Raw genomic sequence first — 72,089 nt, 5'->3', positions numbered from 1 at the left:
GAAAAGAACATTAAAAACACATAATAGTCAACCAACGTATTCCTATTCAGAAGTTCAGTAAATGGTTACCGTTATTCCAATTGGTAGGATGGTGAAGCTGACTATACACACGTCTGGTCGCCTATAGAATTTATCTTTTATGAACTGAAATAGGATATTTAGGGTCTACATCCAAAACAAGATATATGTTAGGAGAGGGGAGTAAACTGTATGTACTTGGTAAAAAGGGCTAAGATCGTAAACTTACGTCACACTCAATAAATGAACTTGGTTCGGTCAACTCTTGGAAAAAGGACTCAGATAATGACTGAACTGCATTTTCTGGAATCTCGTTGTTTTTATTCTTATCGGCAATCCAGTTCATCATTTCCTTGAATACACCAGTTAGATCCTCATGCTCTAAGGAGCATTGGATCGTCGCTTTAAATTGTATCGTGGTACCCCAGGGAGAGGGTACTTAATATTTGGACGATCCAAAGGAAGTTGAACCTTAATTTCCTTATATTTTGTTATTTTCTTTTTTGGTTCGACAGGAGGTATGTATTTATCAATGACCTTTCTCTTACGTGTTGTTTCTTACTCTCAACCATAACCTATAGAAATATAACAACATGGTGAACAAGTCGAATAAAAAATATGAAGAAAGAAATTTTCGAATCACATAATGATCATACCTGTGAATCGAGATGTATGGTGTCAGAGGAGGCCGTGATATCAAGCTATACAGATGAATTGAGATGTAAAGGTAGGGTAGGTGACTTAGGTGGAGGTGGGGTAGGTGACTTAGGTGGAGGTGGGGTGGGTGACTCGGGATGGGGGGACATGGTGGCATCGTGGCCTGTCTATGGAGTGGAGGACCTCGTCGTCTCAAACACCGTGGAACCCTTTATAGACTATAATAGAGACAAAATAGTTGACAATTGTGCTTTGATGTCTCTCTTGTCCGTCTCCAGGTTCGATACACGAGCATTTAAGCTCGATATTGAGTTGTCAATGCTCCGTAGGTACGAATATACATCAGGATCAACATTACCTCCCTCTCTGTGGCCCGAAACCTCAGGCTCAGAACGATCTTCCTCCGGGATAGAACAATCCTCCTCAGGCTCAGGACGTACGTCACCCACCAGTACATCATGAAACATATCCTTGCTAGGGCTGTAAGTAGGCTGGTTGATGTTTTGGTCCCCATCAGATTCATCGTCCCTCATTCCACCTTCTAAATTACCCTGCTGTTCACCTTCCCCACCTTCTGAACTGTTCTCTAAACTACTTCCACTCTTTGAACTTCCAGAGCTCCTTGAACTCTCGATGTTGGAGTGTGCTTGTCATATGACCTTTTTATCAATTGGGGTATCTCGAAACCTTAACATCGGACATGACAAGACCCTTTTTTACTTTTGTTTGCATTAAAGAACCCAGTAAGATGGTTAGTGTATATTTAACAACCGAATAAACATATTGTGGTTAGTTAGATTACACTTACATTTTGAGACTAAAAAATGTCTCTCTCGATGCTTTGAATGACACTGAATAGGAGCATGACCACCGTAATATACGAGGCATAACTACCTTTCTCTTTCAAGTGATAACGTTCCCTGCTATTGACGATAGGATCTCATACGTCCACATCTAAATCCAAACAACTCGTATTTATAACTATGTTAATGTTAAACTAAAGATAAGGTTAAGTTAAGGAACATCTACCTGGAATGCTTGGGGAAATCCACGGAGCGAGTACTTCACAACATAATTTTTATTTCCCTTCACCTTCTCCTTGTATAAACCAACCTTGTCATTCAGTGCAGTCTTCAGGGCGTCGAGTGTCCTCTCCCAAATAATTGTACCCCAATCAAGATTTTTGTAGTAATCAATATCTTCAACATCATCAAATAGAGTACGATTGGCAACATTCTTTTGCTTGTTTTTACCCATAATTGCAACCTTTTGTGTAATATACTAGGGTAATTTTAACAACATCATCGTCATTTTCAAATACAAAATTTTTGTATTCTTCTTCAAGTAAATTAAAGTGGAATGCGTCTCAGGTCGACCGATTATCAAAGTACCTCGTCAAAAGTTCTTGTGAGGACTTCTCACTCCGTACAACTCGCGTAGGAGACTGCCACAAACCAGTGATCAATAAAAAGTCGTCCTTTGAAAATGTGTCGACCTTTCCTCTGATAAAGAAACTAATCGAGTCCACTCCCGACTTCTTCACTTCCCTCAATAACATATGGAGGATTAGTGGGCTGTTGAATACAAGTTCAGTGTCTACGAAGTGACAAAAATTTGTTCTCTTGAATAACTCTAACTGCCTTCCAGTAAGCTTTTCCTTTACAATATTGTTGGCATTGGCAACATAGGTCTGGCACGTTACTTGCGAGGAAACCTATCAACTTCATGAATTTTCAAAGATTTAGACATCTTAAATTACTCTTGCATTGTATCAACATTCAATTTATCAGTTAATAGGTTCGTACTAAAAATCACTAATAAAACATACTGTTAAAGTCTCGCTCTCCCCAATCTCGCACATCTCGCTCTCTCAAATCTCACTCTCGCATATCTCGCTCTCTCTTATCTCGCTATAGCCCATCTTGCTTTGACTCGTCTCGCTCTCGTCGTCTTGCTCTATCTCATCTCGCTCTAGCCCATCTCGCTTTCACCCATCTCATTCTAGCCTATCTCGCTTTCGTCCGTCTCGCTTTATCCCATCTCGCTTTCGCAAAACTCGTCCACTACCTTGTCTGATTCTAACTTTATCTTCTTCATCCTCAACCAATGTAGAACACATTGAAACCCAAAATAAAAAATAGACACAACTGATTAAACCTCGAAACCAGTTATGAACGTGACAAACGATCAAACGAAACCAACCAACAAACGCAACACAACATGCAAGACAAAAATTAAATTCACTTACCCAGTATAGAACTTCAATTACGGCAGTAGATCGGTGATGGTTTTGTAGAGCGAGATTGAATGACACTTGCACGAGAATTTTGAGCATGGGACAATCGTTGAGTTTGAGCGCATGAGTATCATATATACTAGAGGGGCATTTTTGTAATCTCATACCATGATGACATAAGCAGAGGGTCAATTGACAGTTCTTTAAAAAATGGGGTCATTTGGCATTATAGGCTGAAATATTAGGTCATCGGCCCAAATTTCCCAAGTTTTATTATGTTAACTAGTTAAGGATATTTGTAATAGATAGTAGAATAAGAGAAAAAATCTAAAAATATATTACATCTTTAAAATATTTGCAAATATGGATGACTTGACTAGTCAATATTCAATTTTTTTTAATTCTTAATTTCACCCTCCCTTGTTTTGTCCTATTGCACACTTCTTTTTTTTTTTAGTCTTTTTATTTTATTTCCTTTCTTCGATTTTTGCTTCTTTCTTTTATTTTTTTTATTTTTTTCATTTCCTTCTTTTTCCCTTTCTTCTTTCTTCTTTCTTCTTTCTTTTAGTTTTCTTTTATTTCTTCGTTTTTTTCTTATTCATTTTTTTATTTTTATTTTTATTTTCTTTCTTTTCTCCGATTTTTCTTCTTCCTTTTTTTTATTATTTTATTTTCTCTTCTTTCTTTGATTTTTTGCTTCTTCTCTTTATTTTTCTTTTTTCTAATTTTTCTTTCATTTCTCTAGTTTTTGCTTCCATTTTTTCTATTTAATTTTCTTTCCTTTCTTCGGTTTTTGCTTCTTCTCTTTCTCTTATTTTAAAAATTTTTCTTTTCTTTATTTGAAAATTTTCTTTTTCTCCTTGTTTTTTCACAAAAATTACGAGGTTGAGTTTCGTACCCAAGACTTAAAAGTATTCAATTCATAAGTGATTTAATACCAACAAGCCAATCATCAAGTTTGATTATTATAACAAATAATAACTATAAATAACAAATGAAAGTCTAGATAGCCACTAATATTTTCTATCATTGATAACTTAATCTTTGATTATATTTTCATAGTTAATAGCCACTTATAGAAATCTATCATTGATAGCGAACTTAGTGAATTTAATTAATAAAGTTGAATCTCGAGCTAAAATATAAGTGAAATGCGTAGAAGTTATCACTAATAGCATGTTTATTAGTGATAGAAGCTATCATCGAAAGGAAAAGGGACTTATAAATGTTTGAGAATGACAAGAAAGGGGCAAAAGGTGTTTAGTGACTATGATTGATAGAAGTTATTACTGATATCATGTTACCAGTGATAGAAGCTAATACTAATAGCATGTTATCGATTATAGAAGCTGCTCGATAGCACATTATCGGTGATAGAAGCTACCCGATAGCACATTATCAGTGATAGAAGCTACCACTGATAGCATGTTATCGGTGATAGAAAACTTAGGTGATATCTATATATCGGGTTTCTTTCAAAGATGATAACCAGTTATAAAAGTCTATCATTGATAGCCTTAAGTGTTAATATTTCAGGTTGATTGTAATTGATGAAAGTCTATCAGTGATAGCAACTAATAGCTGCTATTAGTAATAGCCATGATAAAAGATTATGAGTGATAGCTACTGTGGTAATCGAAGTTGTTGGTCTTCTTTCAAAGTTGATCACTATTTATAAATCTATTATTAATAGCCACTAATAGCCTTAAGTATTGATATTTCAAGGCTGATTCCAATTAATGAAAGTGAATCAATCATAACTACTAATAATTGATAGCAAATTAAAAACTAATATTTTAAGATTGTCTTAATTTTTCTCAAATTGAAAGCTATCGCTGATAGCAACTATCATCAATAGCAATTGATAGAAGCTATCACCGATAGCAGCTGATAGCAGCTATCAGTGGCTATCACTGATAGTTGCTATCAGTGATAGCTTTTAATTTGAGAAATTTGGGAAGAAGCGAGCAAAATGGTGGCTAGGCATGAGTTTTTTAGTCTTTTACCATTTTTTTAATCTATATATACAATTATTTTATCATTGTAATACATATTCTATTATTTTGGGCTTGAATTCTATTTATGCAATTAGTCCATTGGTTAAAAAATCCTATTTTAGGGAGAATAAAATTTTACTAATTGGTTCTTGCTTTCAAGTGTTATTGTGTTAATTGGTTAAAAGTCTTATTTTGGAGAGAACAAAACTGTGTTAATTGGTTCTCATTTTCAGGTCTTATTGTGTTAATTGGTTCTTACTTCCAAAGAAATGTGCTCACAAGAATATGTCTAATCATTGGAGACACGTCTTGCAAAGACGTAAGAAATGGTAGAGAATGAAATTCGAGATAGTGAAAGAAATAGAGCTATTATAGAAGAAGCATCACAAAGTTAATGTCAAGAACTTAAGTTGCAAAATGTTGCAAAATGTTTGATTTTATTTTCCTAGTTTTTGTAATGAAGGTAGAAGAAACATGCTTATATTTGTTATTATGTAGAGAATGATTGTGGGAGGGAGGAGAGGATAATTGATGTTTATTATTTTGAATGGAGGGTGGTAAGGAATTTTGGCAAAATATGTGTAATTTTGGAATGAATGTGGAAGAGCATGTTTTTATTTGTTGTGACTTGAGTTTTGTGATGGGATGTGATAATTATGTTTAAGAGTAACTTGTGATTGATAATAAAAAAAATGATTAATCTTTTATGTCGATGGTAAATATGTAAGAGTTTAATATTTAATCTTTGATATGTTTAATAATATACGACTTCTATTTAAAAATAATGTGTGTAGGACTAAGAGCTCGTTTGTTGGTGGCTATCTAGCTCTTTTGGAAGAATGTATTTTGGTATAATACATGTTGGACTAAATGATGCGTGGTTAATGCGATGAAATAATGGTGTAGAATGTGATGGTGGAATATGCGTTGTGCATGTAAGTTTTCTTAGCAAGATCCATGTATAAACCCCTCTAAGTTACCTGGTAAGCCTAGAGTCGAACACAGGGACTAAGGAAACGGTATGCGATGGTGATTTCTGATAACTTTGCAGTAACAAATAAATCAATGTGTTGGTTGGTATGTTGTTTACGGTATAAAGTTTATATGGCGGAATTGAGAAAAGAGCTAATAATGCGAAAGATACAATGAGTATGCGGAGGAACGGGTTGAGAAAGTCTTTAGCTAACGCTTCCTGAGATTGCGTTCAAGCTATGCGATCATGTTACATACATGAGATAGTAAATTTTCCAATGTAAATGCGATAGCTCCTAGTTTTAGGACGCATGCAATGTATGCGATGATGTCTATAGAGCTTATTCCTAAGTCTCTATTTCTTGCCTATGCAATGATGAATGATGCACACAGGTATAAGGTGACTGCATACAATCATATCCTATCTCTAGGGTGCATGTGATACGTTAATAGTAAACATAACTTATTCCTAAGCTTCTATCTTTTGATTATGCGGTTCTAATCTGACTCTCTCGAGTCTAAATTCTAATCGGACTTTTCCAAGCCTAGATTCTATCCTTAGACCACCCTCCTGAGTATCTCTAAAGGACGAATGATGCATACATAATACAAGATGATCGCATAAAGTGAAGATCTTAGGTCATACTAACTAAGTGCTTCTCAACCCATTCGACAGTTTAGTTACTCATGCGTAAGGTAAAGAGAGTGGACAGATATAAAGATGCAATTTCCATTTTATAAATAAATTCAGAATATAGAATGACAATGGAAAGTAGGGATAGAGAACCTGGTAGCAATATCTTGCTTCCCAAGGCTTTTACACTGAGTCTTCTCTACTTTGCCCAAAAGATGTTCTTGCTTCCACAAGAGTTGGCCCTCTCTCTGTTTTCGACACTTCCCGGCACTCTTCCGAGTTAACCAAAACGATCTCTCAGCATATTCTCCCTTCACTCACCTCTGACTCTCCGCCTTCTAAGTATGTAAAATCTAAGTATATGGTGAAGACAAACTCTAAATTATGAATAGCGGAACCGAATTCTCCGAACTCCTTAACAAAGGTGGCCTTCGGTATTTATAGAGCTTCCGGGTGAAGAGATTTTCTCTCAAATGATTGCATTGATGGGATGTAATTAATTCTCTATCTGATGCGTCGATTGATTGTCACCGAAAAGTTGAGTGTACTTGCTATAGTGTGTCGTTAATGGCTTGTCAATTTAATTTGGAATCGACTGTCATCAGCTTTCTGTCCCATTGTGATTTATTGAGCTTCCACCTTGATGCATCGGCTTTATGTGGCCACCTTCTTTAGCAGATCTTCACGAAAGCATATGATCGCATAGCCTTGCGGTCACAATCTCTTAATGCGCTCAGACTCTAAATTCCTTGGATCGCAATTTCGCCTTGCGCCAATACATTTTCTGCACAAAATACATAAGTTAGTTGTTTTAATGCGATGGACGCATGCGATTGCAATGTTATAAACTTAATACTTTTGGACGCAATTTATATATTTTTATAGTAACAATTCTTCATTGTTTTATACTTTGTGCTGTAATAACGTGCATTTCTTCCCGTTATCACACCCCGAAATTTAAAACAATACTTGTCCTCAAGCATACACTAAAGATTTTCTCTAGAAAGTCGACTGCCTTCTTCTTTCCTAGATTTCTCAAGGATGCCTTATTCAAATCCTATGTACCAAAATCTCCTTAATTCTTATCTGGGTCTCTTCTTAAAATATTTCTAAAATTTAGAGACCACAAGTTTAACCTTAAAAAAGACTTTACTAGTTTTCAGGGCATCGCATGATTTATTTCATATAAAAAAACTTTTTCAACTAGGGTATTTTCAAATATTTTTATCCTTACGTAATTTAGATATTTTTTTTTCTATGACCTTGCGCTGATCCAAGTGCCTAGCCTTCGTTTTGGCTTGCCTCTACGTGTGTCATGCAGACATCCAACTACGAGCAAGGCACTCTTTCTCAGTCTAAACTCATGTCCATTTGGCAGCGGAGTTGTAATCATTTTATTTATGTGTTGATCACGATTCCTACCTTCGTTTTGGCTTGCCCCCACGGGTGTCATGCGGACATCCAACTACGAGTAGGATCCGATCACAACGTTATGTTTTTTTTAATGCCTAAAAATAGCAAGGTTTGAAAAGAATACCGCATCCCCAAATTTAAATGCAGCAATGTCCTCATTGCTGAAAGATTGAAAGAATTAATGCGATGCTCTTAGAAAATTTTGTAAAAGTCAATTTGAAAGAAAGCTGGTGGACCACTAACTTCTAGAAATATTTCATGAGTTGACTATCCTAAAATTAAGTTAACTCTAGCATATATGAAAAATAGAGGCATGCGTTTCATCATTGAAATCATAATTGGCAAAGAGAAATAATACGGTGACTTACTAAATTAATCAATGTGTAATGATTGCGCCGATTAAAGAGGATGCGATGATAAAATATCAAAGTTAAAATGTGATGCGATAGTGCCAAATTTGCAATAGACAAAGTCAAGGAAAGATACAACCCCCAAATTTGCTCTGTCGCCCGCATTGTTTGTGATCGCATCCTTCTTTGCGGCGAACTTCTATCTTCAATTGCGGTGGCAGAATAAACTAGTTGCGTCTTTCGTGTAGCTATTCGTAATCGTTCACCACAATCGTTGCAAAAAAGCATTAAGAGGGTCAAATAAAAGAAAGAGTTAGCAATTTTTTTATATAAAGAAATAAACGATAACAGTTATAAAAGAAGGGTAGTGAGAGTTCATTAATCAATAGTAGGAAAAGGATATTCTAAAAGACTTGCGCCCTGATGATTTTCTGTCGCATAATAACACAGGGACCGCTCGATTTTTCTTCATTCAGAATTTCTCAGGTCTACAGAGGTATTTTCCTGATGAAAATCACCTTCGCGATATATCTTGACTCTTTGCCCGTTAACCTTGAATGCGCGGGTCCCTTCCTCATTAGTCAATTCGACTGCACCATGCAGGAATACTTCTTTGATTATAAAGAGTTCGGACCAGTGTGACTTTAATTTACCGGGAAAGAGTCGTAGCCACGAATTGAATAGTAAGACCTTTTGTCCGACGTGGAGATTCTTCTTGCATAGTTGTTTGTCATGCCATTGTTTTGCGCGCTCTTTGTAAATTTTGGCATTCTCATAAGTTTGCATTCTCCATTCATCAAGCTCGACCAACTAAAGTTTCCTTGCTTCCCATGCAGCCTTTAAGTTAAAATTAAGCTTTTTCACTGCCCATAGTGCTTTATGCTCCAGCTCAAGCGGTAGATGACATGCCTTACCAAATACCAATGCATACGGGGACATGCCTATAGGTGTCTTATAGGCGGTCCTGTATGCCCACAAGGCATCGTCCAACTTTGTTGCCCAATCTTTTCGTGAAGGCTTTACCACCTTCTCTAATATCAGCTTGATTTCTTTGTTGGACACTTTCAGCTTGACCATTTGTCTGTGGATGGTATGCAGTGGCCACCTTATGGAGGATATTATATTTGAGCAGCAAATTGTTGACGATGTGATTAACAAAGTGGGAGCCCTCATCACTTATTATGGCACGTGGAGTGCCAAAACGAATGAAAAATATTTTTCTTTAAGAACTTGGAGACTACTATCGCATCACTTGCGGCGCATGATACCATTTCTACCCATTTGGAAACGTAGTCAACGACTAATAGAATATATTTGTGACCATTCAATGGTGGAAATGGTCCCATGAAGTCTATGCCCCAGATGTCGAATAATTCCAGTTCTAAAATGATGTTCATGGGCATTGCATGCTTCCATGAAATGTTTCCCGTGCATTGACACCAGTCACATTTCATCACATAGTCTTTTGCGTCCTTGAATAATGTTGGCCAAAGATACCCACTTTGTAACACCTTGGCTCCTATGCGTTGGCCTCCAAAGTGCCCTCCATATGGCAAGTCATGGCATTGTGATAATATGCATTGGTGAGCAGCGTCTGGTACGCATAGGCGCAAAATCTGGTATGATCCCCTCTTATAAAGATTATGCTCGTCCCAGTAATATGATCTACATTCATGTCTGAGTTGCCTCTTCTGATCGTCTGTGTAATCCTTATAGAATTGTTTGCAAACTAGAAAATTAACCACATCTGCGTACCATGGTAATTTTTCAATTTTAAATAGTTACTCGTCTGGGAAAGTTGCGTTCACCTCTGACTGGTTGCGGTCAACTTCTAGATTTTCTAATCTGGATAAATGGTCCACAACTTGGTTCTCCTTCCGATCAATAATTTCCATGTTGAATTCCTGGAGGAGAAGAACCCATCTAATCAATCTTGGCTTCGCATCTTTCTTTGTCATCAAATATTTTATCACCGAGTAGTTAGTGTGAATGATTACTTTAGTTCCCAGCAAATAAGCTCTGAATTTTTCCAACGCAAATATCACTGCAAGCAATTCTTTTTTTGTGATTGTGTAATTTGTTTGAGCAGGGTTCAAGGTTTTACTCGCATATACAATGGGATGTAGCATTGTTTTCTTCTTCTGCGTCAGTACTGCTCCCATCGCATAACTGCTTGCGTCGCACATTAGTTCAAAGAGCTTTGTCCAGTCAGATGCGATCAACACAAGCGTGGTTGTTAATGCATTCTTCAGTATCATGAATGCATTGAGGCATTGGTCATCGAAGTCAAACTTTCTTTCTGCCTCAAGCAACGCACTCAGTGGTCTTGCAATCTTTGAAAAGTCTTTCACAAAACGTCTATAAAAGCCAGCATGTCCTAAGAAGCTCCTGACAACCTTTACATTCGCTAAGGGTGGAAGCTTTTCAATTGCTTCAATCTTCGCTTTGTTCACCTCCAGCCCATCCTTGGAGATTTTATGCCCAAGCACAATACCTTCCTTTACCATGAAGTGGCATTTCTCCCAATTCAGCACGAGGTTCATCTCTTCACATCTTTTCAATATCTCCTCCAAATTGTTGAGACAGACTTCGTATGTTTGCCCATACACCGAGAAGTCGTCCATGAAAATTTCTATCGAATCTTCAAGATATTTAGAAAAGATGGCCATCATGCACCTCTGGAAAGTGCTTAGTGCATTATATAGGCCGAACGACATGCGTCGAAACGAAAATGTTCCATACAGGCAAGTGAATGTGGTTTTCTCTTGATCTTCAAGAGCAATCATGATTTGGTTATAGCCGATATACCCATCCAAGAAGCTATAGAAATCATTTCTAGCTAGACGGTCAGTTTGTGGTAGTCTATGCAAATCTGCCATCTAGTGACGGTCCTCATTGGTATCAGTTCGTTGTTTACATTGGGGACTACCGTCATCCCTCCTTTCTTCGTCACACATTGCACGGAGTTGACCCATGTGCTGTCGGCTATTGGATAGATAATTCTCGCGTCCAACCACTTGATTATTTCCTTCTTCACGACCTTCTTCATCGCAGGGTTGAGTCTGCGTTGTTGTTCGATCGATCCTTTCTGATTGTCCTCGAGACGAATCCTATGCATGCAGTATACGGGGCTGATTCCTCTAATTTCTGTGAACGTCCAACCAATTACTTTTACATACTTTCTTAGGAAGCTCAGAAGTGCATTTTCTTGATCTTCATTAAGTGCAGAGGAAATTATTACAGGTAGCTTTCCATTCTGCCCTAGAAACGCATACTTCAGGTGCTTTGGAAGGGTCTTCAGCTCTATTGTTTGTGGTTGTTCCAAGGATGATTTTGTTGTTTTTCTTTCTTCACTCGTTGTCAACTTGTCTTCTTTGGATGCAATCATCTCATCTTCTTTGGTTGTTTTTTCTGTGATTGCATTGCAGGCTACTATGGATGTGGTCGCATCCTCATCTTCATTTTCATCTTCAGACTTTTCTTCTTCATTCAAACTTGGTTCATCATCTTATTCATCGAGGTCTTCTTCTTCAGGATATTTCATGGCTTGGATAATATCAAACCTGACCTTCTGTCCATTCACACTTAATGTGATCTCTCCTTTGTACACATCAATTTGAGCGCGACCTGTGGATAAAAATGGTTGCCCCAGGATGATGCGTACATCTTTGTCCGCTTCATAGTCCAGGATGATAAAGTCTGCTGATAATATAAATTTGCCAATCATAACTAGAACATCCTTCACCTTCCCTTCTGGATGCACAAGAGATCTATCAGCTAATTGGAGAGTCACCGTCGTGGGTGCCACTGCTTGAAAATTGAAAGGGGCATCAAGTTGATACTGGCCCCAAGATCACAAAGCGTTTGACCAATACATAACCCTCCAATTGAGCAGGGTATTATGAAACTTCAAGGGTTGCGCATTTTCAGTGGGATTATGGATTTTAAACTTTGCGTCAATGCCACCGTTGTGAACTTACCAGTGTTTCTCTTCTTCATCACTATATCCTTCAGAAACTTTGATACTTGGGCATCTGTTCAATCGCTTCAGTGAACGAAATGTTAATATGCCACTGTTTCAGCATATCCATGAAGCGTTGATACTGTACCTCATCATTTTTCTTCTTTTTGAGTCTCTAGGGGAATGGTGGCAACTGTATTCTCATGGTCCCCTGTTCTTTCGACTTCGAGGTGGACGCAATCTTTGGTTCCATCGCCTTCTTTTCTTCTGTTTCTTCTTGAGTCAACGGGATCTAAGGTTCTATCGTAATTGGAGCAGTCCGGCTAGGCTTCTTCTTCTCCTTCGCCACAGTTTTTCCGCTTCGCAACATCACAACTTGACATTTCTCTTTTCCCATACCCCCTGGGTTGTGTGGGAGTTCTGTTGAACTTGGCAGTGCCCCTTGCGGTCTATTCTTGAGTTCGCTCGCAATCTGTCCTATCTGAATTTCCAGATTGCGGATAGACGTCACTTGATTTTGAAGCTCTGTTTTATTCTTTTCAATATACTGCTTCAACAAACTCTCCAAAGATGAAGATTGCGGCGCCTGCCAACTGCTAGCTTGGTTTTGCATTTGACCATTTGTTCGCGGGAAAAATCCTTGTTGCCCTTCTTTTTGCGCCACTGGTTGAAAATTTTGTTGTTGATTTTTCCACGCGAAGTTAGGGTGGTTTCTCCACCCAGGGTTGTATGTATTGGAAAACAGATTATTTTTCATGAAATAGACTGATTGTGGGTTCCTCAAGAATTCCTCCATTGGATGGCCTTCACCGCAAGTAACACAACTTGCGGTCATTTAGTTGATTGCATTTACTTGCCCACTATGCATTCGTGGGCTACTGATTACGATTCCTTGTATTAAATTCATCATTGCAGTCATTTGGTTCTTTAGGGATGCGATGGCTCCGTTATTTGTGTCACTGTCTTTGATCCTCAATCTTTGATCGCTTTCTCTCCAGTTTCATGATTTTTAGAAATGCGATCAAGTATATTCTTGGCCTCATCGTAAGTTTTATCGAGCAGACCTCCAACTGCTACTGTATTGGCAGCCGTCTACGATGCAGAGTTGAATCCGTGCTAGAAAATTTCCATCCATAAACAATCTGGTAAGCCATTATGTAGGCAATCTCTTACCAGCCTCTTAAACCTCGCCCAGGTGTCACTGAGCGATTCGTCAATATCCTATTCAAAATTAGTGATCAGCTTCCTCCTTCTGGCATTTTCCGTCGGGGGGAAGTACTTCTTCATGAGCTTCTCAACTAATTGTTCCCATGATGTAATCTCCCCTGGTTTGAGAGAATAAGTCCATTTTCGTGCCTGGTCACACAACGAAAATGGAAACAATGTTAATGAAACTTCGGAGGTGGGCGTACAGATCCTCGTCATGCCTATCGCCAAACTGTCCGACAGTTTGAATCATCTGCAGCATCACCGGTTTCATTTCGAACCTCGATCCGTCAAGAGCTGTCCTCATAATTCCTAGTGAGAAATCATAGAGGTTGGGCGACGCATAGTCCCGGATGGGCCTATTGCGGTCGTTCGTCAAGAGGATGGGATTCGCCATGACATTATTTGCGTTTGGTGCTCCATTTTCTGGTTGTTCTGCCATGTTTGGATCTTTCTCTTGTTGTCGCTGGCGGATGTTTCTTCTTCTTCTTTGTAAAGTTCTCTTAATCTCTAGGTCGTAAATGGGCTCAGAATTTTGTCCTTCACTCATACGACGCCCGCTTCTTCCCTTACCTAAGGAGAAGCAGTGCACAGGGATGGAGAGTCTACAAAGAAAATAAAAAAGTTACCGTTGGCACAATGTATTGTCGTAGTCCCCGACAACGGCACCAAAAACTTGATGCATGGTTAATACAATGAAATAATGGTGTAGAATGTGATTGTGGAATATGTGTTGTGCATGCAAGTTTTCTTAGCAAGATCCAAGTATAAACCCTACTAAGTTGCTTGGTAAGCCCAGGGTCGAACACAGAGACTAAGGAAACAGTAAGCGACCGTGATTTCTGATAACTTTGCGGTAACAAATAAATCAATGTGTTGGTTGGTATGTTGTTTACGGTATAAACTTTATGCGGCGAATTGAGAAAAGAGCTAATAATGCGAAAGATACAATGAGTATGCGGAGGAATGGGTTGGGAAAGTCTTTAGCTAGGGCATCCTGAGATTGTGTTCAAGCTATGCGATCATGCTACACACATGTGACAGCAATTCCTTTTCCAATGCAAATGTGATAGCTCCTAGTTTTAGGACGCATGTGATATATGCGATGATGTCTATAGAGCTTATTCTTAAGTCTCTATTTCTTGCCTATGCGATGATGAATGATGCACACAGGTACAAGATGACCGTATACAATCATATCCTATTTCTAGGGTGTATGCGAGGCGTTAATAGCAAACAAAACTTATTCCTAAGCTTCTATCTCTTGATTATGCGGTTCTAATCTGACTCTCTCGAGCCTAGATTCTAATCTGACTTTTTCAAGCCTAGATTCTATCCTTAGACCACCCTCCCGAGTATCTCTAAAGGATGAATGATGCATACATAATACAAGATAATCGCATAAAATGAAGATCTTAGGTCATGTTAGCTAAGTGCTTCTCAACCCATTCGTCAGTTTAGTTACTCATGCATAAGGTAAAGAGAGTGAATATATATAAAGATGCAATTTCCATTTTATAAATAAGTCCAGAATATAGAATGACAATGGAAAGTAAGGATAGAGAGTCTGGTAGCAATATCTTTCTTCCCAAGGCTTTTACACTGAGTTTTCTCTACTTTGCCCAAAAGATGTTCTTGTTTCCACAAGAGTTGGCCCTCTCTCTGTTTTTTACGCTTCCCGGTACTCTTCCAAGAAGATCTCTCAGCGTATTCTCCCTTTACTCGCCTCCGCTTTCTAAATATGTAAAATCTAAGTATATGGTGAAGACAAACTCTAAATTCTGAATAGCGGAACCGAATTCTCCGAACTCCTTTAACGAAGGTAGCCTTCGGTATTTATAGAGCTTCAGGGTGAATTTTCTCTCAAATGATTGCACTGATGGGATGTCATTAATTCTCTGTCTGATGCGCCGATTAATTGTCACCGAAAAGTTGAGTGTACTTTCTACAGTGTGTCGTTAACGACTTGTCAACTTAATTCAGAATCGACTGTCATTAGCTTTCTATCCCATCGTGATTTATTGAGCTTTCACCTTGATGCACCGGCTTTATGCGGCCACCTTCTTGAGCAGATCTTCACGAATGAATATGACCGCATAGCCTTGCGGTCGTAATCTCTTAATGCGCTCAGACTCAAAATTCCTTGGATCGCAATTTCGCCTTACACCAACGCATTTTCTGCACAAAATACATAAATTAGCTGTTTTAATGCGATGGACGCATGCGATCGCAATGTTATAAACTTAATGCTTTTGGACAAAATTTATATATTTTTACCGTCACAATCCTTCATTGTTTTATATCTTTGTACTGTAATAACGTGCATTTCTGTCCGTTATCACTAAACTAAACTTGTTGGTGATAATATTCAAACCTTGTTTTGGAAAATTATTTTTGTTGTAGTATATATATTAAAGATTTTATAAACATATATATTAATCTAGTATAATATTTTATTCATATTTGTTTAATTTCCTAATTTGTATATACAGAGTTGCAACCCCGTTGTTTGCTATCAAGAGATAATGTATGCAACGAACAATAATTATTTTTAAAAATTTGTAACAAATGTAAAACATCACAAGATTATTGTTGAACCTAGAAACGATGCATAATGTACCAAATAATCAATTGTTGTAATTTGCGACATCTTGCTAAATGTCACATGTTGCAACTTTATTGATTCCTCACATAGAAAATGCGACATTTTATAAATCTATTGTATATTGCGATATTTTTCCTAAATTGTTACAAAAAACTTTTACTGACTTGGCTGCTAGCGAAAAAATATTTGTTGCTCAATATTATTTACGATGAAAAAATAGATTTTGTAACGAAATTTTGTTATTACTAACAGTCATACTTCTTGTAGTAATTTAAGGGAGATATGAATATGTTCTCATGTATATGTTAGTTAATTATTATCTACTTTATATTATTTAATATACATTTATATATGCGTCAATGGAAGTTCTACATGGTTTCTCTCCATAATGAAGGTAGGGCAGCTGCCTTGATGATGAGAAGGAAAATCTCACCTAATTTGAAAAGAAAATTTTCCTTGTACAATTTCAAATGTACACCATTAGGCATTAGAGAAAATAGACAATGCATTAATTGTCTCTTAAATTATTTTATTTTACTAGAAATATATGATTCACTGAGAATGGAGGCTTCCTAGTAATTAACTCTTACTTTTGTGAAAATATGACTCATAGGGCATTTCCTATCATATAGAAATATCATGGATTCATTGGTTCTAGATTAATTGTTTTTATTATTTTCTTATTCTCCTTGTTCTTACAAAAACGAAATTATTTTCTTGTATTTTTGATAATATATTTGTTTTTGTTATTTTTCTTTTGACTTGTGATTAATCAGTACATTTAAAATATTAATACCGTTTTATCAATATAATTTTAAGAAAAAACAAAAACAAATATATAATTTTATAATTATGTAGACTAGATGAAAAAATATGGTAAAATATTTTGGTTTTATTTTTATAAAAACTATAAACTTAAAAAAAAGTTGAAAACTAAAAACAGTAACCAAACAAGTACATTTTTTGTTTTTTAATCAAAAAATAAAAGATTAAAATAAAAAATGAAGTAATTATCAAATAAGGTTCAAATTATTGTTGAACAAGACTTTAGTGGTTGAAAAGTAAGTCTCTCTAAAATCTCACTATACAGTAGTTGAGATTGTAAACCACAACATATCCGTACTAGACACTAGTTGAGATCGTAAATCATAGCATAATCGAAAATTAAAACAAAAACAAAAAACATCATATGCATTGCACTTACATTAACACAAATGATAATAAAATCATCAATAATCTATATTATCAAAAAAGGATTACGGGTAAGTTCGTAATAATCCTTCTCAAATTCAACCATCAATATGAAAAATAAACCCACTACATGGCTGATCTATATTTTCAAGCTTTCATTTATTATATGGTCGGTCTATATATAAATATCTGTGGCCATAAATAATGGTGGAACTTGGTAGTGGGCATTCTTCCGGTGGCTACTGGATCTTAATTCATATAAAGTTTGTGAATTTAGGAAAAACTAGCTATTTTCCATGGTAGGTCACCGGTGGGTGTAAATGAGACCCACCCCACCGACGCCGCGAATTAAACTTTAGTTCCCCTAATCTTTTTTCACCTTCTTGCAGATTTGACAAACTCAGTTTTAAAATTAGGTTCATAATCTAGATTTATTACTTTTTGTAAAAATGCTAAAAAATAAGTCTAACTCATGAAATATAAAAAAAAAATTGGATACACCTGATATACACGCTTGATACATTATTGATATACACTTGATTCACTACTGATATATACTTGATACACTTTGATGTACCTGATACACTGCTGATACACACTTAATAGATGTTGGAGTTAGCATGCAATTAGCGGAAGAAATCAGAATCATTAAGCACTCTATTATCAATCTTAGCAACTAAGACAACATGCTCACCAATTAAAAAGAGGATTCAAGAAGTTACTTTTGAAGAACTTCTTCAATCCACGAAATTAGCTGGAATCTCCACTTCAAATGATTGTAGACCACCACTTAGTCTTCCCTACTATTATCTTGAACCTTAGATTGGATTGTGGGATCCAAAATGAGTTTGAATTCGAGAAAATTTTGGAGAGAGGAAGAATGGCCTTTTGGTGTACAAGAGTTGAAGAACTCTTCTTTTTTTTTTTTTCTAAAAAAAATAAAAAAAAAAAAAATAAAAAAAAAAACTGATTACCAACTGCATGTCCCAAATCTCACTAAATGAAAATTGTTTTATTCAGATCAGCATGCAATTACATTGCATTGAGGCTTGACACCACATACTTAAAGAAATTAAGTGGGAATTGAATATTGAAAGTGGGAAAAACCCATTTAATCTGATATCAATTTTCGATAAAATTAAATCAATTTTAAATTTAATTTACTTTCCAAAACCCAATTTGTATATTTTGAACTTTATAAAATTCAAATTTTTAAATTTCAATTTTAAATAAAATTAATTTTAAATAAAAATTATTTAATTAAACAATTAAATTAAAATAATTTAATATCTAATATCAAGTTATTAAAACATCAATTCCATAATCACGAATCTTTATTCATGTAATTAATATTTAAATATTATCTAATTCTCCAATTTCATTTAATTCGATAATTAAATGTGTAATTATATCGTATATAATTTCTGATTTCCTTAATTCGAATTTCAACGTTTCAAATCGTCTCATTGCGCTATTCTAATGTTTAATCTGTTTGTGAGCTAGTAGGGGACCTAATGGACCTACAAATCATGGGCTCCGACGATCCGAGATTAACTTACTAAACTCTTAAACCCAAATTAACCAACATTCATTAACTATCGGGTTACTCCACTAAAGCCTAGTAGTTGCACTCCTCTCAATGTAGATATATTTTTGTTCACTTGATTTAACCATATTAGTAAGTCGATCACTCACAGGTTGTTCGTAATAACGGTTGGATCAAAAGTTATTTTACACCCGAGATTACATCTTGTTCCTTAAATCCCATTGATCCTCTAGTAAACAATTGGTTTGTGTCCAATCACTAAACTGAGTCTCTCTCGGGCCAATGAGTGGGTGTGACCACTTGTTCAAGACCTGGAATCAGTACTTAAGAGAATAATCTCTCTACTATCCCTAAAAGTGGGTAGGAGCGAATTCTTTTTTGCACCCTATGTCCCCAGCTATCTACCTAGTCTTACCCCTGAAATGGGAGGCTTATTGAGCTAGCACTATTGAGTCAACCCTCACCTATGCAAATATAAGGATAATCCTTAATAAACAGGAGTTCATAGTTAGCCTAGGATTAAGGTCGAGTTACCTAGGTCATCGCTTTGAAATAGTCAGTCTTAAACAGTAAACAATGTTATAAAGAAAGAGTGACTTTATTTCTTGGTCAAGTCTTATTCAAACTCTTTGCATAGGACACCCCCATTAGTATATCTCAAGATCACATCATTTGTATTAAATACAAAGTGGGCTGCATCCGATAGTGTTACCAGAATAAGGTACCAAACCTTATTTGTATACTATAGACTGTTTTGGCTATCTACTTGAACTTGATCAATTCTTATATCTCCACATAAAGTCCAAGTATTCATGTAATAGCCATGGAACTTAATTTATTGGATTTAGTCTTTAAGTGTAATTTATATATTTAATAACAGTTTTATTGAATAAACGTCAATAACATCTTTATTATAAAATAGAATATATTTAATATTACAAATTGTGAGTTTTAGGATATACAACCCAACAAACTCCCACTTGAAATAGAATTCCAGTGGATTTACGTATATACAAATATACAATGTTGAGTATGAGAGAATAAATACAATAAACTACGACATCAGATAACCAATAATTCTCCCACTTGCCCTAGATTTATCTATGTCGTAGTCCTAGTCCCACTAGGTGACCCTCGAATACTTTAGCTGAGAGAGACTTAGTAAATGGATAAGCTAAGTTGTCTTTTAAAGTTATCTATGTGAGATCCTTGGTGTACTATCTCCTTGATGAGATGGTACTTACGCTCGATATGCTTTTCGCGTTATGCCTTCTAGGTTTTTTGGAATCTACAACTGCTCCACTGTTATCACAATAGAGGGTGATCGGTAGGTGCATATTTGGAATGGTCAAGAACTTTCTAAGCCATACTGCCTCACACGCAACTACATACTCTGCTTCCATGGTGAAGTCAGCAATACAACTTTGCTTTATGCTCCTCCATACTATAGCTCCTTCATTCATATTGAATACTGATCACGAAGTTGATTTTCTTGAATCCACATCGGTCTAAAAATCAGAATCAGTATATCCTATAACAATCAGATCCTCAACACAATACATAAACATATAGTCTCTTGTTTTACAAAGATACTTGAGGATGTTCTTAACAATAGTCCAATGATCATATCCAGGACTGTACTGATATCTGTTGACTATTCCAATTGAATAGCATATGTCAGGGCATGTACACAACATAACATACATCAAACTTCTAACTGCTGATCCATAAGGAATTCGTTTCATAACCTCAACCTCTTGAGGTGTCTTAGGACATTGTTCCTTAGACAAATGAATTTCATGCTTGAAAGGTAACATTCCTTTCTTGGAATTTTGTATTTTGTATCTAGACAACATCTTGTCTATATAAGATGTCGGAGATGATGCTAATGCTCTGTTCTTGCGATTCCAAACTATTTGAATCCCAAGAAAATACTGCGCATCTCCCAAATCTTTCATTTGGAATTACGATGTCAGCCATCTTTTAACGCAAAGAATCCTATCTCATTCCCAATGAGTAGGATATCATCAATATATAAAACTAGAAAAGCTATAGTTTTGTTGACAATCTTCTTATAAACACAAGGTTCATCAACATTCTGTTCAAAGCCATAAGATTTGATCGTAGTGTCAAGTCTCATATTCTAGGATCGAGACACTTGTTTCAACCCATAAATGTATCTTTAAGCTAACAAACCTTTTGCTATTGACCCTATTCTATAAACCCCTTTGGTTGAGACATATAGATACTCTCTTCAAGATAGTCATATAGAAAAGTTGTCTTGACATCCATTTGCTAGATTTCATAATCATAAAAAGCAGCAATGAACAAGAGTATTCTAATAGACTTGATCATGGTAATCAAAGAGAAGGTTTCTCCATAGTCCATCCCCTTTCTTTGGGTAAACCCTTTTGCCACAGTTTAGTTTTGTAGGTCTGTACCTTATCAACTTGGTCTCATTTTCTCTTGTAGATCCATTTGCAACTAATGGGTTTTACCCCTTCTGGTTCTTCCATAAGTTCCCAGACTGAATTTAAGAACATTGACTCTATTTGGAGCTCCATGACTTTTATCCATTAGTCCCTATCCACATCTTCCATGCTTGTTTAAAAGTCAATGGATCCTCTAAGCAATCACTAGGTATGACGACCTGAGTCTTCGCTAAACCCATGCAATAGTCAGGCTGATGAACAACTCTCCCACTACTTCAAGGCATTTTCAACTTTTGAAAAAGATGTGAAGTACCATTTTCATCAACAACTCTTGTTGAAGGACCATCTTGATCAACAACTCTTATTGATTTATCTGCAGGTTCTCTAGACATCTCGTTTAATACTAGCTTACTACACGGTTGATAATTTTGTCTCTAGGAATGTCGCATTTATCGATACAAGTAATTTATCTTCCTGAGGATCATAGAAATAACTATCTTTTATCTCTTTAAGATAGCCTATAAATAGGCATACTTTAGAATGATGTTCCAATTTCTTTGGGTTTTGCACTAGTATATATGCTAGACAACCCCGAATCCTAAAGTGACGTAAACTACCTTTACGTTCTTTCCATAACTTATAAGGTGTTTCTGAAACACTTTTCGAGGAAACCATGTTCAAAATATATATAGTAGTCTCTACTGCATGTCCCCAAAAAGAATTTGAAAGCTGAGCATAACTCATCATAGAACAAACCATGTCTAAAAGGGTTCTATTTCTCATTTCTACTGCATCATTCTGTTGAGGTATACTAGGTGCTGTGAGTTGAGACTGAATTCTGTGTTCTATCAAATAGTCTTGGAATTTTAAGTCCATATACTCACCACTTCGATTTGATTGAAGTGTTTTAATCGTTTTACCTAATTGATTCTCAACCTCTGACTTATATTCCTTGAACTTTTCAAGTGTCTCGAACTTATGATGCATTAGGTAAATGTAGCCATATCTAGAATAATTATCGATGAAGCTAATGAAATATTCATACCCTCCTCTGAGCATTAACATTCATCGGACTGCAGAGGTCTGAATGTACTAGATCTAAGAGTTCTTTGGCTCTTCTTTTCCTATAAAAGATCTTTTGGTCATTTTACCCTCAAGACAGAATTCACAAGATTGCAGAGAGTTATCTTCTAACTGAGTTTCAATCCTATTGAGATTAATGTGACCTAGTCTTAAGTGCCAAAGATAGGCATTAGGAGAAATTTTACGTTTTTTGTTTTGAGCCTCAACTGTTTTAAACATCTCTATATTTAGAACATCTTTTATCTCAGTTGGTTTTAACACATACAAGTTATTTTACACTTTTGCAGAACATATTTTGATACCTTTAGAAATAATGAACAATTCATTACATTCAAAAGAGACTTTATACTTGTTCTAGCAAACATGAGGTATATATTAAATTCCTCCTCATTGAAGGAATGTAATAAACATTTTCAAGTAAAATGAATCCATCTTCAATAAATAACTTCATATCTCCCATTGTTTTAACTTAAAAACCTTCTGATACCTACCTTAAATTGTTTCGCCTTCTGTAAGCTATCACCAGGAACTAATTTCCTGAGTGAGAATACATATATGGTTAGTGACACCTAAATCTAATATCCAGGTTAATTTATCATTTTCCACTAAACACATCTCAAAGATAAGCAAATCATATTTACTTTGTTGTGCTTCTTTTGTTTCCTCATCTATGACATTCAAAACCTTTTGATTTGCAGATGAGTTGAGAGATAGAGGATATTCCTCTGTTAAAACAAATTTTAAATCATCATTCACTAGTATATGTTATATTTGATATTGAATGATTAAGACCGTTACTTTTATTGGAAGCGCGTGATTTTAAAGAAGTCGACATGTTGAAATTATAAGTAAATTCTAATTAGTAAATTGTTTTTAAATCGAATCATGTTTTAATAAAGTAATAATGTACCCAAATTTCATTATGTTATTTGCAACTATACTTTAGTGAGTCAGAATAGATGATACTGAGGTGCAGTCAAATACTCCTTCACCAAAGCAAGACATTCTTAACTAAATACTAACTCCAAAATAACTCTTATTCCTATAGTTATTTAGTTACCGTTTTTTGTCAAGAACTTACTAACACTTAGTAAATCTTGTAAGTGTAACCCTCTATTTTCAGACCTCAGAGGTTGGCCCAACGATGCTATCGAATTGGAAAGTCAAGGTTGGAAATCGACCTAAGAAATCCTATCCATTTCTAGAGTTTGAGTTGTTTCGAATCCCATGTTACAACCCTCCGAGGGATAGCCAATGTAAAATGACTAGCTTATGTCGCATAAAAACGACAAATGGGCGCAAAATAGGAATCTCACGGTCCAAACTAATGGAAGAGACTGCAGGACACTATCTTTGACCCACTTACTATGAACTACTTCCCCTATTCACCTTACTATTGACCCATGCAAACACTTTTCGAATGGAGGTCACTTCCAGGGTGACACGAAGCCGAGCATAGATCTCACGGTGTGAACTCATAGAGACGTGAGAGCTAAGAATAACATACGTATATGTTATTAATCTTCCACTGAAGTGTTCTATTTGTGTTGGGTAAATATTTACTTAGGAATATTCCGGCTAATAAAATAACCTAAGTCTAGGTGATTATCGAAGAATAAAGTTTGTATTTGGATTTTAACCTACGATGTCTAGGTGATAAATCAGTTTTAAAACTTTACATCACTCACACATGCTCATAAAACCGGATAAACAATGCTAAATTATTCGTTTATAATCCCCAGGTATGAGATGTTCCATAAACCGTCAACTTAAATACCTCCCGCCTTAGATAGGATTATAGACTAATTGAGTTTGTAATCAAATTTTACAAGATAACGACCTATTTTAACTATTAAAACAAGTAGTTATTTGTTAACCTACATGAGCATGCATCTTATCTTTGTTATGGATTTTAAACGTCTAATCCAGTTTTTATAACAATTAGAAAACAATAGACATGTTGATTATCCATAAAATTCATCAGGAATTTCAAGATTTAATATAACACCTTATATTAAATACTTGAAACCCTAAACATGTATATTATGTATTATTACTCTTTGTAACATACTTTCTATGCATGCTTCATGCTTCCTTGGTGAGATTTTAAATCTACATGACATACTATGTACACATTTAAGATTTATTTAATTATAACATACATTCACAATGCATAAATAATTAAATACATATTGATATGGACCTTTTTTGGCATTTCAAGCAAGCAAAAGACCTAAAATATTACAATAATAATTAAAAAAAAACTTCAAAAGGCTTCTGATCTTCATGAACCTACTCGACCAGGACCCGAACCACCCAAACCGAATCTCCAAAGCATCAAAGTAGGTTGAACTGGCCAAAATGGGATTGAACCAAACCTCCTAAACCTGAACCGGCTGAACCAATTCACTTGAACCGTCGGTCGGGTCACACGTGTTCAATTTGGGTTGGGATGAGCAACATTGAGATGCTTTATCCCTATATTACAATGCCACGGACAAATGAAGAACAACGTTGCAATGCTCTGTGGGTAGCGTTGCAATGTTGCGTGGCAGTAACTTCATTCTTGAATTTTTGCAGATGGCCTCTCTTGGTTCTTTCTTCAATTACAGCCTAGTTATAACTCTATTGACTCTAACAAATTTACAAACTTTTAATCATATATTAAGGCCCATAAACAAATAGCCAATTACAAAAATTGATACTTAATTGAAGAGAATTCAAATGTCAAAACTGAAATTATCCATATCAGCCACCATTTTCATATGACCTATAAAACACCTACCAAGCTAAAATTACCACAAATTAAGTGCTTAAATCATGCTCTGATATCAATTGTTGGAGTTAGCATGAAATTAGTGAAAGAAATCAGAATCATTAAGCACTCAAATTCATCAATTTTAGCAACTAAAACAACATGCTCATCAATTAAAAAGAGGATTTCAAGAAGTTACCTTTGAAGATCTTCTTCAATCCATGAAATTAGCTTGAATTTTCACTCTAAATGGTTGTAGACTATCACTTGGTCTTCCTTAATGTTCTCTTGGACCTTAGATTGGATTCTGGGATCTAAAATGAGTTTGAATTCAAAGGAATTTTGGAGAGAAAGAATGGTCTTTTGGTGTACACAAGTTGAAGAACTCTTATTCAATTAAAAAAGACCTGATTACCAACTGCTTGTCCCAAATCTTAGCTGAATGGAAATTGTTTTATTCAGATCCAACATGGAATCACATTGCGTTGAGGCTTGACGCCACATACTTAAAGAAATTAAGTGGGAATTGAGTGTTGAAAGTGGGAAAACCCCACTTAATTTGAAATTTGATTTAAAATCAATTTTTGATAAAATTAAATAAATATTTAATATTTAATTTAATTTCCAAAACTAAATTAAAAAATTGATTTATATATTTTGAATTTTCACAAAATTCAAAATTTCAATTTTCAATTTTAAATAAAATTAATTCAAATAATTAATTTTAAATAAAATTTATTTAATTAAACAATTTAATTAAAATAATTTAATATCTAATATTAAATTATTAAAGCATCAATTCCATAATCATAAATCTCTATTCATGTAATTAATATTTAGATCAAATTTAAAAATTATCTAATTCTCCAAGTTCATTTAATTTGATAATTAGACGTGTAATTATAACATACATAATTACGGATTCCCTTAATTTGAATTTGAACTTTCAAATTGTTTCATCACACTATTTAAAGGTTTAATTCATTTAAGCTAGTAGGGGATCTAATGGACCTACAGATCATGGGCTACAATGATCTGAGATTAACTGGCTAAACTCTTTAACCCAAAGACTTAAATACCTCCAATCTTAGACAGGATTATAGACCAGTTGAGTTTGTAACCAAGTTTTACAAGATAACGACCTATTTTAACTATTAAAACAAGTGATTATTTGTTAATCTAGGTGAGCATGCATCTTATTTTTGTTATGGATTTTAAATGTCTAATCCAGTTTTTATAACAATTATAAAATATTAGACATTCTGATTATCCATAACATTCATCAGGCATTTCAGGATTTAATATAAAACTTTATATTAAATATTTAAAACTCTAAACATGCATACTATAATAGACTATTAATAAACACTTGATATACTTGTTATACTATTAATACACAAAAACAATGATTAATTATTTTAAGTGTTTTAAATTGAAGGGTATTTACGTAAATAAAAACTTGTGGCAATTTTTAATTAAACATATCTTCTTAAATTAGGGTCCCTTTATGTTGGAAAAGGGAGGGGCTGCCGCACAGAGAAGAGAGAGGAAAGAGAGAAAATCGCAAAGAACTTATCGGCAACCACAACCGTCTTCTTCTCATCGTCCGTGAATGCTCTTGTGCCCCCTTTCCTCTACTTTTCAAGACTAAAGGTGGGTTCAAATGCCAATGACCCAATATTGTAAAGCTCAACCGACTTCTTCCCATCATCCTTGAATGCCCCTGTCTACTTCAACTCTTCTCCACACTTTCCGCCGTTCATTTTCGATGCCATACTGCATTTGCTATCTGGACGACATAGAGATTGAGACTAGAATGCAAGAGTTGGAGAGATGACTGAGAAGGGAGGGAGTCTGCACATGAAGAGTGTAGGTGAGGATTTGGCTATTTCTACAAAATCAAAAGAACACAAGCTACACTTGCAATTCCTTTAATTATATTTGCCACCCACTGCAATTTTTCAGTTTTCTTTTCCCTTTAAAAATACATTTAATTACTTAAAACTTAAAAGTAACCATTCGGTTTCTAAAAAATAAGACTTAAAAGGAAACTTTTCTTGGCAGTTATTTAGGGTATAGATGATTTAACTTTTCAAGTGTTTAATTTTCATAATAAGTCATTTAAAAAAATTTGAAGTATTTAACAACCACTCAAATTAGATTTTGAAACATTTCAAAGTGTATTTCAAATAATTTTTATCAAAAGAGTTTAAAGGGTGCATTTGAATTAACTTTTAAGTGCTTAATTTTAAAAATAAGTCATTTTGGAAAAAGTTGAAATGTTTGGCAAACACTCAAAATAGATTTTAGAACACTTTCAAAGTTAATTTTAAATAGTTTATATCAAAAGAGTTTAAATAAAAATGTTCTTTTTATTAAAAAAAAATACTTTTTTCTTTAGTCAATCGAAATGGGCCTTAAATAAAAAAAGATTTTTCTTTTTTTATAAAAAATCTCTAACTAATCCAAACATGCAGTTAGTTTTCTACTTTTAAATTTGTACAAAATTTAGCCATTAAACTTTAATACGTAATCGATGAGTTTTCGTAATTTACCATTTGTAACAATTCAGTTTTTATTATAGAACACATTACTATGATTTATTGAATTTTTTTGTACATGCAGACTAATTGATTGAGAATCAATTTTTTTTATAAAATATAAAGATTGATAAGTTGCTACATATAATTGAAATTGATATTTAACTTTTGAAGAGATTTTTCATGATTGATAAGGAATATTTTTACCTTACTAAGGTCTAGGAACTAAGTGATAACGGGTAGAAATGTAGGTTATTATAGCGAAAATAAGTAAAACAATGAGGGAATGCGACAGTAAAAATATACAAAATCATGTCCAAAAGCATTAAACTGATAATATTGCGATCGCATGCATCCATCACATAAAAGCAACTAATTTACTTATTTTATGAAAAAAAAATGTGTTGCCGCAAGTAAAATTGCGATTCAAGGAATTATGCGTCTGTGCACATTGAAAGAATGCGATCGCAAGTCATACGATCGTATGTGTTCATGAGAAATCGATCAAAAAGGCGGTCGCATAAAGACTGCGCATCAAGGTGATAGCATAATAAATCATGATGGGATGGAAAGCTGATGACGGTCGAATCCGAATTTAGTTGACAAGCCGTTAATGACACACCATAGCAAGTACACTCAACTTTCGGTGACCAATAATCGGCGCATCAGAGCAGGGGATTTAATGACCGCTCATCATTATAATCATTAGAAAGAAAAGCTTCTTCACCTTGAGCTCTATAAATACCAGAGGCCACCATTATAAAAGGGTTAACAAGTTAGATCATATACAAAATAGATAGTCATTAATCTATAGTTATTCTTATACTTAGAAGACGGAGACAAGTGAAGAGAAGATGATGCCAAGAGATCATTCCTGGACTGCTTGAAAGACTGCTAGGAAGCACTATAAAAGGAGGGAGGGTCGACACTTGCGAAAGCAAGGATATTTTTCTGGGCAGAGTTGGAGTGAAAAGACAATGTAAAAAGCCACGGGAAGCAAGACATTGCTACCGGGCTTTCTATCCCTACATTCCATTGTTGTTTTGTATTCTGCACTTTATTTATAGAAAATGGAATTCTCATCTCAACATCTGTTCAATCTCTCCACATTTCGCATGAGTAGCTAAATTTCCGAACGGGTTGAGAAGTACTTAGCTAGCATGACCTAAGATTTACATTTTATGCGATCATCTTGTCTTATATATGCGTCATTCACCCTTTAGAGATACTTGAGAAAGTAGTCTAAAGAAAGAATCTAGACTTGAGAGAGTCAGATTAGAATCTAGGCTTGAGAGAGTCAGATTAGAACCGCATAAGCAAGAGATAGAAATTTAGGCATAAGTTTTGTTTTCTATTATGCATCGCATGCACCCTAGAAATAGGATATGATAGTACGCGGTCACCTTGTATATGTGTGCACCATTCAACATCGCATAGACAAGAATAGAGGCTTAGACATAAGTCTTATCAACATTATCGTATACATCGCATGCGTCCTAGAAATAAGAACTACGACATTTTCATTGAGAGATGACGTTGTGTGTGTAGCATGATCACATAACGTGAATGCAATCTTAGGAAGTGTTAGTGATGACATGCAGAAATGCACGTCATCTTAGGCCTTTTATTTAGAATTATGAGGGCTGTTAAGCTGAATATGCAACAATTATGTTAGGAATTCATGAGAAAATGAGTTTGCGTCGTTCAGCATAAAAAATCTCGGCTAACCCACTATTACGCGTTATTATGCGTTCAATTGTCTATCTCTGTAGCTAACGCGGGAATCGAACGTAGACGCGGAAGCTGGGCTATCGCATAAACGACCGCATGCGGAAAAATTCTCCATCACAAATGTTGTTTCTATCCATGGGTGTACGGTAATCAACCGATGCGTTTTCATCGCATAGGATTGCCGATCCGTCAAGTGATTGCGGTCATTATGTAGAAGTTGCGGTAACCAAGCAATTGCAGTTATTTCAATATTGCGGCTACACGATGATAGCCATAATAGCAGGATCACCACAAGGTTGGTGGAATGGAAGCATCAATGCATATCTCGCGAAAAATCAAAAGATGATGTTGATATTTCACCTACCACGTCGTTAGCAGCCGAAATTCAGAAAAGGACCAACGCGCCGCGAATGTCAAAATTAGAGCAGGTCAATTAATGTTGTCAGCGATCAAGCTCTATAAATAGAAGTCGTTGAGCATAACTTCAAATCATCCAGAGTTTTCACCCAAGGTTTACTACCTTTGGGTGGATCCTTGTGATCCAGACTAACACGTGAGAAGAAATCTTGAGAGTTCATCTCCTTCATCCATTCCGAGTGACAACTGGAGACTTCGCCGGAGTTAGATCTCGAGAGACTCAGCTCCACCGCCCTTCCATGGCACCACCGGTAGCCTTGACATACATCCACTGGAAGCAAGACATTGCTTCCAGCTGGTCCTTTCATTTTCTTTTCTTTTCTTATATTGTATTATATTATATTTTGGATTAAGAAACTAATACATTGTGTGTTCAATGCATTTCTATGTTTCCTTCGATTCCATCTCCATCTTTCCTTGCTTAGCACCTTTAACATTCATTGCATCACTTAGTGATACTATTAGAGTATCGCATACTTAATCATGCGGATTATAGATATGAAGCATGTAGAAAACCACTGGAAGGTGTTTGTTGTGCGAATGTGTGAGAAAACCTTATTTTCTTAGTGTGAAGCTGTAGCAACGCCTGTCTATAGGTGGACGCAACACTTGTCTATGAGTAAAGTCAGCAACAACTAACTGCCTGGGAGGGTAAGTGGTTGGTCGCATTAAACAATATAAGCAAGTATTCACTATAGATAGGAATAATCTTACGTCAGCCAAGTTTATGCGGTTACCTTGTCTTATGATTGCATCATTCATCATTTAGACATACTTGGAAGAGTAGTCTAAAATCCAAATCTATGTCTCGGAAGAGCGGATTGGAACGCATAAGCAAGAATGGGAAACTTAGGAATATGCTCCGTTTGCTATCATATAGCATATGCACCCTACGAAGAGGATAGCCTGCATCCAAGAAGTAGGATACGGTGGCGGTATGCGGTCATCTTGTTTATGTGTGAGAGCACATGAGCAAGAATAGAGACATAGGAATAAGGCCTCTCGACATTTCACATACACATCGCATACGTCTTAGAATTAGGCACAAGTGTGTGTAGCATGATGACATAGCTTGCGTTGGCTGAGGTTACCCTTGCGGTCGAGCTTAGGGTTGCAATGAAGATATCCTCACATTTTATCTATTATCCATGCATTTACTACATGTCAACAGTTGTCATGTCTTTACCTCTCATTCATATTCTCATTGTTTTGTCTGTTAGATAGGAATAGGAGAAGTTATTAGCTTATACCCTCTATACATTTAGTTGGCATGAGTGTTGAGTTCGATCTCGGATCATCCGAGAAACTTGTGACGGAAATGCATGGTCATCGCATACATTCATTAACACGTAGTTTCATTCCAACGCATGACCACCGACATATGAGAATCAACGTATAATCTGAGACATGCATCACATATTGCGTCCCTCTAATTTTAGTCATCAATTCTTATCAGTTAGCTAAATTCCTTCTCAACCCATTCATCGCATACTCATTGTAATTCTCGATTTCATCAACTCTTTACTCGAATCCTTTGCATAGGAAACAAACTTAAACAAAACACCATAGTAACTTAGTAGTCCCTGTGTTCGATCCTGGACTTACTAGGAAACCTAGTGAGATTTATACTTGGGTTTTACTAGGAAAACTTGCATGTGCAACGCATAACTCATCACCATAAATATACACCATAATCGCATCACATTTACAACACATCAAGTTTTTGGCGCCGACTTTTTTGATTTTCTTTGTAGCTTTCGACCTCTGTGCACTGCAATTCCTTTAGTAAGGGAAGAGGCAGGTGTCGCATGAGTGAAGGACATGTTCCTGAGCCCAACTATGACCCAGAGATCGAAAGAACGTTCCGAAGAAGACAGAGAGACAACTGCCGACAACGGCAAGAGAGAAATCCTAGAATAGCGGAACAACCAGAAGACAGAGCAGCAAACACGAACAATATCATGGCAAACTCCATTCTCCTAACGAACGACCGCAATAGACCCATCCTGGACTATGCGTCGCCTAACCTTTATGATTTCTCCCCAGGAATCATAAGGTCCGCTCTGGACGGATTGAGACTTGAGATGAAACCGGTTATGTTGCAGATGATTCAAACAGCCAGACAGTTTGGTGGAAGGTGTGGCGAGGATTCGCACGCCCATCTCTGGAGTTTCATTGAAATCTATAACACTTTTGTGTTCCCAAACATCTCAGCTAAAGAAGTTCGACTAACGTTGTTCCCATTTTCATTATGCGATTAGGCAAGGAAATGAGCATACTCTATCGAACCAAGGGAGATAACCTCGTGGGAACAAGTAGTAAAGAAATTCATGAAGAAATACTTCCCCCTACCAAGAACACACGAAGGAGGAAGTTGATTATAAATTTTGAACAGGAAATTGATGAATCGCTCAACGATGCCTGGGCGAGATTTAAGAGACTAATGCGAGATTGTCCGCACAACGACTTACCTGACTGTCTCCAGATGGAGATCTTTTATCACAGTTCGAACCCTGCATCGCAGACAGTTGCCAATGCGGCAGCAGCTGGTGGTCTGCTTGACAAAACTTATGATGAGGCTAAAAATATTCATGATCGTATATCAAAGAATCACGAAGATTGGCGAGAAAGCGATCAACGACTACAAATTCGAGAAGGTGACGCAAACATTGAGGCCATCGCATCCCTACAAAATCAATTGAATGCGATGATGAATCTAATACAAGGCATCACAATCAACAGCCCCAGAATGCAAAGGGGGGCAGGTCAATGCAATTGAGCAGACAAGCACAAATTGTGCTACTTGTGGAGAAGCGCATCCGAATGAAGAATGTCCAAGGAATCCGCAGTCGGTATACTTTATAAAGAAAAATCCTTTTCTAACACATACAACCTCGAGTGGAGAAACCACCCCAACTTCGCTTGGAAAAATAATCAACAACAGAGTTATCCACCTATGGCGCAAAAAGAATGACCGCCAGGGTTTTTTCAGCAAACGAATGGTAACCGCAATATCAAGCTACCAGCTCGTAAGGACCGCCATCTTCCTCTCTGAAGAGCCTATGAATGCAATACATTGAGAAAAACGAGATGGTCTTCCAAAACCAGACGACTTCTATCCGCAATCTTGAAATCCAAATAGGACAGATTGCGGGTGAGCTGAAAAATAGACCGCAAGGGACGTTGCCGAGCTCAACTGAGCTCCCTCGCAACCCGGGGAATAATGCTGTCTCTTATACACATCTAGATGTGTATAAGAGACAGATACATTGAGAAAAACGAGATGGTCTTCCAAAACCAGACGACTTCTATCCGCAATCTTGAAATCCAAATAGGACAGATTGCGGGTGAGCTGAAAAATAAACCGCAAGGGACGTTGTCGAGCTCAACTGGTCTCTTATACACATCTAGATGTGTATAAGAGACAGTCATCATTCTGGATCATGAAGCAGACGAAGATGCGCCCATCATATTGGGACGATCATTTCTATCGACTGGTCGTGCTCGAATTGATGTGCACAAGGGAGAAATCGTGATGAGCATTAATGGGAAGAAGCTCCGGATTGAGGCAATCAAGATCCAAGAAGATCAAGAAAATGAGAGAAAACCTCTGTGGACGTAAAGAGTCCAAATTGAAAAAGGAACAAGCGGTCCCTCCATTGATAGGCGACATAAACTCATCAAGGATGCATTTTTTGAATATCCTTTTTATATCTTTCTTCCATGAACTTACTTTATCCCTTTTTTTTGTACAAATACTACCCTTTACAATTATCAACTCTGTCTTTCATATTTCCTCTTGATTTTTTAGCAACGATAGTAGTAAACAATTGCGGTGGAGCTACGTGATAACTTAACAACGCGCGACCAGTTTGTTCAGCCCATTGCAATCGAGGAATTAACCCGCCGCAAAGAAGGATGCGATCACAGATGATGCGAGTAACAGAGAAAATTTGGGGGTTGTATATTTCTTTGACTTTCTTATTCCAAATTTTGTACTCTCGCATCTCATTTTAACATTGCTAATTTTATCATTGCATCCTCTTTAGTTTGGCACAATCATTGAATGTTGATTACTTTGGTTAGTCACCACATTTTTTTTCCTTACCAATTATGGTTTCAATGATGAAACTCATGCTTCTATTTCTCATCGCATGTACTAGAATCAACTTAATTTCAGGACGGTCAATTCATGAAACATTTCTAGAAGTTAGTGGTCCACCAACTTTCTTTCAAAATGATTTTTATGAAACTTCCTAAGAGCATTGCATGAGTCATTTCAGTCTATCAGCAATAAGGACATTACTACATATAAATTTGAGGGTGTCGGTATTTATTTTCAACCTTGCTACTTTTAGAAATTAAAAAAAAAATCATAACGTTGAGATCGGATCCTACTTATAGTTGGATGTCTGCATGATATCCATGGGAGCAAGCCAAAACGAAGGTGAGAATCGTGATCAACACATAAATCAAGTGATCGCAACTTCGCTGCCAAATAAAATGGGCATGAGTTTAGACTGAGAAAGAGCGCCTTGCTCATAGTTGGATGCTCGCATGACACCCGTGGGGGCAAGCCAAAACGAAGGCTAGGCACTTGGATGAGCGCAAGGTCACAAAAAGAATATCTAAACTGTGCAAGGATAAAAATCATTTGGAAACACACCGGTTGGAAAAAGTTTTGAAATAAACCATGCAATGTCCTAGAAACAAGTAAAGTCTTTTTTAAGGTTAAACTTGTGGTCCCTAAGTATTAGAAATATTTTAGGAAGAGACTAGGATAGAAATTAAGAAGATTTTAGTTCATAAAATTTGAATAAGGCACCTCGAGAAATCTAGGAAGGGAAAAGGTAACTGACTCTCTAAAGAAAATCTTTAGTTTATGCTTGAGGACAAACATTGTTTTAAATTTGGGGGTGTAATAACGGGTAGAAATGCACGTTATTACAGTGCAAATAAATAAAACAATGAGGATGCGACGGTAAAAATATACAAAATCATGTCCAAAAGCGTTAAACTGAGAATATTGCGATCGCATGCGCCCATCGCATAAAAATAGCTAATTTACTTACTTTGTGTAGGAAAAATGCATTGGCACAAGTAAAATTGCGATCCAAGGAATTAGGCGTCCGCATGCATTGAAAGAATGTGACCGCAATCATGCGATCGTATGTGTTCGCGATAAGTTGCTCAAGAAGGTGGCCGCATAAAGACTGCGCATCAAGGTGATAGCATAATAAATCATGATGGGATGAAAAGCTGATGACGGTCGAATTCAAATTTAGTTGACAAGTCGTTAACGACACACTGTAGCAAGTACATTCAACTTTCGGTGACTAATAATCAGTGTATCAGAGCATGAGATTTAATGACCGCCCATCATTGCAATCATTAGAAAGAAAAACTTCTTCACCTTGAGCTCTATAAATACCGGAGGCTATCATTGTAAAAGGGTTAACAAGTTAGATCATATACAAAATAGATAATCGTTAGTCTGTAGTTATTCTTATAATTAGAAGACAGAGACGAGCGAAGAGAAGAAAACGCTGAGAGATCATTCCTGGACAGCTCAAAAGACTGTCGGGAAGCATTATAAAAGGAGAGAGGGCCAACACTTGCGAAAGCAAGGATATTCTTTTGGGCAGAGTTGGAGTGAAAATACAGTGTAAAAAGCCACAGGAAGCAAGACATTGCTACCAGGCTTTCTATCCCTACATTCCATTGTTGTTTTGTATTCTGCACTTTATTTATAGAAAATGAAATTCTCATCTCAACATCTATCCAATCTCTCCACATTTCGCATGAGTAGCTAAATTTCCGAATAGGTTGAGAAGTACTTAGCTAGCATGACCTAAGATTTACACTTTATGCAATCATTTTGTCTTATGTATGCGTCATTCACCCTTTAGAGATACTTGAGAAAGTAGTCTAAAGAAAGAATCCAGACTTGAGAGAGTTAGATTAGAATCTAGGCTTGAGAGAGTTAGATTAGAACCGCATAAGCAAGAGATAGAAACTTAGACATAAGTTCTGTTTGTTATTATGCATCGCATGCACCTTAGAAATAGGACATGATAGTATGCGGTCACCTTGTATATGTGTGCATCATTCATCATCGCATAGACAAGAATAGAGGCTTAGACATAAGTCCTATCGACATTATCGTATACATTGCATGTGTCCTAGAAATAGGAACTACGACATTTGCATTGAGAGATGACGTGCTCTTGTGTGTGCGTAGCATGATCACATAACATGAACACAATCTTAGGAAGTGTTAGCTAAATTCGTTCTCAACTCGTTCATCGCATACTCATTGTAATTCTCGATTTCATCAACTCTTTTCTCGAATCCGTTGCATAGGAAACATACTTAAACAAAAAACCATCCAACTTATTTGTTTTTGCCACCGCAAAGGAATCAAATTAACTATCGCATAGTAACTCAGTAGTCCCTGTGTTCGACCCTGGACATACCAGGAAACCTAGTAAGATTTATACTTGGTTTTACTAGGAAAACTTGTATGTACAACGCATAACTCATCACTGCAAATATACACCGTAATCGCATCACATTTACAACGCATCACTAAGTTATTACAAATTTGAAAGTACAAGAACTAAATCGTTGCCAAACTAAAATTCAAATACTAAATTGTTAATTCAATGAAAGTTTAGGAATTAACTTTTTTTTAAAAAAAAAAAACCCATAACTAAATCATTATTATTTGATTTTTTAGTAGAATATGATAATTTAAAACTAAGGGGTATTTGTTCCACCAACATGAGTTGAGTTGGGTTGGTATAATATATCAACTCATTATTTGGCTCACCAACTTTAAATGTTGGTGGAGTTAAGTTGGTATATTTTACCAACTTATCCCAACTCGTCCTAACTCTTCTTTTTTCCAATGTTTTCAATGGCCCACCCATCGATCATTGTTACACTTTGGGAACTAACTTCGAGCTCCAACAACCACCTCCGATAAAAACTCTGATGACCAACTCCGGACTCCGACAACCACCTCCATGACAACTCCGACGACGAAATCCAACTTCGACAACCACCTCCGATGAAAGCTCCAACAACCAACTCTAAGCTCCGACAATCTTCGAGTCCAACTTTAACAACCGATTTTAGGCTTCAGCAACCACCTTTGGTGACCCAACTTCGACGACCAATTCCAGGCTTCAACAACAAACTCCGATAACCAACTCCAATAACCATCTTCATAGGCTCTGACAACCACATCCGACTACAAACTACGATAGAAATCACCTTTGATGACTACCTTTAAGAGAGCAACTCGAACAACTAACTCGAGTCTTTGACAACCACATCCGATGACAAACTCCGGCAACCAACTCTAATACCAACTTCATGTGACTTCAGGCTCCAACAACCACCTCTGACTACAAACTCCAAAAAAAATCATCTTTGATGAACAATTTCAATGATCACCTTCGCCTGACCAACTTCCAGCTTCAAAAACCACTTCCGATGACAAACTTCGATGACCAACTCCAATACCACCTTCATGCGATCAACAACAACCTTCGACTATAAACACCAATGAAATTCATTTTCAATAATCAACTTCGATAATCACTTCCGATTATTATAAGACTGATGATTGTTAAAGTATATTGTAGAGTTGTTGATTATATAAATAATAGTATTTTGTCTACATTAACTACAATATTTATACATAAAATTTGTAAAAAAAATATTTTTATTTAATTGAATTCACGTATCAAATGTGCGTTAATAATATTTAGATAAAAAGTACATGTGTAATTGAAAAATATGTAATATATAACAAAAAATCATTAGAAAAAATTTATGGAACATTTTCTAGCAAGAATTAGTGAAAAAAAATGGAGATTTGTTTTGTGATGTTCCTCCAAATTTAGAGGAATTGAAAGTGAAATTTTTGAAGAAATATGGTGACATTCCATTAGTTGCTAAGATGATGGGGTAGATTTAACTAAAAGAAAATTCAGGATAGAGTAGAGCAATAACAAGAAGAAGAAGAAAAAGAAGAAGATGACGATGAAATTCATGGACAAAAACTAGGAATCAAAAGTTTTGATTCTCTTTGGTTTCTCATTTTATTTAACCATATTTCTGTAAAAAAAAAAAATGTAATAGGTTAAATATTGTTCATTGCCTAAAAAAAAGGAAGAAAGAAAGAAAAACTTTAAAAATTAAAAGGAAAAGGTTGTAATCCATATTTTATTTAAACAAAGATATATAGAATTATTGAATAAAAAAGTTTCAAAACAAAAATAGTAATAATAAAAGCAAATTATTTAGAGTTAAAAAAAACTGCATCAGATACCCCAAATATATGAACTCAACTTTGTATCCCAAACACAAACATATAAACTCATACCAAATAACTCTACATCAAACACAGACATATGAACTCCACAAATATATGAACTTCATACATCTTATCTCAACTTAGTGCCCCAAAAAGCCCCTAAGAAATACGTACTACTTACCAATAAACTATTATCATTATTTACTTTTTACCTTTTTAGTACAATAAGAGTGGGAGATTCGAACCACGAATCTTCTAATACATACTATATGTCACGATAAGCTATGCTTGTTTTCTCAATTAGTTTGTTATTATCATCGTTGAAATCGTAGATATCTGAGTACATGAGTCTTTTTAACGTGCTTGAGTTTACCACTTGGTTGCATTTAAAAATACTTTGGAAACTTAGATGACTCAAGTTTAATGAGCTTTATAACTCATTGAAATTGAGTCGAGTTACTAACTATATTCACATCTAGTTGATTGGGTAGGTATATAAAAGTACTCAACCTATGTTTTATTAATAAATATTATTCAAGCAAGTTAAATAATTACAAAATGTGAATTGAATCATTTATGCCTTCGACATGATAACGGTAGTACAGATAGCAGACAGAAGTGTGTTATTTCTGGAACATGGTTATTGTGAGTTTTGGAACTAATTTGGGTGCTTTTATGAGTTTATTTTATTATGTTATAAGATTTGAAAAACTTGGATAATATTGATGGTTCATACCACAAATCGGAGTAATTGGAGTTTTGAGAAGTGTTTTCGAGAATCAAGTGATAGGATTCAAACAATATAACAACGACCCATTGAGATCTCTCCAAAATAATCAACTAAATAATTGTTCTCTAAAACACCACAACTAAATCACCAAATAATCACCAAACAATCAACCAACAATGGACAGTAATAAACCATAAACTTCTGAAAGATTAAAAACAAAGAGTACATACGTGGAAAATCCCCCACTCCTTCGATGTGGAGAGTAAAAACCACAGAACTTGTAAGAAGTCCACCCTTGTCAACTTCTCTTATTATGATAAAATTGAGAGAAAAGGAACTCAAATCAGTCATACAAAAATTCACTATCCACCAATACTATCATACATGAGAGATCACACTTAGATAAAAAAGAATAAAAATCACCTAGTTTTACATATTTTATTTGGCAGCGATTACGGACAAACCACATCTTCAAACAATGATCCAACCGTTCAAAACGAGATCCTATGTGTCTTGAACATTCTGACAAAATTTCAGCACAATCCAACGGTTCAAACTCTGTAAATCGATAAATTTGTAGAAGTTGTCGCTGAAAAACCGAACTGCTGTCTTTCTCTCCAATTTTCTGCTTTTTTTTTCACTCTATTTTTTATTAGAACATCCTTATATCACATAAAAGAAAACTTAAGGCTTTCAATATGGTTAACCTAAAAATTAAATCTAATTGAACTCAAAAAAACACAAATTTAAAATAAAATCTTACTTGTGAAATAAGTAGACTGGACACCCAAGATGATAAATAAGAGTATTGCAGCAAAAATTTTCGTGATGACAGTGTCTCAGCGTCATTTGGAACATCTCAACGCTTTAAATGTCGTAGCCAAGCTTCAAGAGTTGTGGGATCACAGCGGGAACGAGCGTGCCATGCATCAAGAGTTATTTTTTCCTGGCTTTTTGTTTAAGTTACAGTTTTGTATGGTGATAGTGAGTAAAGAAATTTGTATTTTGGGCATTAATGTATTGTTTTGGATTTGTTTTTTATTTAATTATAGATCCTTTTTTGCCCAAGTAAATTTGGTTCAATAATATTAACGAACGATCTGTCCTTAGAGGTTGGAGGTTCAATCTCCTGAACTGTAATTATTGTACACTTAAAAAAAATTATCGACTCTTTTCCATATATTGCAATAATCATTTGTGCAATTATGTGATTAATGTTTTTGTTATCTTACCTAGTTAATGATTAATTTACTGATTTAAATTTTGACGAGACTGGAATTCAGATGAGAACAAAGGTTTTTAAAAGTCATTTTGAGGAGATTAATTAATATTTTGGTTGTTTGTAAAGATCACATAGAGATGTTGTTAAGGATGTCAACACATAAATTACAGTCTTGTCTTTCTACCAAAAGAATAGGGCTTACCAAAGAAATATGATGGTTACAACAAAGTGTCTAACCATTTGTTTTGTTGAGTTATTTTTGCATTCCCAAATTAGGTATTCCATATTGTATAAATATATCACCTATGTACATTTCAATACACAAGAAATTATAAAGGAAAAGTTGGCTTGTCACTATCGTGTACCGTCTGAGTTATCGTCTACCTAATTGAAACTATCGTCTACACGATATCATCTATTGTCTATCTTCTGACGCTATCATCTACACAATATCGTCTATCTCTTGAAGCTATCGTTACCTCCTGACGCTATCGTCTACACGATATCATCTATCGTCTACACGATATCGTCTATCTCTTGAAGCTATCATCTACCTCCTTCAGACATCATCGTCTACCTCTACCAATTGCTATCGTCTATCTCTTGACGCTATCGTTTACCTTGTCTAAGTGCTATCGTTCGCCTCTTGACACTATCGTCTACCTGTTGACGTTATCGTCTACCTTTCCAGCATTATCGTTTACTGTCCAGTCGTATACCTCTTCAAAGGACAACAAGCACTTCGCCTTGTCGCATGAGTCAGCCATATCCTTCAACCTCACACTTTAACTTGATATCAAAGCTAATAATGACCAACGTCAATCAAGAAAACCTTAGAGCCACCCTCGGCACAACCAACTTCAGCGGCCCACCCTTGAACCAACTTCTCAATCAGATAACCTCCATTAAACTTGATCGCAGCAATTTCCTCCTATGGAAAAACTTGGCGCTTCCAATCCTTCGGAGTTACCGACTCGAAGGACACCTGACCAGACAAAAGGTTTGTCCCCCAATGTTTCTGCAACCTTCAATCGGTGAGAGCATATCAACTGGATCGACTGAAGCAGGAACTGCTCCGCACAGCACAGAAGGAAGCTTCGGTAGTGGTGCTTCCAGCTCGTCGACAACATTTGAGGTAAATCCTCAATACGAAGTGTGGATGGCTGAAGATCAACTCCTCCTCAGCTGGCTGTATAACTCCATGACATCAGAGGTTTCCATTCAAGTGATGGGATATGAATGTGCAAGAGATCTGTGGACCAGCATTCAACAACTCTTTGGTGTTCAGTCCAGGGTTGAAGAAGATTATCTGAGACGTGTTTCAAACAACCAGGAAAGATAATTTGAAAATGGAAGAGTACCTTCAAACTATGAAAATGAATGCTGACAATCTCAAGCAAGCTGGTAGTCCTGTGCCACCAAGAGCTCTTGTTTCACAGGTACTACTAGGACTTGATGAAGAGTACAATGCCATCGTGGCCATGATCTAAGGGAGAGCGGACATGTCGTAGCTTGATATACAGTCAGAACTTCTCTTGTATGAAAGGAGATTGGAACATCAGTCAATCCAAAAGACGACAGTAGGCTTCAACCAAGTCAGTAATGCATTAGTGAATATGACAAACACTAGACATGTCAACCAAAGTAACAAGACCAATAGCAGCAATCAGTCTACTGGGGGAGGACAACAAGGTGGTGGTGGCCATGGCAGAGGTCGAGGCAGGGGAATAAACAACAACAAACCTGTGTGTCAAGTCTGTGGGAAGGTAGAACACATAGCGTTCTACTGCTTCAATAGGTATAACAGAGACTTTGTTCTCAATTCTCCTCAAAACAAGGGACAACCCTTCCCCAACAACTAGACCAAAAACACACAACCTCAAACAACAGCCCTAGTCACTACTTATGGAAGTAACCCCTTTCTAACAAGACAAGAAAACATGACTGATGCAAATTGGTATGCTGGCAGTGGTGCCTCCAATCATGTTACCTCAGACTTCAACAATCTTGGCAATCCGACTGAATACTTAGGTACTGAAGCAGTCACTGTAGCTAATGGTAATACTCTAGAAATTTTTCATGTTGGAACTGCATGTCTGTCTAGTGATGCTTGCAATTTGAAACTAAATGATATGTTATGTGTGTCTGTCATAGCAAAAAAATTGGTCAGTATATCTAAGCTAACAAAAGACAATAACGTGTTTATTGAATTTCACACAGATTACTGTCTTGTTAAGGACAAGGGTACAGGACAAATAGTAATGAAGGGAATACTTAAAGATGGACTATATCAGTTAGAGGGTGCATAAGTTAGCTCGAAGTCACTAGGAAACGGAGTACCATCGCAACCAGTGCACAAGAATAAAGATTTGCCTGTTTTTAGCATATCTTCGAAGCATAGGGTGTCTAAGGTTACATGACATAGAAGGCTTAGCCATCCTTCGTAAAAAACATTAAAGTTTATTATCAAAGGCTGTAATCTCCCTATATTATCTAATGAAGAGCTCAAATTTTGTGATTCTTGTAGCTATGGCAAATCGTATTCTTTAGCCTTTCCTAACTCTAATTCAAGAGCATCTACAACCTTTGAACTTATACATACTGATTTGTGGGGTTCAGCTTCTCTCTTGTCTACACATGGGTACAAATAATATGCTATCTTTGTTTATGATCACAGTAGGTACACATGGATCTATCCTTTGAGGTTAAAAAATGACACACTGGAAGCTTTTCAACACTTTCTCACCATGATACAAACTCAGTTCAATACACTGATCAAGTCCTTACAGTCGGATAATGGTGGAGAATTTGTCAAGATACACAAAGTCTGTCATCAGCTTGGCATTGCCTCCAGGTACACCTGTCCATATACGTCAGCACAAAATGGAAGGGCTGAGAGGAAGCACAGACACATAGTGGAGACAAGGCTAACCCTACTAGCCCAAACACATCTTCCCTTACATCATTGGTGGGATGCTTTCTTATACTCAACTTTGCTGATTAATGGCCTTCCCACCCCTGTCCTAAATGGGCAGTCTCCAATGGAAGTGATGTTAAAAAAGAAGCTCAGGTTTGAGGAGCTTCGAATATTTGGGTGTGCATGTTTCCCCTACTTGAGACCGTAAAATTCACATAAGTTGAGCTATTGCACAGAGAAGTGCATCTATCTCGGTCCGACTGTGAATCAAAAAGGCTATAAATGCCTCCATCCCAGTGGTAGGCTATTCATCTCTCGGCATGTTATGTTTGATGAAACTGACTTTCCTTGTCAGGTGTCTCCTTCAACTTACAAACCAGCCAAGCAAGCAGTTGTCGTCCACTCGGTTTTCTGGTTGCCCCTTAGTTGGGACACGCCGCACAGTGGCTCTATGCCCTCTACGTCCACAATCTCACTCTCACCAATTATCAGAACAACCTACACCCAATCACCAGCTAATACCTCTACAGAGACCCCAACCTTCCCACCTCCTTCTTCTAATCGTCTACCCACCAATTGTGTACCCAACGATCGTTTACCCTCATCGTCTAGTGTCCAGCCCACTCATGCTCTACGCACCAGTTGGTTACCCAGCTATCACTCACCCAACGATCGTTCACCTACCGATCATTTACCCAATGATCGTTTACCCACTAGCCACTTACCCACCGATCGTTCACCTACCGATCATTTACCCAATGATCGTTTACCCTCATCGTGTAATGTCCAGCCCACCGATCGTCTATCCACCGATAGTTTACCTAGCGATCATTAGATGTGAGATGCTTTTAACTCTAAGCATTGAGAATTAACTGAGCTCGAGAGAGCATGTTAAGTGTTTATACCTTCTTGACTTATTATCGATTGAATGAAGTCGATTCCAAAATATCTTTTTCAATTATTGTCTGCGATTAGCTAGGAGTAGGAGTAGTTTTAGATTAATCCAATACTAGAAATTTTACCGATTAATTGATGTATGATTCACTCTTATGTGTTCTCAAATTGACATGTTAAAGTGAACATAGCTCAACGATATTGTACTCCATCAATGAGCTCAAATCCCCAAACTCCCACTTGCATTAGGAAATAAAAGGAAAAAATACTCTTTTGATCCTTAAATCTTGCGTTCTAGTTTACATTTGGTCTTGTTAAAATTGTACTCACAAGTTTTGAGTTTTATTTCTATTTGGTTATTAAGTTCCAAATGATGCAATTTCACCGTTGAACTTCAATTTGAGTTCTTATTTGGTCCATGTCTCAATATCTTACACTCTTACATCGAGTTGACGAGAAGTTCCAATCAATTGAACTAAAATCATTATGAAGTAAAATTTTTAAAACTATTTTAATAGCAATGGAAAAGGAGAACTAATTAATTATTTTAAATTAATTAATAGACATGCATACTAAAGACTTATAGGGTGTTTGGGGCGTGAGTTAAGTTATGAAGTTTCGAGTTTAGAAGTCTATATTTAGGTTATAGAATTGTAAGATAAGTTTCTCAATAAATATAGAAACTTGAATAGTATTTACTATTGAAATTGAGTGGTTGAATACCAACTTTACGTCAAACTCCTATAAATCTTGAAATCTTCAACATGTTTAGTACGTGTTTGGTTTTGCCTTCGATTTTCGGAACTTATCATTGGATTCTTCTGGTGCTGGAGCCGTAGCCATTATTGAGGGTCTCCGTTCGGCGGCAAGAATGAGTGAACTCATATACTAGTTCTATCTGCTTCCATGGCTGACATTAAAGAGCTAGCAGCTTCTTTTGTTTCAATCTGCTTCCAACATGTGCCTCCTTAAATTTCGTAGCGCATGATTTTGGCTAGGTTTTGGAGATTGAATTCGAGTACGCTATGACTCGAGTGCTTTCCCTCTGGGGTCATTTCAAAGGACTTTTCCATTTTTTTATTTTTTTTTTTTTACGATCAAGGCATGTTTATGAGTTAGATTGGATTGGATTGAAAGACTTTTTAGATTTAACTCAATTGTTCGGGTTGTAAATTTCTTCAATCCAAATAACTCTTATTAAAAAATGAACCCAATCCAACTCAACCATGAAATATTTGGGTTGGGTTGGTTCGGGTCAATCAGATCATTTATTTAAAATTTTATTCTAAAAATAAGCAAAGCATAAATATGTAAAAACCTAATTTAATTATTTTCATATATTGAATTAAGATTAACTACTCAACTTCAATTTATATAGTGAAATTTTTTTCTAAGGTGTAAAGAAACTACTTTTAAGAATTGTTGAATAATAAATTATTAAAAAAATATTGAAATTAAATAAAATTAAAATCAATATATATATAAATAATTGTGTTATGAGTAAAAAAAAATATTTTTTAAAATTAATAATAAATTCGGATTGGTTCGGGTTGGTTTGAGTTATATTAGGTGAACCCATGAACCAACCCAATCCATAAAATTTTCATTTATTTGAACTCAACCCAACCGAAATCGCACGGGTTGGGTTTGGTTGATCGGTTTTTTCGGGTCATCAAGTTTTTTGAACACCCCTACAAGGTAGTGTAATTTTTTTTTTGTTCTATATTGACTAAAAGAAAGAAATAATAAAATTGTTAAAAATATTTTTAAATATAACAAAATATCATTGTTTATTTATGTAGATTTTGATAAAATATAGTGATAGACACTCATAGATGTCTTTATAATACTTTGTTCTATTTGTATATAAATTCTTATTTTCCTATGTTTGAAAATGGTCAAGAAAAAGGTATAGTATTTTGAAGTCATTAAAAAAAAGGTTATCGGATTAGCATGACATTAATAAAGGCCGTTTCTATATAAAACACCTTAAAAAAAAGGCCCATATTACATTAATATTTTAATATTTCTTTTTTTTTAAAAAAAAAAAAAAAAAACCTATTGGTCTCTCAATTTTCATTAATATAAGTGGTTACTTACAATTTAACCCTCATCTATATATATATATAGTTCTTTCTCCTCCATACATATATTTTTTTTCTTCCGATGCTTTGAGATCATTTCTTTCTCCTCACTCTCTTTTCTCATTCTGGCGATGTGAGTTGCAAGTGAGATACGAACGACGTGGGACTGTCCAGCGGTGTGGCGAGTATAGGACGGCACGAACGACGTGGGGCGAATTGACGCGCAGGCGATGTAGGCGGACTCAGAGTGGACGAATGACGATGGCGGATATGGAGCGAACGAACGACAATGACAGACTCAAAGTAGACGAATGGCGACGACGGACTCAAAGCAAATAAACAGCGAACCTGATTCAACTGTTAGTTTTATTTTTCTTATTTTTTATATATACTGTGTTATGTATATATATTTTTTAGTTTTTTAAGGAAACTTAATATATACTGTGATGTATATATTCATTTATTGATATAAACGAGATTATTTATTTATTTATTTAGACTTCATATATTATGATATGTACAAATTTTGATTGTAATGATTTTTGACTACTTAAATGGTATATATGATATATATACTGTGATGTAAATGAAATGTATGAAGATTTATATATGTGGTATATTTCATACATTGGTTTATACTGTGATTTATGTTGAGCATCGAGTTAACCTCTAATTTATAAATTATAGTTTATTTCACATATTGGTTAGAATATTCCAAATACCTAACAAAACAAAATGTTATAAGGGATATTTTAAATAACCATGGATCCATAAAAAAACCAATAAGGTGATACGTGAAAACCAACATAAATGAAAAAAATAAATTTTTATTGAATGCATTTTTCTCTTTAAATTGGAAAATATATACTGCGATATATGTATTCGTTTATTTGATATAAATGGGACTCTATCAATTTATTTGTATATATTCCAAGGTATATTGATAATATTTCAAGGTATATTGACATACATATTAGAACATCGTAGAATATATTACCGTCAGAAGTGATACCAACTAAACAATGTAATATATTACATTAAAACATATAATACTCAAAACAAACAAAATATATATCACATAATATTAAAAATCAAACCAGGTATATATCACATAATATTAAAAACTAGAAAAGCCATGAAATGAAAAATAAAATAATACATTTTCTCTGTATAATTGAAAAATGAAAAAAGAGTTGCAATAAATATATTTTTCTCCCTAATTGGAAATGTGAATAAATTATATTAAATTCATTTTTATGAAAATTGGATATAAATAGATGAAAAAGAAGTATAATTGTCCAAATTTAATATAAAAGTCCCTTTTTTAGGCCGTCTGCTTAGAAACCCCTTAATAAAGAGATATTTGGCCCGTGTTTCTGCCGTGTTTTCATTCCGATGATAAAAGGGTCACAGCAACAAGTATTAGAGTTGAAAAGCCATATAAAAGATTCGCCGTTCCGCTCCTTAAAACTCACGCCATTATCGGCGCCGCTCAAATAATTTCTAATGTGGCCCTCGTTTCTCAGCCTCGTTTCCTTCTACGGCGGATATCTCCGCCGCTGCTTCTCCGCCGCCGGCCTTTCGCATCAAGTCATCAACATCGATGACCAAACAACCATCGCCTTTTGGGGCCCTAAGCCCAATAAATCCACCGCAAAACCCTCCCTCCTCCTCCTCCACGGCTTCGGCCCGATGGCCATTTGGCAATGGCGTCAACAAGTCCAATTCCTCGCCGATGATTTCGACGTCTACGTTCCCGATCTCGTCTTCTTCGGCGGTTCGACTACCAAATCGGCGGAGAGGACGGAGATTTTTCAGGCCATGTCGGTCGGAAAGCTTATGGAGAAGATCGGAGTGAAGAAATACTCGGTGCTGGGAACGAGCTACGGCGGATTTGTGGCGTATCATATGGCGAGGATTTGGCCGGAGAGGATCGAGAAGGTTATAATCGCAAGCTCCGGTGTTAACATGAGACGGAAAGATAACGACGCGATGTTGAAAAGAGCTAACGTGGAAAAGATCGATGAATTTTTGCTGCCGGTGACGGCGGAACAGTTACGGACGTTAATGAAGCTCGCTGTATTCAAGGGAGTTGGCAGAAGGATGCCGGACTTCTTCTTGAACGATTTTATCCATGTAAGCACAAAAATGGTTACATCATTTTTTATTTTTTATTTCTTGCTTTTTTAGTACTAAAATATAAACATAGATTATTAGTTATTACACATCAAATCTAACATTAAAAATTTAGATTAAATGGTAACGTATTAAAGTTTTGAAAGTAAATTGTTACAAAATTGGATGCATAAAAAGTAAATTGTAACAAAGAGGTGAGGAACTAAATTTGGTTCCTTTGTGAAACTTCTTCATTAAATAAAATTATTTTTTAACCTATATTTTTTATTATTAAAAAAATGACAAATATACTTTTTAGTCTTTAAAATTTGAGTTGGATATTATTTTAATTTATGAGTTTTCATATTCGATATTTTAACATCTCAATATTGATTTTAGCAAGACTAATGATTAGGTATAGCTTGATCTATGCTTGCTCAATTTTTCTTTATCCAAAATAAATAAATAAATAATAAAAATAAAAATTCATTTTAAAAAAGTTGCAATATTAAAATTTTTATTCATCGCCTAAGTATTTTTCTTTTAAATAACATTTTAGTTTCATCACCAACTTTCTCTAAATTAATGGAAAGTTGACTTTATATGCATACACACATATATATATGATCTTTTTTTTCTTTTTCTTTACCTTCGTGATTGATTTTGGTTTTTTAATTTTTTCTCAAACTTCTCTTAATCAAAATATAAACATCAACCAAGTTGGCGTGTGTGTTTTGTTTTCTTGGATGGTGAACCATACATAGTTATTTTAATTTGAATTTTGGGTTATTATTTAATTATTTAAAAGGCAGATGGTAGCGTTGATTTGTTCGCTGTATCTAAGGGAAATAGTTAATGCGTCTAAAGTTATTGGTAGGAAAAACCTTCCCCAAATTTAAAGTTGGAAAAAAATGCCCTTTGGATCTTTTTGGAATTTGGATTTAGTTTTATTTTGTCTCTAAATTTCTAACATTTTGTACTTCTGAACTTTGAGTTTGTTTTTATTTCTGTCTTTAATTTTAAGATTTATATTTACCCTTGATTTTTTATTACATACTCAATATTTTAATATCATTTAATTGAGATAAAAGAATTGAACTATAATCATTAAATTAGTTTTCACACTATCAATATTAAATTTAATTGAAAATTTGGAAAACTGTTAATTTATATTCTAAACTTTAGAGGTTGTATCAATTTAAATCAAAATTAATAACGGTATCAATTTAAACTTTAAATCTTTGTAAGTGTATCAGTTTACCATCCATTACGTTATGTTTGGAAAAGCAATACTTGTAGTTGGATCAACTAAAATTTTAAACTCTCACAAACGAATCAATTTAGACATTGAGTGGGAATTTTCTTTGAGAATCGTTCATGCATTTACTCTAATTCTTCATTTTGTAAAATCGACATGTGAAGAAGTCTACACGTATTTGAGAATCAATGCATGAATGATTTTCAAAGGTAATTGTAGTGAAGGGTTTAAATTGAGTGGCTTATTAAAATTTAGGAGTTTAAATCACTCAAATTATAAATTTCATATAATATCGGTCAACCGAAATCTAGGAAGGGTGTAAATATATACACTTGATAAAATTTATGATTTAAATTAATACATTTATTAATTTATGATTTTAATTGATACAACCTTAAAATTTAGTGGAATAAATTGATATTTACTTAAAGTAAAGGAAAAAAAAACTAAATATGAGCATTTAAAAATAAAATTGTAAAATATCGAGTTTTAGGGATGATGAAAACTAAACTTTTATAATTTTTTCCTTTTAAAAGTTTTGTTAGGTGACTTTTGGTTTGACCTTTAAAAGAAGAAGGAAAAAAGACATAATTTTGATGCTTTGTATTTTATTTTAAGCATGCTCCCAAGGTGTATAATAATATTTATAATATCCCGGCTCATGAGATTGATGACTTTTGGCGGTCTGGTCGATATGACCTGTAGACTTTTTCTATTGATAATTAATGAATGTTTTTCTTGCCTAATAATAATAATAATAATAATAACATAAACATAAATATTGCAAGTTGCTTATGCAATTAATTATGCAGGCAGTTAATTTTTTGTTTTGTAGAATTAATATGTTATCTCCACATTCTAGGTTATGTTTGTAATTAATTCAGAAAATATGCGTACATGTAAGATGTTGTTTAGAATATAGTTTCAAGTGTTTAATTTAAAAAATAAATCATTTAAAAAGAAATCGAAGCTTTTGATAATCATTCAAAATAGTTTTTCAAGTGTATTTTAATCATTTTATCAAAAGTGTTTAAATAAAAATGAGTTTTTTGAAAAATACTTTTTCATAAGTCAATCCAAACGAACTCTTAGTGTATGAAATTGAGTAATCATATAAGGTAATTGTTTCAAATAGTAAATTTGCTAAAAATATTCTCAAGTATAGGAAAATGTCACTGTCTATCAATGATAAATCATGATAGACATCAAAACTTGTACAGATATTGATAGATAAATATCATGATCTATCACTGATAGATAGTGACATTTTACTATATTTATAAATAAATTTGTTTATTTTTCTCTATTTGAAAACAATCTAATAATACATGTGTGTATGTAAAATCCAGAAATTGTACATGGAAAAGAGGGAGGAAAAGATTGAACTCCTAAAGTCGCTCACACTTGGGAGAGAAGACACTATCAGCCTCTCTCCACTTTTCCAGGTGGGTTTTACATTTTAACTCTATCATACTTAATTCCATCTACTTTACTTCCTTTTCAAATGTCAATTTTTATTCTTTCAATAAATTTTAAAAGCTAATTCATACTTTAATTTTAAATTTATTGTTGTGATCACTCTTCGAAAAAAAATCTTAATTATTGTTATTTTGGATGAAAATTGATTTCAAAATGTTTCTTTTTTTACTTTCGATAATTTCATTCGATCCTTAGATTTCAGAAGGTTACATTTTTATCTTTTGAATTTTAAGTTTCATTTTTACTTAGATTTTAGGTTTTAATATTTGACGCTTTTACTCTCTAATATTTGTCGTTTGGGTTAACTTTTAGTTGATTATTTTAAAATAATTATGATGTTATTAGTTTTTATAAATTTAAATATTCATAAGAAATTAGTAAAATTTATTTAATTCTTTTAAATTAACTAATGGACCTTAACACACTAGGAACTGTGAGTATGTAGTAATTTTTTTTTTTTTTTTTCAAAATTAGTGTAAATCTTTAAGTTTAGGGATCAAATGGGAAGTAAAGCTTCAAGTTCAAGGGTAAAAATGTAACATTTTGTACTTAAAAAAAAAAAATGTAGCATTTTAAAGCGTGTGAACAAAGTAGAATGTTAAATTCAAAAGTGAGTAAAAATGTAATATTTTGAGACTTAGAAACCAATTAGTAAAAACTAACCTCAAAACTTTATGACCAAATTAAATAGTGTTTTTTCTTTTGTTAAAGGTAAAAAGACTAAATTTATACATTTGAATATACATAAACTATAATAAAATAAGATTTAAAGTATAGTCCGTATTGAAATTAAAATGACATTTTAACGTAATCTTTTTATATTTGAGGGAGAGAGAGAGAGCTCCCATATTTTTACCTTTGTAAATTTGGTCAGTGAATTGGATGAATATGTGCAGGAGGTATTGATAATATGGGGAGATCATGACCAATTATTTCCCTTAGAAATGGCAAAAGAGCTCAAAGAGTAAGTTTCATTTTTTAATGAATTAAACCATAAATTCAAACCAATTAATGATGTAATAATTTGTTAAGATTTTGGTGGGCTTAATTAATTAGTTTATAAATGTTGTGTTGAAGGATTATTGGGGAGAAGACAAGACTGGAAGTGATGAAAGACACCTCGCACGTGCCGCAGATTGAAGCCCCTGCAGAATTCAATCGACTTGTTAAGACTTTCTTATGTGGGCCTTGACTTACACTGTTTCTTCTCTCACTTCTCACTTCATGAATTAATCAGACTCTAAATTCCCATTTTCAATATTTTGTTCTTGTTCGTTGCACAATAATTTTGTTTTAGTTTTCTCTTATATCTATACTATCGTTTCGTAAATTCTTAATTAGAATTTTAAAATAAAAACAACTTGTTTTGAAAATTACTTTTTTTGTATCTTAATTTTTGATAGGACTGTTTAAAAAATCCGATGATTCAAAAAAATTGATCAACTCAACCTAAACCACATGGGTTGGGTTATCAACTCATTTGGGTTGGGTTTGATTCAAATAAATGAAAATTTTATGAGTTGGATTGGTTTATTGTTAATCTTAATTCAATATAGGAAAATAATTAAATTAAATTTTTATATATTTACGTTTTGTTCTTTTTAGAATAAAATTTTAAATAAATGACTCGATTAACCTGAACCAATCTAACCCGAATATTTCATAGTTGGGTTGGGTTCACTTTTTAATAAGGGTTATTTGGGTTGAAAAAATTTACAACCTGAACAATTAAGTTCGGTCTTTCAACCCAACCCAGTCCAATCTATAAACACCCTAATTTTTGAAAACTTTAGTAAAAATGGTAATTACAAAACAAAGAAATTAATATATATTAATAGATGAAATTAATACCTATAAGCTTAATTTTAAAAAATCAACTAGTTGTCATTACATATTCTTGGTGTTTTGCATCAATAGTTTATTTTATTATTTTTTAGTACAACAAAAAAGTATAAAGATTTGAACTTTCGATCTCTTTCAATTATATATATTATTTCGAAAATGAAGATAAATGAGAGAGAGAAACAAAAATACTACATATCCATGGTGTGTCTCCTATAAATAAGCTTTTGCTTAAATTGTATCTTTCATGGTTGTAGGTTTTATGTTTGTATTCGTTTTGTTCTTAATAATATACTTAGCTTTATCCGGAAAAAATCAACTTGAACTTGAGAAAGTGCCATCAAATGTTCTAAAGTTTACATATCTTTTACTTTTATGGTTGGTTTTTTTTTTCCCTTCATCGAATACAACAACGAACTGCGAGATGCAGGATTGAACTTCTGACCTCTTAGAACGGAGGTCATGCCAATATCACTTAGCCAGACTCACTTTAGCTAATTCTACCATTGTTAATTCATCAATTTTAACAAACTAATAACAATAAAGTAAAACTAGTTCATTAATTTTAGGGGTGTTCAAAGAACTTGATGGCTTGAAAAAATCGATCAACCCAACCCAACTATGCAATTTGGGTTGGGTTATCAACTCATTCGGATTTGGTTGGATTTAAATAAATGAAAATGTCATGCGTTGGGTTGGCGAACCTATGAACCAACCCAACGCATGACAATTATAACCCAAACCANCTTATTATTAACTTTAATATATATATATATTTGTTACTTATAGTACAATTATTTATACATATATTGAATTTTGTTTTATTTAATTTTATTATTTTTTAAATAATTTATTCTCTAACAACTTTTGAAAATAGAATCTTAGCACTTTGAAAGGAAAATTTTCATTATATAAACTGAAATTTAGTTGTTAATCTTAATTTCAATATATGGAAATAAATTAGATTTTTACGAATTTACATTTTACTTCTTTTTAGAACAAAAATTTAAATAAATGACCCGAGTTACCCCAAATGGTGTATACCAAATGAGAGAATTTTATTAATGAATCAAAACTTGTCGGTACAAGAAGACAATCTCTCTATTAATAGAGAATTGGAAAGTAAACTAATCCTAATCCTAATTAATTAAAGAAATTAATCATAATCCTAATAAATCAAAGAAATTATTCCTAACCCAAATAAATTGAAGAAACTAATCCTAATCCTAATAAATCAAGAAACTAATCCTAATCCTAATATATTAAGGATTTGCACGTAATTCCCTAATTTACCTTAATCCTATTACATCATAATCCACCCCCACAAAACCAAACTCTTCCTCGATTTGACCTAAGGAGCTAAATGGAACCCGTCTAGAGCATGATAAGAAAGAATGTCAGCAATGTTAAACACAGGGTTGATGTGGATATCAGAAGGTAACTCAATACGACAAGCATTATCTCCATAAACTTGAGTTATAGGAAATGGTCTCAGCTTCCTATTCTTGAATTTGTTGTAAGTTCCTGTAGTATATCAAGCCTTTCTTAAATGAATTATCACTTGGTCACCAACATAATATTGATGAAGACGAAGGTGTTTATTCACTGCTTTCTTATAAGCTTCGTTCGAGCGTTCAATGTTTTGTTGGACTTCTTTGTGAAGTTCAACAATCCTATCAGCCATATTTTTAGCTTCACTACTAAGATCAACATAAGTGAGCTACTAGATCAACTGTTAGCCTTGGCATTTTAGTATAAACTACCTCGAAGGGACACTTTTCTGTTGAACTATTTTTCAAGAAGTTGAAAGCAAATTCAACTTGTACCAAAATAAGATCCCATTGTTTAGGATGGTCTCCGGAAAGGCATCAAATTAGATTGTCAAATGTTCTATTTGTTACCTCCATCGGACCATCGGTTTGAGGATGAGCAGTGGAACTGTACTTGAGTGTCGTGTCAAATTTCTTCCATAATATCTTCCAGAAATGGCTTAATTTTACACCTCTATCAGATACAATAGTGCGAGGAATACCATGTGATCTGACAATTTTTCGAAGAATAAAGATTAACAATATAAATGACATCATGAGTCTTTTTACAAGGAAGAAAATGTGCCATCTTACTAAATCTGTCGACTACTACCATAACTGAGTCATGATGTCTTTGAGTACATAGTAAACCTAGCACAAAATCCATCGAAAACCTATAAAAAAATCCATCGATAAGTTCTCCCAAATATTTGTTGGAGTTGGTAAAGGGGTGTATAATCCAACATTGGTTGAAGATCCTTTTGCTGTTTGACAATTAAAGCATCTTTTAACGAACTTTGCACATCCTTTTTTAACTGAGGCCAATAGTATCTTTGAACTATGAGATCTAATGTTTTATCTCTTCTAAATGGCCAGAGAGACCACTTGAATGAAGTTCTTTAATCAAAGTCTCTATTGAGGATGTATGAGGAATGCATAACAAATCACATTTGAAAAGAATACGAAAATTGGCTGAATTAACATGATTTGTGCATTGCAACCAAATTTTACCAAAATCCGAATTCGTTAGTATATAAGTCAAGGAGATTTTCAAAAACAATTATTTCAGTTCTAAGTATTGTTAATAGGCTTGTCTTTCTCTAAAAGCATCTGTCACTTTGTTCTCTTTTCTCGATTGATGCTTTATAACAAAATTAAATCGTTGAAGAAAGGAAATGCATCTACTGTATATCTTATTTATGTTTTTCTATGATCAAATGAACTTAATGTTGGGTTTTATGTCCTAAAACTCGTGGTTTGTAAACAGTAGAACTTAGTCTGAAAATTCAATAAAGTTGTTATTGAATATATGATTTTTTAGAAATCCAATAAACCAAAGTCCCTTGACTATTACATGAGTACTTGAACTTTATGTGGAGACATACAAGTGGATCAAGTTCGAGTAAATAGTCAAAATGATCTATAGTATATGAATAAGGTTGGGTGCCTTATTCTGGTAATACTATTAGATGCGGCCTACTCTGTAGTTGTTACAAATAGTTGTAAAGTGCTACATATGAAGTGATCCTAATTCGTGCATGTTGGGACATGAGAAGTGGGGGTGTCCTGTGCAAGATCGGGCCATGAAATCAGACACTCTTACTTTATAACACTATTTACTGTTTAAGACTGATTATTTCAAAGCGATGACCTAGGTAACTTGACCCTAATCCTGAGCTAACTATGAACTCCTGTTTGTTCGGGATTATCCTTTGATTTGCAAACGATGAGAGTAGACCAACTGCCTCTGCTCAATAATCTTACCATTTTGGGGATAAGATCGGATGAATAGCTAGGAACATAGGGTGTAAGACGGAATTCACTCCTACCCGATTAGGGTTATTAGAGAGGTTGTTCCCTTCAAGTGCTGATTCTGGGTCTTGAATAAGAGGCCTCACCCTCTCATTGGCCTGAGAGGGATTCAATTTGTTGATTGGATCACAAATCAATTGTTCATTCGGGGATCAGTGGAATTTAAGGAACAAGTGGTAATTTTGGGGTAAGATAGAGATTCGACCCAGTCATTATTACGAACAACCTGTGAAGGGTTAATTTACTAATCATGGTTATATCGAGTAAACATAATATATCTACAGTGAGGGGAGTTCAACTATGGGCTTTAGTGGAATCACCCATTACTTAACGAATGGGAGTTAGATCGGTCTAATGAGTTTAGCCGATTAATCTCGGATCGTTGGAGCCCATGATCTGTAGGTCTGCGAGGTCCCTCTACTAGCTCGTAAATGGATTAGCTCTAGAATATCATGATGAGTTAATTTGAATTGTTCAAATTAGAATCAAATGAAATTGGAGAAATAATATTTAAATATGATTTAAATATTTGAAGATGGAATTGCATAAAAATTAATTTAATATTTGTTATTAAATTAATTAGAATTATTTAAAATGTTTAAATAATTATTTATTAATTTTATTAAGAAAATTATTTTATAAATTTAATAATATTTTCATTTTTATTAAATAAAATTGAGTTATGAAATCAATTTATTAAAATGGGGTTTTCCATTGTCTTCATGTAGTAGCTCACTAAACAACCGACTTTAAGTCTTCATTAACTCCAAGCATGAACTGCATCTCATGCAGCAAATCTCTTTGCATGAATGTTTGCAATATATTGAAGAGATTGGAGTGTTTTGAAGGGAATGCAACCGAATAATTGTTCTGAAAAATTCGTGAGAGAAGAAGTTGTTCTTCTACTGGATTGTTACTGTGAGTATTTTCCAAATTCTCTTAATTCCAGCTTATTTTGAGTCCCACTACTCAATCTAGAGCACCAAAAAGATAGTAGGAAAGATCTTGGGGGTGGTCTACAACCAGATTGAGAGGAGATTTGTAGCTAAATTTGAGCTTAGAGGAAGTTCTTCAAAGGTATGTCATGAAACTCATTTATTTCTGTTGAAGCATGTTTTCTTTTCTGCCAAAATTAATGAATTAGAGTGGTTATGGATCCTGATTTCTTCCGCTGCGCATTGGTACCTTCCGACACTTAAGAGAGAAATAGTCGGTCAAAAGGATAAATTCTCTATAGAGTAGCGTTTCTATTGTCTAAGGGCCTTTATGAATGCATATAATTCAAGCTCATAAGTACTCCAATTTAATTTTGATCCATTAATTTTTAACTAAAGTATTCAATATGATGTTTATTTTGTGTTAAAACAACTCCTATGCCTACTCCTGAAACATCAACAACTACTTCAAAAGGAAATGAGAAGTCTGGTAGTTATAAAATAAGTCTTTCATATAGGCGTTTTTTAAGTGTTTGAAAACTAGTGTCCTACAATTGCTCCAATTTAAAAGCTCTTTTTTAAAGACAATTAGTAAGTGTGACCGCTATGGAGCTAAAGTTTTTAATGAATTTTCTGTAAAAGGAAGCTAAGCCTAAAAAGAACTGAACTTGTTTTATAGAAGTGGGTGTAAGCCAATTGGTTATTGCTTTGATTTTAATAGGATCGACCTTAATACCACACACTCCAATAATAAATCCTAGGAAAGATATTTCATTAGCAAAGAACAAACATTTGGTACGGTTGATGAAAAGTTGGTTATTCTCTGATAAATACAGATTTTGAATGTTTTAAATGTTCTTCTTTTGTCTTACTATAGATTAAGATACCATCAAGGTAGACCACTACAAATTTATTAAGAAAAGGAAGAAGAACCCAATTCATTAGTTTCATAAAGGTACTTGGCGCATTTGATAGTCCAAATGGCATGACTAACCACTCGAATAATCCTTCATTTATTTTGAATATTGTTTTCCACTCATCACCTAATCGAATCCTTATTTGATGGTATCTGCTTTTTAGATCTATCTTTGAAAATAGGGTGATCCATCCCAATTGATCCAATAAGTCACTAATTCGAGGAATAGGGAAACGATATTTAATAGTGCTTTTGTTGATTGACCTACTATCAACACACATCTGCCAACTCCCATCTTTTTTATGTGTTAGTAATGCTGGAACTGCACAGGACTAATGCTAGGTTGGATATGTCCTTTGGGAAGCAACTCTTACACTTGGTCATGGAGAATTTGATATTCCTTTGGGCTCATTTTTTAATGAGGAAGTTGTGGTAGGCTTGCTCCAGGAATAAAATTGTTTTGATGCTGGATGTTGCGAAGTAGTGGAAGATCTTCAGATGTTTTCATTAAGGAGGGATGTTCTTGTTGGGTTGTATGTCCTAAAACTCGTAGATTGTAAAACTAAACATATTCTATTTGCAATAAAGAAGTTGCTGAGATTTTGTTCAATAAAACTATTATTGAATATGTAAATTGCACTAAATCCAATAAATGAAGATCCATAGCTATTTCATGAGTACTTGGACTTTATGTGGAGACATAAAAGTGGATTAAGTTTGATTAGATAGTCAAAATGGTCTATAGTATATGGATAAGGCTGGGTACCTTATTTTGGAAATACTATCAGATGCGGTTCACTTTGTATTTAGTACAAACGATGTGATCCTGAATCGTTCATGTGAAGACATGCGAGTGGGGGCATCCTATACAAAGAGTTTGTACAAGACCAGACCAAGAAATAAAGTCACTCTTACTTTATAATGTTGTTTACTATTTAAGACCAACTTTTTCAAAGCGATGACCTAGGTAACTTGACATTAATCCTGAGCTAACTATGAACTTCTATTTATTCGGGATTATCCTTAGATTTGCATGGGTGAGGGTTGGTTCAGCCGGCTCAATAAGCCTCCCATTTCAGGGGTAGACCGGGTAGACACTTGGCGACATAGGGTGCAAGACGAAATTTAATCCTACCCATTTTTAGGGATAATAGAGAGGTTGTTTCTTTAAATGCTGACTCCGGGTTTTGAACAAGGGGTCACACCCTTTCATTGGCCCGAGAGGGACTCGGTTTAGTGATTGGATCACAAACAAGTACTCATTAGAGAATCATTGGGACTTAAGAAAAAAGATGTAATCTTGGGGGTAAAAAAACTTTTGACCTAGCCGTTATTACAAACAACCTGTGAAGGGTTGACTTACTAATTATGGTTATATCGAGTGGGCATAAATATATCTTTAGTGAGGAGAGTGCAACTACTGAGCTTTAGTGAAGTGACCCGATAGTTAACAAATGTTGGTTAATTCAGTTTAAAGAGTTTAGCCAATTAATCTCGGATCGTTGGAGTCCATGATCTGTAGGTCCATTAGGCCCCCCTACTAGCTCACAAACAAATTAAACCTTAGTATAGCGTGATGAAAAAATTTGGAACATTCAAATTCGAATTTAGGGAATCAGTAACTATATACAATATAATTAAAAGTTTAATTATTGAATTAACCGAAATTGGAGAATTGGATAATATTTAAATTTGATTTAAATATTAATTACATGAATAGGGATTCATGATAATGGAATTGGTGTTTTTCAATGTAATTAATTAATTAAAATTAATTTTATCTAAAATTAATTATTAGGATAAATTTTGTTTAAAATTAGTCTAGTTAAAATACTAATTATTGAATTAGTATTTATGAAATTTAATTTTCAAAATAAAATTGAAAAAAGAGAGGAAGTGAGTTTTTCCAACCCTTTCCACTCATAATTCCACTATGTTTAAAGTGTTTTGGTGTCCTTTTGGTATGCAATTTGATTGCAAGACTCACTTAATTAAGAACCAACAAGATTCTATTGAGAAAGATAGAAGTTGCATGGCTGATTTTTTAAAAAATTCTGGATGAAGAAGAGTTCTTCAACTTGAACACCAAAACAATTTTTCTTAAAAAAATTCCCCTAAAATCAACTTCATTTTGGGTTCCACCACCCAATCTAAGGTCCTAGAGAATAGTAGAAAAGATCAAATGGTAGTTCACAACCGTTTGAAGAGGAGATTCAACTTGGAATTACTGAATTGAAGAGTTCAACAGAGATAATCTCAAAACCCTATTTTTCTTGTTATAAACATGCATGTTTCTATGCTAAAATGGATGGAATTAGAGTGCTTAATGATCCTGATTGCTTTCGCTAATTGCATGATAACTCCATCAGTTCTATTAATAACTCTTCCAACTCCTTAGAAAAAATGGTTTTATCTTCTGCTCCATTGGTGCCTTTAACTATGAGACCCAAAATGTTCTTTTTAGCTTCTTTGACAGATTCATTTCCCTTTTATAGTGAATAAACTTCCATTTTTTTGCCTTGTTGCTCTTTTTCTGTGGTGCTTGACTATGTAATGGTAGAAGGACAATTTTCTTGCCCATCCATGAAAACTTATATGTGTTATCTCGACCCGTATGGATGGTTTGGAGGTCATATTGTCATAGCCTTCCTGATAGAACATGGCACGGATCTGTGTCCAAAACATCACATATAATTTGGTCCTTGTAGTTGTTACCAATTGATAATTGTACAATACAAATGTCTTGTATCGGTGCTTTACCACCTTCCTTGATCCAATTGACCTTACGTGGGTTTGGATGGGGTTCTGTTTTGAAATTCAAAGCTTTACCAGTTTTGGAAAGATGTTCTGTCTGTTTGCATTTGAAATATTTCCCCATGTTTGGTCTACTGTGAGGGTTTCCTTGTGCTTTCTTGATTGAAAATTCACTGGCTTTGTCCTTCACTGGTAGTTGTTTGACTTCTTTACCTCTAGAAGAAGATTCGGGCTGATTCGAGGCAGTCTTTGAAGTTGTCCCATATTTCTTTTGAATTCCAATGTGGCATTTTCCCACCATGGTCTCCTTCTCGATCTTCTTGATTGTTCTTCATTCATTTCCTCTATGGTCCCAACCAACGAAATTGAGTCAGATAAAAGGATGAGAGGGTGAATTTTAACTTTATTTTTTATGTGTGAGAGAGTGGCTCCAAGTGACAACTAGACTTCAAGACCACGTTGATATTTTAGAAAAAGGTGGGCTTGGGCACTTTTGCCGAAGCAGAAACGGTTGGCGCTGATCTTGTTGAGGTAAGAAACGGAGGAAAGGGGGGAAAACGAGGCCTTTACTTTAGTATTGAGTATTAAGTAGCTAAGTTGACAAAGGCGTAGACCTCCCACGAATTGGGAAATGATATGGTTCTTGTTTTCTGCCAAGTTAGTTCTAGCGCCTAAGCGATGGAATTCCTCTGTGTATTCCGCTACTTGCCTTAAATCTTGTCGGCAGTTTTGATATTGACTATAGAGGAATTGTTCATATTGAGTCAGTAGAAATCATTTCCTCATCATCCTTTTTATTCCCTTCCAAGTTTTGATGGGTTCTTTTCCACATCTCAATCGATTTTCTCTGGTTTGTTCCCACCTTGCAGCAACACACCCTTTTAGTTTGAATGTAACTAAATTTACCTTCTTGTTGTTTAGAATATCGGCATACTTAAAAAAAATTCTCTACACTTTTGATCCATTCAAGAAAAGCTTGGATGTCACGCTTTCCAAAGAAATTTGGTAGGTTCAATTTTATTTTGTAGTCGTTGTGTTCCTCCCTTTGAAATTGTGGTCTGTGGCCTCATTTTCCATGTCTTCCTCTCTTAACTCCTCTTCTTTCTCTTCTTTGTTGGATATATCCTCAAATTGTTGGTGTCTCCTTTGATAAGCTCTCGATCTTGGTTGTTCTCAAATATTAAATGGTGGTTTTCAAATGTTTCTTGGAAAGATTTGAGGTTGGAAGGCGTTATGTAGACTTTCTTGATCATTAAGATTTCATTCTACTTTCTACTCTTGGGGTGGTTTTACAATGTCTTGCAAATGTTTCTACCCTTCAACAACTTGATCCAACTGAAGAGACATGTTCTCTAGAAAATTCATAATACCATCGATAAATTTTTCAACTAATTGTAAGTGTCAGGTCAAGGCCTTTGGTGTCTTGATTTCTTTCCCACTATTGCTTTCTAAATGTGTCAATCATAAACTACACTATGATATATATGCGATGTAACGTTATGCGCTCAGCTGTAGTCAATCATGCACTAGTCACAAGTTTTCTTATTCTCTTGCCAAGTAAAACAAGATAACAAGTTTCTTGGCTGCCTAAGGTCAAACACAGAGATTTGTACTAAGAATGCTATAGAAGTGTGTGAATGCAGCGAAACTAATGTTGATAAAGTGGAATTGAAATCGTGCGATTAACAAAGCTATGCGATGTAAGTATCTAAACTAGCAGTGCCTACTTTGAAATTGATTCTGAGAAAACTTAAGTAACGTAGCAGCCTTACGTGAGAGAGATGTATGGAGAAATCAGGGTTTCAGGGGGGAGGGAGAGTGGGGGAAGGGAGGGATCAATGCTGCATCTATGATGCATGAATGTTATTACCTTGAGCGCAAGGTTATTTCTATCTCTAAAAACACTTCTTACTTTGCTTAATGAGATCCACGAATACTTACCCTCTCGGGCAGTTAATTATAGCTAGTTAACTCAATGAGTGATCATAGGCAAGCATTTAAATAGTCATACATTAAGCAAACAAGGTAACTTTTACAGATTCAGCTTAGTTCATGGAATTAACCTTCCCCTTCACCCCATGAAAAATTAGTTACTCATGTTAGAAGAGAAATGAAGGTAGAGATGGAGAAAATGATGAAGATAACCTTAATAATAATAAGATAAAGATAGAACAATTGTTTACAAAATGAATAATCTCTTAAACAGAATGTAATACAACAACAAAAAGTAGTAGAGAAGTAAAAGGAAGGTAGTTGTTAACAATTTCTTGCTTCTAATAGACGGATGTCAAGGCTGTTGGGGATAAAGTGGTTATGTGAATGGAGAAGGCCCTCTCAAACTCTTTCTCTGATGAAGATACCTTGGTATTCTCGGTGGGAGAATTTAGAAGTTTGGGCTCTATATGGATTTTGTAGAGGGAAGGAGGAATTGACAGATCTTATAGACGATTGAGTAAGTGGGAGATAACAGAAGTCTATCGTATAGACTGGGTACTCGATCGTTTAGTAATGAGTGTTTATCGTATAGCAAACTCTATGCATGATCGCTTATGTTCTCAAGCTATCGTATAGCTATTTTCTTTTGTATGTCTGATTATCACTCGATTCTTAAAAAATGAAAATGATTTTCATTTTATCCATAAGTTACCATAACTGATCACAACTTCCCACTAAATTGGTTATTAGGAGAAAAACCAAAACCAATTATCTCATAATTGATTTAATTACAAATAAATAATATATTCATAACCTATAGTTTTAATATTATATCTCATGCAATATATAAACTGTAGTCCTTTCTCTCCTTTATGACATTTAATATAAATCATATTTATATTAATTTCTCCAATCAATGTATCTAATACATCAAATCAATTATATCATATATAATTGAATTTATTTATTTATTATTGGGATTGGTGTCCTAATTCTCACGGAGTCTCGTTGTTTTGTAAAGATACACATTGTTCAATGAATAAAATAAGTGTTATTTAATTCTGGCATTTACTCATATCCAATAAACAAAGCTCATTGGTTATCTTATGTGAACTTAAGCATGTATATGTGATATACAAGTGGATCATGCCTTAAGTGATAATCTAAATCGGTCTGTAGCATAAGGATTAAGGTGGGATACCTGATCTTGGTGACACTACGGATACAACCCACTTTGTAGAGGTTTGCAAGTGTTGTAAACTACTACAGATGGTATATCCTGACTATTCATGTAGAAACGTGGAACGGGGGTGTCCTATACAAAGAGTTTGTATAAGACCTTGACCACGAGATGACTAGGCTCTATATATAACACCATTGATACTAGAGACTTGCATCTCACCTAAACGACCATAGGTGACACGACCTCAATCCTGAGTGTTTTTTGAACTCCTACCTTTGAGGGCGGTCCTTTGATTAGTATGGGTGAGAGTGGCCAGATTGTCAACCCAACATGCCTACCTTTTTGGGGAGTTGTCTGATCTGGGAGTTCGGAACTCAATCCACAAGATGAAATTCACTCATTTCCCAAAGAAGGGATAAGTACAGAGATTGCTCCCTTAAGGGTTGATTCCGGGGCTTGAACATAGTGGCCACAGTTTCTCTTTGGAAGAGAAGATTCAGTCATAGTGGGACTATGACTTATGTTCATTAGAGGGATCAGTGGTATTTAAGGAGACAGATGTAACTATAAGGTAATAACGATTATTGGCCCAGCTATACTTACGAGCGATTTGTGAAGGGTTGTCGCACTACTGATTGGTTAAGATGGACACATAATATATCTGTAGTGAGAAGAGTTCAACAGTCGGTCTTTAGTGGAGTGTCTGGCAGTTAACGGATGGTGGATCCCATGACTAAAGAGTTTAGTCAGTTATTCATATACCATTGGAGCTTCGGATCTACAGGTCCATGAGGTCCCTTTGGTAGCTTGGATTCTGTTGAGGATCAATTCTTGGTGTTGATTTGAAATGTTCAAATTGACAAGAGGTATTTTGATTATATATGATATAATCGATATGATGTATAAGATACATCTAGTGGAGGATTGATGTAAATGAGATTTACACTGGGTACCATGGAATAGAAAAAGAACTATGGTTTGTATGTTTCATGAGATGAAATATTAAAACTATAGGTTATAAATATAGTATGATAAGTTGGTTATCATTTATGTTTTTAATAATATTAATTATTAGATAATTAATACTTTTTCTTTAAATAACCAAAGTAATGGGTGGTGATTGGATCATGGTAACCGTGGATTTAAAAGGAAATTGGTTTCCTATTTTGAAAAAGAATTTTTTACAAAAGTTTGAAAAAGATTTTGAGTCTTCTCTCGGCATATAGAAACTCACGGTGGTCGTCAAGTAAATACAGATTTACTAAACGACGGCTAGGTGAGCTAAACGATCGTGCAGTGTTTACTAAACGATCACATAGCTTTACTAGACGATCCCTGGCCCAAGCTACACGATCGTGTAGAGTCTGTACGCGACAGACCGAGCTAAACAATAGAGCTAAACGATCTCATAGTTTTTACTAACGATTGCATAGCTTTACCTAAACGATTGGGCATCGACCTATACGATAGAGCTCTCCATACTTCTCCACTTACCAGTCGTATACGAGATTGTTTTTTTGTTGTCCGGTCGTCTGCCTCATACCAAGTCTGAACAGAGTTCATCCTCTAGATTCTCACACCGAGAATACCAAGGTCGCCTTGTTGATGGTGTCAGACTTAACTCGACACCGTTGAGGTTTTTGGAGGCCGTTCGTGGTGCTGTGGAGGCCGTTCGTGTTGTGGAGGAGTTCGTGACCAAGGAGATCGTTGAGGATGAGCGTGAAGTGTTCGTGCAATGTCGACGATCGTGTAGATCGAGTGTTTGTGGTTGCTGTTGTTCAAGCGGTCGCGCAACGGAGCGTGGAGACGCTTCTACCGATATGCATAAAGTTTGTCTTTCTATGCATTTGAGTTTATTCATGCTGTAATTTCTCTATATAATTGTATAACCGTTTGTTTTGAAGACGACTATAAATGTATTGTTGATTCATGATTGTAATTTAGAATAGTCTTGCTTCCGCTACTCACGAAAATCCCGAATCCGATTTCCTTCAATTTATATCATATATAATCAAATTTCCTCTTATTAATTTGAACACTTTAAACTAACCAAAAAACTGATTCTCAACTTGAATCCCTTGAGCTACCAAGGGGACCTTATGGACCTATAGCTTGAAGCTCCAACGGTACATGAATAACTTACTAAATTTTTTAATCATGATATCCACTATCTGTTAACTATCAGACACTCCACTAAAGACCGTCAGCTGCACTCTTCGCACTATAGATATATTTTTGTGTCCATTGTATATAACCAATCAATAGTACGATGACCCTTCACAAATCGCTCGTAATTATAGTTGGGCCAATTTACCATTTTGCCCTTATAGTTACATCTAACTCCTTAAGTACCACTAATTCCTCTAATGAAGAATACATCATAGTCCTACTATGAGTAAACACTTCTCAATCCATGAGAAGGTGTGGCGTCACATTATCCAAGCCCTGGAATCAGCCCTTAAGGGAACAATCTATTTACTTACCCCTACTTCGGGGAAGGACTCTTAAGGGAGCAATCTATTTACTTACCCCTACTTCGAGGAAGGAGTGAATTTTGTCTTGTGTAGCTGAGTTTCCAGCTCCCCAATCAGACGAATCCCTAAAGTGGTAGGTTTGAGTCGGCGATCTGGTCACTCATACCTATGCAAATCAAAGGATCACCTTCATAGGCAGGAGTTCCCAACTCACTCAGGATTAAGGTCATGTTACCTATGGTCATCCTAGTGAAATGAAAGTCTCTATTATAAACGATGTTATATAACGAGACTAAACATTTCGTGGTCCGGTCTTATACAAACTCTTTTGTATAGGATACCCTTGCTCGCATATCTCCACATGAATGACCAAAATCAGATCATTTGTAGTACTTTACAACACTTGTAACATCTACAAAGCGGGCCGTATCCATAGTGTCACCAGGATAAGGTTTCCCTCCTTTATTCATATACTACAGACCATTTAGGTTATCAATTAAGGCACGATCCACTTGTATGTCTCCACATACGTGCTTAAGTTACAACGATAACCAGGGATTTTAGTTTATTGGTTTGTGGTTAATGCAACTAAAATATCTCATATTTCATAGAAAGTAGTGAATAAAATATCTCATATTATTACATCACAAATGTTTGTTCATACTCGTTTTTACAAACTATAGGACCCTACGAGATTTAGGGCATCAACCCCAACAGATGTCAACACTGCAATCATGGTCAAGATTCTAGATGCTTGATAGAAGATTTGTTGGTCTAGGCTCAGAGATCCTGAAGCATGCGGTCAACTCTATTCTGGAAGAGATCAACACATGCGATAAATCTTGTAGTCAACTGCAAAATAGACAATTTGGCACAATATAACTCATGATATACGATTAACGGGTGTTTTTAATGTACTTTAGTGCAAGTTTAATATTTATCATGAAGTCTTAGTAGAATCAACACATATTCTTCTTATCTACTCTCATTATTCTAAGTAAAAGGCTATAATAACTTGTATTTCTACAAGATATCACTCGCCATCAAGCCCAATAAATCTTGATGCTCTAATACCAATTGGTGTATACCAAATGAGGGAATTTTATTAATGAACAAAAATTTGCCAATACAAGAAAACAATCTCTCTATTTATAAAGAATTGGAAAGCAAACTAATCCTAATCCTAATTAATTAAAGAAACTAATCCTAATCTGAATAAATCAAATAAATTAATCATAATCCTAATAAACTAAAGAAACTAATCCTAATCCTAATAAATCAAGGAAACTAATCCTAATCCTAATAAACTAAAGAAACTAATCATAATCCTAATAAATCAAAGAAACTAATCCTAATCCTAATAAATTAAGGATTTGCCCATAATTCCTTAATTTACCTTAATCCTACTACATCATCAAACCAACTCAACCCAAAAATTTATTGGTTGGGCTAGGTTGAGTTTATTTTTTAATAAGGGTTATTTGGGTTAAAAAAGTTTACAACCCAAAAAATTAGGTTGAGTCTAAAAAGTCTTTCAACCCAACCCAATCCACAAATTCTCCTACTAATTTCAACTGAAATCCATCTTTCAAACATTTCAATGACAAAAAAGTATGCTAGGATTATGGAGACAAAACTCCAAATTGATGGATAAAAATATTAATCTTGACCAAAGTCAAAATAGAAGCAAAATGATTTTGACTAAAGTCAAAATTGTAGAGGGTGAAACTAAACTTGGTTAACTAAATTAAAACTAATATTTGGACGAAGATAATCGAGAACCAGTTATAGACAATGTATTTCGTTGAGACCCAAAGTTAAAGAAAACGACCTTAGTTAGCTCGACTTATTTGAGTTAAGAAAGCAAGTCGAGCTAAGAGACCGAGCTAAGAAAATAGGTCAAGCTGAGAGACTAAGCTAAGAAATAAGGTTATATATATGTGTGTGTGTATTAATAGAAAATAAATTAAAAGAAAAGTAATAAGAGGGAGGGTTGGGAAATTTTCGACCCTCCAAAAAAAGAAGAACCAACCCTACATGGGGTCGGCATGAAGCCTAGATAGAAGGGTCGACCCGAGAAGCTCGCCTCATATGAGGTCAATGCAAATTAGAACAAGGCTGATCCATGATGGGTCAGCATTTGAAAGCAAGGTGGGTCAGCACTTTGCCGACCCACTAACAATTGAGGTAATTTTCAAATGGACTTAGCCAATTTAATTTAAGATGTTGCATGGCCATGAGAGGTCATGCATGTGATATGACAACACCTATATGACCATACAACCAAGATATTACTTTTGAGGCAAATTTTGCATGCATGGACTTTATAAATTACATTTAGAGATAATTAGTAAAATGTCAATTTTCGTTTTATATAATCACATTATTAATTAAGCAATGATTATACTAAAGGGTCCTAATTAAATAATAAACCTAGTGGCTCATTAATCCATTGTTACTTGGACGTTAAAAGTTTATTCAAAGGTTGAATACATTGATGTTGAGATATGTAACGACGTTAGCAATGTCGGCTTAGATAGATAACAGCTAAAGGAAAGTCCGAAAGTGGCTTCAAAGAGGAAAGGTCATGTAAGCTTCAGTTACTAGTGGATCAACCTATATAATCTTTGAGCTACGATCAAAGAGGGGTAAGCAAAAAAACTATACTTATTTTCAACCAATTGAGCCATTTTCAAACATGATTCTAACTTGAGCGTCAAAGTGAATTTGGCTCAATACCATACCTGTGTTTAGCCTTGTTCATTTTCCTAGACCAAAGGCATCGGAAAAGCTGATATTGGGAGAGAACAACAGGCGAGCGAACAATCCGAACCTGACGAAGCATCTACCTGTCGATCACCATTCTTAAATTCCTACTATTTGAAATTATACTCCAGGCAAGAGTCAACATAGAAGATCTTACACACATCAGGGGCGATTGACAGTTCGGAAGGGTGAGCAGACAGAAGCTCGAAGGATGGAATATATAGAAAAATATGACTAGGTATAGACTTACAGGATTTCATCAAACAAAGGCAAAGAAAGAAAGCCAAGGATGATAAAAAAGTAGAGAGTCGATCGTTGGCAGTTAAGTTACGATGAATCCAAAACCAGCTAAGGGATACCAAGAAGGCATAGAACCACAAAGGCTTGGACCTTGATAATTTGTTAGATCAGGTAGACCCACCTTTCATGGATGAGATCATGCAGGAATCGATACCCCCTAAATTCAACTTACCTACTATGAAACTCTATGATGGATCGAAAGACCCATTAGAGCATCTAGATATGTTTCGATCATGGATGGAACTCCATGGAGTCTGAGATGCTATCAAGTGTCGGGCGTTTTCGTTTATTCTTGAAGGTCCCACTTAGAAGTGGTTTAGAAAGTTGAAAGGGAGATCGATAGCCTCATTTTGAGAGCTGGCAAGAGCATTCATTACCTAGTTCCTAGAAGGTCGAGAGCAAAAAAAAAAAAAAAAAAAAAACCTCCTACTAATCTGCTCACCATAAAGTAGGGAAGGAATGAAACACTAAGAGCGTCTATTGCAAGATTCAACAGGGAAACTTTGTAGATTGGAGATTATACTGATGGTGCTGCTTTAATAGCTATTGTAGCTAGGCTCAGAGATGAGAAGTTCCTCTAGTCCTTAAGCAAGAAAGCAACTACGACCTATGTCAAACTCCTTTCTAGGACACAGAAGTACATGAGTGCCGGGGAGCTCCTTCGCTCGAGAAGTGGTCAAGAAGAGAAAGCCACCCATCCTGACCATCAGAGGTCAAGAGAACGAGAGTATGAGGATTGACATGAAAACAAGAAGAGAAGGACAGAAGAACGACCAGTGGCACCAGTGGCTCGCAAAGGTTTGCCACCTAGTAAGTTTGAATGTTACACTCCCATGGTGGTACCTGTGGAGAAAATATTGATAGAAATCCAGGAAAAGAAAATGTTGAAGTGGCCAGCCAAGCCAAAGGTCGGTTCACACGAAAGAAACAGGACCATGGGCATACCACTGTAGAATGTTTTAACCTCAATGAGGCTATAGAAACTCTAATTTAACGAGGTTAGCTGAAGGAATATATGGGAAAAAGCGATGACCAGAATGGTAACCAAAGCAGAACAACTTGAAGTAGGAGAGATCGCACACTGACACCCCATAGAGATATTAATACAATCTTGGGTGGTCCAACTAGAGACAATTTTAGGAGAAAGCAAAAAAACAAAGCACGGGAGGTCAAACTCTTTCTCTAAGGGTCCAGAAGATATGTTCTACTGCTGTAGCAGACCAAGTTATCAGTTTCTCTAAGGAAGATGCATTAAATTCGCATCAACCTCACAATGACGCTTTAATTGTGTCTTTGACTATAGCGAATATCAAAGTGCATCAAATTCTATTGGATGGGGGTAGCTTAATAGACATTTTATCTCTTCATGCTTTCGACACTATGAGATTGAGACATGAACGTTTGAAAAGAAAGGCAACCCCGTTGTTAGGGTTTAGGGGGCAATTGGTATATCCGAAAGGTAGCATAGAACTCTCATTCACCTTTGAAGGAGGCATGGCCTATGTAACAGCGATGGTGGAGTTGGTGGATGATAAATCAATCTACAACGTCGTCTTAGAAAGACCATCCCTGCATCAAATAAGAGTTGTTTCATCTACCTATCATTAACTCTTGAAGTTTCCCACTTCAAGTGGGATTAGATTATAAGAGAAGAGCAGCTGATGTCCCGAGAATGCTTGCCATGAGAAATATGTTGTACCGGTATCGCAATGTTAGAAGGGGGGAGTGAATAGGGTTTAATTAAACTTTTTTTTTAAAGTGTGCTTAATTTTATCTAATTAGATATTTTTAAATTTAATTAATAAAAACTCTAATTTATGCTAAATAAAAAAATTTATAAAAATTATGTAACAATATACTCAATCAATCTCAACCAACAAAATCAAACAATTAAAATTAAATGCAAAAATAACTAGAAAAGAGATAGAGAAGAAGACACCGTGATTTTTATAGCGGTTTGATCAAACACGGCCTACATCCACTTTCCCTAATACCTCTTGGAACTTCAATTAAAAAAAAAAAAAAATCTTCTTTGACTTTTTCCATGAATGAGAGTCGAACCGCTACCTTACTCCTTTTACGAGTTCAGAGCAAACCTGATCCTTTCCACAAGTTAGGATTCAATCGTTATAATGTTTTGAAGCCTTAAGTCACACAATAAAACTCTCCAAAAAGTTTGGGTATACAAGTTTGAGCTCACATACTTAAATCCTCACAATACAATAAAAATTTCTCTCAAGAATAAGATGAAAAGAAAGAAAATGGGAAGCTTGTAGAGAGAGTAACAATGGTGATTTTTTTTGCTAATTTTAATGATTGTAAAATGTGGAAAGTTGAAATAATTTTGGAGAATATGAAGTATAAAAAAGAGAGGAAAATTGGGTAAAAATCAGATTTTTATTTGGACTATTGGATTGATCAAAAAGTAAAATGGAAGGTAAATTGAAAGTGAAAAAATAAAAAAAAATAAAAAATATATATTAAAAAAAACACTCAAAGTGACCGACGGTCACTATATATATATATATATATATATATATATATATATATATATAATTTTCAACCAAAACAATTTCTTTTAAATCTCTTTTCTTTTAATAAAATCAAAATCCACCAATTGCAATTTTAAGCGCCATCTATCACTCACCTCATAGTTCCAAGTGGCACTCCCTAATTGGTCCAATTTGATGATTAATTTGCCACATCATCGTCTCGGATATTTTTTTCCATTACACTTCTTTTGGTCATATTTTTTTTTCATATGAACTCCGATTTGGGTGATTCAAAAAGCATCAAACTCGTTGTTTTGAGCTCTACGCTATGAATAATTCAAAATATCAAAATTGTTACTAAATAAAATTATGTTTATTATCA

The 72,089-nt window shown here is 34.9% G+C and overlaps 2 protein-coding genes across 3 annotated transcripts; both read left to right on the top strand.

The window, feature by feature from the left end:
* Positions 1 to 42,818: 42,818 nt before the first annotated feature.
* LOC120076186 lies at positions 42,819 to 43,774 on the top strand. Its single transcript, XM_039029952.1, has 3 exons — positions 42,819 to 42,876; positions 43,058 to 43,092; positions 43,295 to 43,774. Exons 1-3 carry the CDS (start codon positions 42,819 to 42,821, stop codon positions 43,772 to 43,774), a joined length of 573 nt encoding a protein of 190 aa, XP_038885880.1.
* Positions 43,775 to 47,242: 3,468 nt separating this feature from the next.
* On the top strand, positions 47,243 to 52,106 carry LOC120076027 (monoacylglycerol lipase ABHD6-like). Of its 2 annotated transcripts, XM_039029811.1 has the most exons (4): positions 47,243 to 48,053; positions 50,640 to 50,735; positions 51,666 to 51,733; positions 51,847 to 52,106. In XM_039029811.1, the coding sequence occupies exons 1-4, from the start codon at positions 47,424 to 47,426 to the stop codon at positions 51,959 to 51,961; spliced, it is 909 nt and encodes a 302-aa protein (XP_038885739.1). In that variant the 5' UTR covers positions 47,243 to 47,423; the 3' UTR covers positions 51,962 to 52,106. The 2 variants fall into 2 exon arrangements, with proteins under 2 accessions (XP_038885739.1, XP_038885740.1); XM_039029812.1 differs by lacking the exon at positions 51,666 to 51,733.
* Positions 52,107 to 72,089: the final 19,983 nt, after the last annotated feature.

This window comes from Benincasa hispida, chromosome 4, assembly GCF_009727055.1.
Source record: "Benincasa hispida cultivar B227 chromosome 4, ASM972705v1, whole genome shotgun sequence".
In the NCBI taxonomy this organism is placed as follows: Eukaryota; Viridiplantae; Streptophyta; class Magnoliopsida; order Cucurbitales; family Cucurbitaceae; genus Benincasa; species Benincasa hispida.
The sequence above is the reverse complement of the archived record's forward strand: the minus strand, read 5'-3'. Positions and strand labels throughout refer to the sequence as shown.

Bases quoted from the DNA above. Each gene is read 5' to 3' on its own strand.
- LOC120076186 (XM_039029952.1), top strand. From the start codon at position 42,819: ATGGTGGAGAATTTGTCAAGATACACAAAGTCTGTCATCAGCTTGGCA. The intron at 42,877-43,057 runs GTACACCTGTCC...CTAAATGGGCAG, and splicing joins CAGCTTGGCATTGCCTCCAG to TCTCCAATGGAAGTGATGTT. The intron at 43,093-43,294 runs GTTTGAGGAGCT...TTTCCTTGTCAG, and splicing joins ATGTTAAAAAAGAAGCTCAG to GTGTCTCCTTCAACTTACAA.
- LOC120076027 (XM_039029811.1), top strand. From the start codon at position 47,424: ATGTGGCCCTCGTTTCTCAGCCTCGTTTCCTTCTACGGCGGATATCTC. The intron at 48,054-50,639 runs GTAAGCACAAAA...TGTAAAATCCAG, and splicing joins TCTTGAACGATTTTATCCAT to AAATTGTACATGGAAAAGAG. The intron at 51,734-51,846 runs GTAAGTTTCATT...GTTGTGTTGAAG, and splicing joins ATGGCAAAAGAGCTCAAAGA to GATTATTGGGGAGAAGACAA.